Source organism: Halichoerus grypus, chromosome 4 (genome assembly GCF_964656455.1).
Source record: "Halichoerus grypus chromosome 4, mHalGry1.hap1.1, whole genome shotgun sequence".
Classification (NCBI taxonomy): Eukaryota; Metazoa; Chordata; class Mammalia; order Carnivora; family Phocidae; genus Halichoerus; species Halichoerus grypus.
Window position 1 is genome coordinate 72,010,925 of NC_135715.1, and position 72,089 is coordinate 72,083,013.

Genomic DNA, 72,089 nt, shown 5'->3' on the forward strand with positions numbered 1-72,089 from the left:
GAAAGAATCAAAGAAGAGCTACAACTCTAAAATAGCATCAATAAATCCAGTATTATTTTCATGAGTATCAACAGGCTATACTGAAACAAGGTTAAATATAAATATCTTACTCTGTACTTAATTTGAAGTGTTGCCACCGAAATCAATTACAGATGTTTATTCTGAAAGATGCTACTATGAAGGTTGCAAACTCAAATGCTGATAATGGTTATTCAAAATTAAATTTATGGAATACCCAGAAAATAGGCTGAATTTGAACCTGTAGATAGTTTTAAAATACTCATTACCAACAATTTTTTAAAGACGTAGAAGGCTATTGTCTTCTATAATTGGGAGTTTTAAAATCATCTCCCTTTAGTGCTTTCAATTGTCACATGGCCATAAACCAAAGACCCAAATAACTTCAAATGATTACAGATACTATTTAGGCAAAAACTCTCATGTGTCAGTACTTTTAATGTTGTGTACATCAAATTATAGTAAAAAGATGACTATAAACAACATGCAGCCCCTCTATTTTCAGGAACAGCACAACAGATTACAGTAAACCGAGTTTATATTCCACCATCAAGTGTGGTTCTCCCATTAGTTCACTTTGTGACGGGTCTGAAAACAAACAAAAACAAACATATTAAAGATTCTCAAAGAAAAGATAAATTCAATGATTCCACTTACATGAAAATATGTAACAGGCAAAACTGACAGAAAACAGACCAGTGGTTGCCTGGGACCAAAGGTGGGGGACTGACTGCAAAGGGATCTAGGAAACTTTCTAGGGTGATAAACATTTTATATCTTGACTGGGGGGACACTTACACAACAGTACACATTTGCTAACATTCACAGAACTGTACACTTAAAATGAGTACAATCTATTGTATGTCAACTATACCTCAATACAGTTGATTGTAAAAAAAAAAAAAGCCAACAACAACAGATTGAAAAAAGTTCTCCTTTTTCAAAACTTAAGTTTTCCAATGGCTTCCCAGATGACGCTAGGAAACAATCTCTAATTAAAAGATTGAGCAGTCCCTTAAACTAGTTTGCAAAAACATTTTATTTCTATTGTTTTGTGCTCTGTTATATACACATACACAAACATAAATCAGAATTTAGGACCAAGAAAATCTTTAAAATCTTCACTATCTTGTTTTTAGAGAGCAATCAGACAAGAGTCTTATTTTAACCCTATAGTACATATAAAAGAGCTTTTAAAATTAATGCTAACAGTAAGCTTCCAAAAAACAAAGCATTTTTCCATTTCTGTCTCCTATTAGGATAAAAACCCAATGAACTATAAAATCAGTTTGTAAAAAGAAATAATCATCCACATTAAAATAATGATTACAGGTCTGGATGTTTCCTCACTGATCTCCTAAGAGACTAGAGATTATTGTGTCACATCAGTTCAGCAATCTATATACTCTCCACACTCATCACACAACAAAGTAGCCTTAGCAACAATTGACACTGCTATACTTAATAATAGCAGAGTAACTGCTATGTATATAATAGGCATTCAAAATCTAAACTTATTAAAAAAAATGCCTCCACAAGAGTACAAAGGATAGCCAAAGATGTTTGCTTACAGCACTGTTTTGTGTTAAATGAAAAAAGAGGGGCGCCTGGGAGGCTCAGTCGGTTGAGCTTCCAACTCTTGATTTCAGCTCAGGTCATGATCTCAGGGTCATGAGATTGAGCCCAGTGTCGGTCTCCACATCAAGCATGGAGCCTGCTGAAGATTCTCTCTCATCCTCTCCCTCCCCCCACCCCACTCACACACACGCTCTCTCAAAAATTAAATTAAAATGTAAGAATTAAGTGAAAAAAGCATCCAGCAATAAACGCATTGATGTATCATACATACTGTAAGATACACAGTATGCCAGTTGTGTTAAAAAAGAAAAAAAACAACCACTAAGCAATGCCCAATATTTCTGACGATATATATTCATATGAAGACACAGAAAAAAGTCTGGAAGGAAATATACTAAATGAAAACAGCAAGTAACTGAAGAATAAGGGAGAGTAATGGGCTTGGGGATAATCATGGAGGACCCGAGTTTCAGCTGTAATGTTTTAAATTGTTAAACAAATAATACAACTTTCTTTTAAACTCTATTTTAAGCTTTGACTTTAATAAACTGCATGCTTATTAAATAAATCACGTACACCAGAAAACAACAGACCACATCAGCAAGGCAACGGCCTGTGGTTCCAGAGCCTTCTCTGCCGCTACCTTGCTGTGAGACTGAGAGGAAGGACTGAGCCTTACTTAAAGTCAGGGAACTGGAGTAAACAGAAGACCCCTTTCAGCATTAAAATTCTAGTTTAGACTTTACTATTGCCCTCCTCATAGTCCCTTCCTTTCCTTGTAAAATGTGCAGATTTTTCTTGGCCAAGTACTTCCCTGAAGAGCAAGCAAAACCCTATCACTTCCAACACTTAATTCAAAACCCTCCAGCCATATGGGCCTTCTTAACACACTCTTCTGTGTGTTGGGAGACAATTCTCCATGGGTCTCAAAATTCTCTAAGTCTTAGATACACTGCCTGCCTTTGTTTTAGACTCTTTCCAAAATTGTTTCTAAAGTAAATAGCCTAAGACAAAGATCATGACTCTTCTGGAGCCCAGAACAGAAAGGCTTATTTCCAGGGTGCCTGGGTGGCTCAGTCGGTAAGCATCTGTCTTCGGCTCAGGTCATGACCCCAGGGTCCTGGGATAGAGCCCCGCATAGGGCTCCCTGCTCAGGGGGAAGCCTGCTTCTCCCTCTCCCACTTCCCCTGCTTGTGTTCCTGTTCTCACTAACTCTCTATCAAATAAATAAATAATCTTTAAAAAATTAAAAAAAAAGAAAGGCTTATTGCTTATCATAAAAGATTCAGATGTCCTTATCTGGGGGTTCCTCTACCTGTAACAAAATACACCGTAAATGTGGCATCACCTGACCCTCTTCTTGCTACTCTGTGGGAGCTGGGGCTCAGGGAACCAAAAGGAAAGCTGACACTCCAGCTACTGCTATTGCTGAGTAATAAACTATCCTTTGACTTTAGGAGTCTTGTCTTCTGCCAGGATCTATGAAACCGTGGCAAGCTAACCTGTTAGCTTATAGATAAGAAAACATCTTAAAACCCTTCAGAGTTCTTCAGCTGTTCTCTCAGGTTACAGACCTTGAACATATTGCTTCTTCTGCCTAAAATATTCTTCCCTCTACTTTTTAATTAACTAATTCATACATCTTTTAGGAACCAAGTTATGTGTCATATTCCCAGAAGTGCCTGTCTCTCCCATCCAACAACAAACTATACCACTATCCCTTTTTATTCCTAGAATTTATCACAATTTGTAATTATATGTTTGCATTTATCTGTTTAATGTTTACTTCCCCAGGTAGAAAGCAGTTTGTTTTGTCACCATTGTATACTTAGAGCCTAGCCCAGTGCCTGACACATAATAAATATCTGACTGAGTAAATGCTTAACAAGCACCTCTCACTTTCTTTATACACAATTACAGAAGTTGATTTTTAAATGAATGTATTTTTATAACTAATTTCAAGATAAAAATATACAGACATGAACTATCACCTTGCTAATTTAAAATGAGGTATAAGTTCAATGTAAAAAGCTTAGGCATTGTAGATTTCCCTGCATTCAGAAAGTTCCCTCAGGAACGATTCTCAAAGGGGAGGCTCACTAGACTTCCGTTGTGTCCACAGCATTTCCTTACCGGACATCAGCAGCCAAGCAAAACTAACATAATTTAATCCTGTTGGGTTTTTCTGTTTCTCCTGAACTGCTGGGGCATAATGAGTAGATGCAATACTAAATAGAATTATATTTGCTTATCTTCCTCAGAACCAGAAAAACAGAGGATGCTGTTTGGATTGTTCTTACTTAAAAGTTATTTATCTTATATATAATAAAATTATCCAAGGAACTTTATTAAAAATGACAGATTCTTCTTTCCTATTCACCACATATAGAAGCACAAAAACTCTTTGGGGGTGGGAGATATTTTTTTAAAGAAAACGTTTCTTATTTTTCCTAGTCATTTTAAAAACTAGTCATAACCCACAAATATTTTGAATACTGAAACAAAAATCGTTTAAGCTACCCTTATAATACTATGTTAGACTCACACATCAGACTATAAGCGCAGGACATGAAATAAAGGACTATCATTAGTTGACTGCTAATGACTATAACCTCAGAACTCCATAAGTAACTTTCACCTTTAAAACCAGTTCAAGAGGGGCGCCTAGGTGGCTCAGTCGTTAAGCATCTGCCTTCGGCTCAGGTCATGATCCCAGGGTCCTGGGATCGAGCCCCACATCACGCTCCCTGCTCAGCGGGGAGCCTGCTCCTCCCTCTCCTACTCCCCCTGCTGTGTTCCTGCTCTCCCTATCTCTCTGTCAAATAAATAAATAAAATCTTAAAAAAAAAAAAAACAGCTAAAGAACAGTTATTATCATTAAATTTTGTCTTATTGCAATGAATAAACATAAGTGAATCAATCCAATGAGCTATAAGCTCCGTAAGGATGAGGATGCTATCGTTTTATTTGCTTCCGTTGCCTTGTACATTATTAGGGCTCCAAAAAAAGGTGCTAAATGACACTCACCATTAAGAATATCTTCAAATCCAATAGTCTCATCATTACCCCTCAAAATATCCAGTGAAAGGTTTGAGCTTGGAAGAAATGGAAGACGCTGTACCTTCAGGAAAAATATGAAAGGGCAAGATTAGAGAAAACCAAGGGGAGAAAGAAACAATACAAAATCTAATTTCATGCTCCTCATTCTTTACTTGTAAAATTCACAAAGCTATAAATAAAACACCAATATAACCAGTGGAAAAAAACACCAGTTCATATTTTAGACCCAAACCAAAATTTTTAAAATTCCTCAAAACTTTACTCAAAATATATAAAGACACTGAAAATTATAGTTTTAATTAACACTTAATAATCCCATCAGCTTTGCATATATTTTGGGGCTTTGTTTCTGTCCCAGGAAAACCACAGCATACATGTGATGAAATGCAAAAACCCAAGCACCTAACGTCATATCTACTTCCTAATAAAAGTGGGATGATCAAATTCCTGAAGAAATTCCAACTCAGTAAGAGCATTATTCTACTTAGTAAATTGAGATTACTTCACTTTGTATGTTGTTTTGTATTGCTCATTGTAAAACTAAGTTATGACCCTTTAAAACAGTACTAGTAACCAGAAAGGAAGACCAAAGTCACTTGTGGGGCCTTTAAAAAACACAATACTATTCTCAACTAGTGGTATCTACCTTTCTCAAGTATTAAATATATATACTGCAGACTGGTACGTAAGTATATAGTGGAGCAAGCATGGGTTGTGGAGTCAGAGACCTGGACTCAAACTCTTCTACTACTTACAATACTATGACTGTGTTTAAGTCACCTGATCTGTCTCACTGTCAGTTTCCTCATCTGTGAAACAGGATAATACCACCTTCCTCTCAAACATGCTGGATGATGTGGTGTAAAGTATGTAATATAGTATAGTCATTGGCATAGACTTGCTATTCAATAAACTTTTATATAGCCAAAACAAATTTTCAGTTTTCTGTGTTCTTTGTTAGTTGTCTAGCAATTATAATTGGAAACAATGCAGATTATTTTGGATATTGACAAAAGAATGCCAAGAGCAGTAATAGGTGGTCCATGACTATAGATACTAGTATTTTAAAATAACCCTTCTTTCTGCCATCTTTCCGTGCCACCATAATGGTGTGCATGAATGTCCTGGCAGATGCTCTCATGAGCATTAACACTGCTGAAAAGAGAGGCAAACGCCAGGTTCTTATTAGGCCGTGCTCCAAAGTCATTGTCCGGTTTCTGTGATGATGAAGCATGGTTACATTGGCAAATTTGAAATCACAGATGATCACTGAGCAGGGAAAATTGTTGTGAACCTCACGGGCAGGTTAAACAAGTGTGGAGTGATCAGCCCCAGATTTGATGTACAACTGAAAGATCTAGAAAAATGGCAGAATAACCTGCTCCCATCCCGCCAGTTTGGTTTCATTGTACTGACAACCTCAGCTGGCATCATGGACCATGAAGACGCAAGACGGAAACACACAGGAGGGAAAATCCTGGGATTCTTTTTCTAGGGATGTAATACATACGTGCAAATAAAATGCCTCAGTGGAAAAAATAAAATAAAATAAAAATAAATAAAATCATCCTAACTTTGAAATCTAAGGGTGCTGTTAAGATTATTTCCCCCAGGGAAGCCTGGGTGGCTCAGTTGGTTAAGCATCTGCATTCGGCTCAGGTCATGATCCCAGGGTCCTGGGATCGAGTCCCACATCAGGCTCCCTGCTCATCAGGGAGCCCGCTTCTCCCTCTGCCTACGGCTCCCCCTGCTTGTGCTTTCTCTCTCTCTCTCTCTCTGAAAAATAAATAAATAAAATCTTTAAAAAAAAAAAAAAGATTTCCCCCAAGAAAATATATCCAGATTTAAAATATTTTTAATTACTAATGGCCTATAGACTTTAAGATGAAAAAATTTCTTTAGATTGTCAAAATTAGAAAAAACACACACATATATATTTTAAATATTATATATAAAATAATAATTATATATTAAAATAATATATTTTATTTATATTTATAAATATATATATATATATATATTTTTTTTTTTTTTTTTTTTTTTTTTTCCTTTCTTTAAAAGGAAAGTAGGGAGGATAGAGGAAGAAACAAAAATGGAGCTTTTAAGTTAAACCAGACAGTAAGGGGCCCAGTAGGTACAGTTTGATCAGATATAGTCCTGAGAAAGTACCAAAAGCAAGGATGAGCAGGCAGTTGTTATACATCCCAACAAGCAAGAACTGTAATAGTACAGGGATAAGGGGAAAAAAGGGTAAGGCAGAATTCTGGGCAAGGATTTTTGAATTAAATGGGATTAAAATTTTAGGCCTGAAATATAAGCCATAGCTGGAATGTGAGCAGTAGGAAAATAAAAGGAAGCTAATGATTCTGTGCCAAGCTTGCGTTATTTCAATCCTCAGAATAACCCTAATAATCACACACTGTTGTTACGGTTAACTCCATTTCACATTAAAAACAAACAAATGACCTGAGGCTCGGAAAGGTCACTAATTTATTTAAGTTCTTAAGGCTAGTAGATGGTGGAGCCAAGATTCACATCCAGGTTATTCTGACTTAGAGCCACACACACTCTTTTAGAACTGGATTGTTAGAAAAAAGTTCTGAAATAGCTTCCACAATGACTTGGCCAATACAGTTGACGGTATTAATAGAATTTATTGAAAAAGACACAGTAGTAGGAAGAACATGTGCAAAAGCCAAAAGGTGAGAAAAAAACTTAGTCAGGACATGCAAGTAGTTTTAGGAGCTATGAAGTATGGTGGAGAACAAGGAGATGCCAATTCATGGACACAGCCACATTAAGGTGTTGAGTTTTAATTTGAGGGCAAAGTGAGGGGAATGACATGGTCAAATCTGTATTTTATAAAAATTACTGTGGCTACAGCATGTACAATGGATCAGAGGGCAGTAGGGGTGGGTGTCGCAGTGATCTGGATGAAGTACAGTAGATGATCAAAACCAATGGTGAGAAGATCTAATTGACTAGATGGTGGGAGGTATGGTTCGGGGGTAGGGATGTGGTGCAGGGTGAGATAACCAAAGCTCATGCTCCAATCTCTGCCTTAGGAAGCAACCTATTCATACATGACACAGAGTATGTGAGGAATGAGTTATTCTGTACTTATACATGTGAAATCTGAAGTGCCTGTGGACTTCCAATGGAGAAGTCTATAGGTTTACAGCTCATGAGAATTAAAACTTGGCAGTCATCAACATATAAATGATACCTGAAGTCATAGGAATAGATAGGAAATAACAGGACGAAAAGAGGACTGGAGATGGGAACTAACAAAATAGGTACTTCAAGGTACAGAAGAAAGCAAAAGGAATCTACGCAGAAACACCTGGGAGCAAGGTTTCAGAGACGAGGGGATATCAGGAAAGTGTGGTGTCCTAAAAGCCCAGGGAAGGAGTCACTGGTGTAACATACCACAGGGAGATCAAACAAAAGAGGGCATACGGATGTCCACATTGTTCAAGAGCAGTTTCACTGGTGTGATGGGACCCAGAAACAGTGGGTTGCACTCATAGTAGGTAAAGGAGCATATACAGCAAATGGAGGCAACTTTAAGACGCTCAACCTGCAAAAGCACACTCAGTGAGAGAGAAGGTGCTATAAAGAGACTAACAGACGTTTTGTTTTAAAAGACAAAAAAGGTTAGAATGTATGTAAACACTGCTGATGAGTCTGAGCAAGTAGAAAGAGGATGAAGATATCAGCTATAGAAAGGATCCATGAAAAGGGAATTCCCTGACATAGTGTGAGCATAGGTCAAGGACAGTTCCTACACACTTGGAAGGACATTTCTGAAGATCTTATTCCTAACCAACAGGTGCACTCAGCTATATACAAACTGCCTATATACAAACATACCACCACATGGATATTCCTAGAGGCATTTCAAATTCAACGTAACTCCCCAAAAAGAGAAAAAAATGAAAGTAGATGCAGGTAAGTTTTGGCACTGAGCTCATAATTTGAAGTTTTCCACTTAATGTCTTCTTTTTTCTCTATAAAGTAGAAATCGAGGTCATACCCTGAAAAGGGGCAAAACAGAATAGGCTATAGAGGAGAAGAGAAAGTAAGGGTTATAGGGCTAGTATTGGAAAAGAGTCCTTCCAATCCATAGCAACATACATGTGGAATGTATTATAACTGATATCCATAAACTCACCTGCTGCACTGCCTTGAACTCCATTTGTAATTTTAGTGGAGCAAACAGACCCTGGATGTTTCTTAGTGTGGAAAAATTCATTTTATCTTGGTTGAGCTGGAACTACAAAAGCAAACAATGTAATTTTAAATGTTACACTCAACATTGTTTTCAAAACAGCACGGTTACATATATAACACAACACTTAAAAGAATTTTAATATCCATAACTGAAATAAAAACAAAGTACTTTTATTAATTTCTTCGAATATATATGTCTATGTTTTATTCAGCATGCAGGTGTACTTCACCAACATAAAATTACCACCTAAAATTTGAATTTACAAAACTGATAAATTAAGGAATGTTTTTTACATTGCAAAAGCATATTTACAAAATATTTCAGTGCTTTTGATTAGAATTACCACAAAACTGATGAAACAAAGAAAAGGTATAAATAAAATGAGATCTAGAAACAGTCACATACAAGTGACAAAAATACTGAATTTCTAAGTATGCAAGTATATAATTCAAAAGATTTCACAAAAGAAATAGTCAAACCCATGATACCACCCTGTTAATTAAGCTACAAAGTTTACACTCCACTTTTTGGGGTAAGAGATTCCCGGATGGCAGGAGGACCCAAAACTCTAAAGTTTGTCCAGTTTGTATTGGGTGCTAATAGGCAATTTTTTTCTGGAATCACACTTTTACTAAACACTAATATTACTTCTAAAAAACTTTTACTGCCATTTAATGTACTTCAGGCAAAATGAATCAACTTGACCCATGAATTCTAATCATAGTTTCCCAAAATGTAATGGATACGATTTGCAGATAGACTGCTACAAAGGCCTGAATTAAGATTATTATAGTAAGATAAAGTGACATCTGTGATCATTTTTCATTACACTACATTCTCTTGATAAGAGTTTAGGTCATGGGGGGGATAATTTTGATCAAAAACCTATTGCAAAATTAGTAACCACTTTAGACATGACCTGGGGCCATATACATGAAGTCTGAGGTCAGATACCCAGCGATATGGTTTTTAATTACTTTAGCTTGAGTATAAAATTTTAACAGATGGTCCTTACAGAAAACATGCAATATTTTACTATGGGTATATAATCTGAAGTTCTCACTGAAAGTTTCCTTTAAGTATTGAGTTATTCTTATAAGTAAATACAGTTTTATGTAAAAAACTCAATTTTATAAACTTTGATGACTATACCCACCTTGTAATATGATGTCAAACTGCAATTATCAATCAACATGTACTTAATTATTAGCAACCACATGCAAAATTAGAATCAGGCTCTGTGGCAATATACCACAAAACTGTCTACCATGGAGAAGGTTATATAATCTAGTTGGGAAGACATTACATATAGATCAGGGCTTCTCAACCCTTGGCATTACTGACATCTTGGGCTCGTAATTATTTGTTGTGGTGGATGGGGACTATCCCATACGTTGTAGGATGTTTAGCAGCATCTCTGGCCCCATCCAATTGATGCCAGGACCAAAGACCCTTCTCTCCCAATACTACTTGTGACAATCAGACATTGCCAAATGTCCCCTGAAGAAGGTAAAATCATCCCTAGTTGAGAACCACTGGTATGAATAATGATGCTCATCTTCCATCACTAACACTACTACAGCTCCCAATCATGGAGAGCTACTATAAGCCAGCATATGCCAAGGCATGGGCTATTACTAACTCCATTTTACAGATGAGGAAACTAAAACTTAAACAGAGATTAAGGAACTTGCCCAAGTTCATATAGCTGCTAAGTATGGTGTCAAGAATCTAAACCTATATAGTTCAATTATGTAACCCACGCTAAAGGACTTACAATAGTTAATAAGTGCCACAGAATTTCGAGAGACTGCCATTAGCTGGTTAAGTGATTAAGGAGACCACACAGAAGCAGCTGATGTAAACTGAGTCTCAAATGATCTATGCAATTTTTTAAACTCTTCACCATTTGGGCCTGTCTCACTCAGATTTGTCCAAGTTTCTCTTAACATGTATTGCTCAGAACTAAATCAATATTTCAAATCTAATGGCCAGGCTAATACTTGGGAAAGTGAGACTGTAATCTCCCTTGATTTGAGACCCATCTTATTAACAACAACACTGCACCATCTTCCTGAAGTAGTGTTAAGATACCTTTCTTCTTGCTCTGAACGTGTATTTAGAAAGTCTTTTAAGTTGTCTTTAGAACATGTATACAGGCTATATACCCTCTTTGGGGGTGACCCTTCCCTATCTATTAACCTGGTTAATACTGGTCTAAAACCATTCTAACGTATGCTCCTCTACAAAGCCTCCCACTAGCCCTATGCACAGGTGGTTGCTCCATCTTGGTCCTCTATACCATTTTATGAAGCCCCTATCCACTGCCTGTCTTCCCATTAAATTTCCAGCCCCTCAAAGATGGGGATTATGTCACATTCATCTGTGTACCTACTGTGCCTAGCAAGAGGATATGTCCCTCAGTAACTTGGAGATGTAGGGCTTGAGAAAGAGGTCAAGGCTAGAGATGTGGACTTGGAGGTCAACAGCAAAAATGGCAGAGGAAAAATATAAAAGAAAACAGGGTCATCAAATAAGGAAATATTATGAGAGGAAAGGAAAGGGGGATTGGCCTTTAGAAATGTCCATAAAGGGGTGTCTGGCTGGCTCAGTCGGTAGAGCATACGACTCTTAATCTCAGGGTCGTGAGTTCAATCCCCATGTTGGGAGTGGAGCCTAGTTAAATTGGTCCATAAAAAAGGCAAAAGAACAACGTGTAGAAAAAGGCTTTAGTGAAGCAGTTTATTTATTTTTTTTTTTTTTTAAAGATTTTATTTATTTATTTGAGAGAGGATGAGAGGAGAGAGAGAGCACATGAGAGGGGGGAGGGTCAGAGGGAGAAGCAGACTCCCCGCTGAGCAGGGAGCCCGATGCAGGACTCGATCCCGGGACTCCAGGATCATGACCTGAGCCGAAGGCAGTCGCTTAACCAACTGAGCCACCCAGGCGCCCTAGTGAAGCAGTTTAATGATAATTCAAAAGTCTACTCTACAAGGATACTGAAAATAAGTCCTCATATTCTTCATGGTCAAATGCTCAACATTAAAATTGTCTTAATAAATGAAACCACATAAGTATTACTAAAAGTATTCTTCTACTAGAGGATAAAAATAAAAACATAGGTAATATACTTACATTTTTTTCTGATAATTCAAGAGGATGACTGGGCAAAAGTTCATTTTTCACACAAGGAAGGCTAAAGAAAAATATTTAAGAGAGAGATTATAAATCACTCAATACCTAAAGCTCAAAATTGTATCAATAGGTGTAACTACAACGGAACGGCACAAGTGAGGTTTTAGGACAATGACACTTCTGTAGCCTGATTGTGGCAGTGGTTGTAGAAACTGACGTATGTATTAAAATTCATATTACTATGAATTATAACATAATGAATTATATAACATTAAAAAAAGGTCAGATTTACTATATATGCTAACGGTTTTAAAATGTATCGATTATAGGGACACCTGGGTGGCTCAGCTGGTTAAGCATCTGCCTTTGGCTCAGGTCATGATCCCAGGGTCCTAAGATCGAGTCCTGCATCGGGCTCCTTGCTCAGCAAGGAGCCTGCTTCTCCCTCTGCCTGCCGTTCCCCCTGCTTGTGCGCTCTCTCTCTTACAAATAAATAAATAAAATCTTTTTTTAAAAAATGTACCGATTATAGATACTAGTGGTTAATTCACTAGTATGAATGAGCCCTTCAAAAAACAGTGTTAAATGAAGCTCTGTATCTAGAAGAAATTTAATAGAATATGTTTAAAACTACTATTATTTGGGGTGCCTGGGTGGCTCAGTCATTAAGTGTCTGCCTTCAGCTCAGGTCATGATCCCAGGGTCCTGGGATCGAGCCCCACATCGGGCTCCCTGCTCCATGGGAAGCCTGCTTCTCCCTCTCCCACTCCCCCTGCTTGTGTTCCCTCTCTCACTGTGTCTCTCTCTGTCAAATAAATAAAATCTTAAAAAAAAAAAATGAAACTACTATTATTTGATAACATGCTTCCTGTATTATATTAAAAATCTAGGGGCACCTGGATGGCTCAGTCAGTTGAGTGTCCAACTCTTGGTTTCAGCTCAGGTCATGATCTCAGGGTGCTGGGATTGAGCCCCACATCAGGCTCCACACTCAGTGAAGAGTCTATTTCAGGATTCGCTCTCTCCCTCTTCCTCTGTCCCTCCCCGCACTCGCATGCCCCACCCCCTCAAATAAATAAATAAATCTTAAAAAAAATCTACACCTCTTCTGTTTAGGTCTATACATATTCAATATTTAATGTATCTTTAATAAATACATGCTGAAAAATGTGTTTGACATTTATTGAATACCTACTATATAAGGTTATATATTGCTAGAACCAGACCACTGGTCTTTAACACTCTAGATATATTAAAGATGACTATCCTTATTGCCAAAATGGCATTTGAGAGCTGAAAGGAACCTGCAACAATCATTTATTGAATATTGTCTTTGTACAGAACATTATCTTAGAAGCAGAATTTGAAAATGGTTCTGTTCATGGCAATCTTATTAAAGTCTAACCAGGAAGAAAAAGGAGCATTTTATGTGGAAAAAAATAAATAAATAAGAAATCATCAGAACCTGGTTACTGACTAGTTTCATGAATTTGATTATACTATACCATAAATCTAATTATATCTCCAAATCCAAAGACTATAAACTGCACCTTTCACTAGAAAATGGAAAGACAATAATGAAGCATTATGTCTGTCCCCAGACATCAGTATTAGAATGACATTTTATTATAGTAAGACCAAACTACCTTAAAGTTACATATAAAATTCAAAAATTCAAAACAGATGTTTACAGGGGTAGGCACACTACCCTTATTTGATTAAGCAGAAAAGCAACCTACCAAAAAGTACCAGAAATTGAGACCTAAACATATAGAAACATGGAAGAAATCAAGGGAAGGGGTACAACTGTGTGCTGAAGCTAGAAAAATAAAGTAACAGCAGCTAACACTTACTGAGAGCTTATTAATGTCAGGTACTATTCTAAGTATTTTTCATGTATTAACTCATTTATTTCTCAAAGTAAGATTTATACTATTTACAGCCCTATTTCACAGATATAGAGATGAGACATAGAGCAATTAAGTTACCTTCCTGAAGTCATACATCTAGTGAAGAGCAGAGCCAGAATCAAAACCCAGGCAGCCTACTCCTGAGTAGGCTCTTAACTGCTGTGCTCTAGTGTCTCCCAGAGAATTATTCCAGTAGTTAATAAGATAAGGAGACAAATGGCTTTCCAAGTTAGCAGTATCAAAAAGAAGCATCCTACCAAATCATGCTACTGGGTAACAGCTCCTTGAAGGATGCCCTGTCCTGGGAACCCACTACTGTTAAGACACTTCTTCCATTATAGAAAACATCCACTCCCATCCTCCCCCAGTCTAAGGTATATTACTTGCTATGTCCCAAATTAAATATATATTTATGGTCTATCAAAATATTTAAAGAATACTGTGAAAAAATTCACAGAAACATCTTATTATAACAAAGTCAAAGTCACAATTCCCCCGTATACCCTTTTCGAAGAAGATCATGACTTTCAAAAGGTCCACTTGCTGAAAGTTCAGTAACTGGAATACTGTCCTTTAACTGAGATCCAAGTCCTCTGGCATTCTACAACACAAATAATAACACTATTAAATACAAAAATGTTTTAAAACTCACACTGAACATCTACATAAAAAACAGTTTAAGCACTAGACAAAAAAAAGTAAAGTCTCTGCCCTCAAAGAGCTCACAGTCTAGATGATGAGCCTTGGCATTATGGTAGAGTGATTATACATGGTACACTAAATAATATCAAATTTGGGCATAGGAAGGATTCCTGAGTTGATCTCTGAATATTGTCATATTGAAAGGCATTCCAGGAAAAAAGAACATGGGTAAAGAAGGTACAAAAGTATAAATGAACAAGCTATAAGTAGTTTGACCTGACCAGCTAACTACACATCTAGTGAGGCAAAAATAAAGCAAGGCTGGCAAAATGAAAAAAAACAAAAAGGCTTAAACATGCAAAGAAATTCAGGTTTTATTCTGAGATTGATAGAGAGCCTCTGAGGGTTATGGCATGATCAGATTTACTTTCATTGGAAAGATCCCTCGCTTAGGATGGAATGATTAGCACAGAATGAAAAAAGTTGAGGACAGAATCCTGGGGAATACTATTCCTTAATGAAGAACAAGGAAGTGGGATTAAGAACAAACAGAATAGCTAGAAGAATGTGGTCACAGAAGCTAAGGGAAATAAGAGACATTCAGAAAGTATTTGGTTTCTATAACAGGGTTCTCCCTATGAAAAATAAATCTAATCAGCACAGTATAAACAAAACCAAACAAAAACAAAGACTCACAGTATATCTGGTACTGGTGTATTATACCCTACACATCTATACCATAAAACATTTAATCATCAAATATTTATTAAACATCTACTATGTGGCAGGTACTCTGGTAGATGCTGAAGATACATGTCTACCTTCCAGGGTTTAGTCTAATGAAGATAAATTAAGCAAATAAAATGCAATAAACATTACAACAAGTAAAACACAAAAGCTGACTTTTAATCACTTGTTGCTCAAGTACAATATCACTGTCATTCTGCAGAAAAATGTAAAACAGCTACAGGTATTTTGGTATCCACCTTACGCTATTCTAGGAGAAACTATTCTGAGAAACCAGCATTTTAAATTGATTTCTTAATTTATCTGTGTATTTTATTTGGTCAGGTCCTTTATGCTGTTCAGAGTTTCTTCAATCCACCACTCTACTTCAGGATCTCACACCTGGATAGCTTTAACAGCACTTGACTGGGTCTTGCCGTCTCTAGACTTTTCCATTTTCCAATTCTGCATATCAAGGTTTTCCTAAAACATATAATTTCCCCCACCAAGCTGTTATAAAACCTTTCACTGATTCGCCAATGTCTTCTCTGAAAAATAAAGTCCAACTCAAGAACCTACAAAAGAGTTTCCCCTACACAGAAGTCAAGGTTGATCAGGAAAAGAATCTGGAATCTAGTGTGGACTGTCTCTAACCTACTATGTGACGATAATCAAAGCATACAATCTCTCTGCCCCCATTTACTCATCCTTCCAGGTGCCTGAACTCTTTCCAGATCTAGAATTATATGATTGTACATTTCCAAATGCATCTCCTGGTACTTTCCCACATAAACATTCTCCTCCTCCCGACTGCTTTATTATAAAGTAACAGAAGAAAAGTTTCTTCTATGCACAAAGAAAAGGAGAATTCGGATTTCTGGGTTTTACTGTTATGATTTCCCCCAATTTCCTTGGGTAAAATATCAGGATTGGTACCTAATGTTTCTATTAAAGCAGCAGAGGAAAATAAATCTATGAAAAGTTAAGTACCACTAGACCTCAAAGTGTTTATAAAACTTCTTCACAATAATCAACAATACTACCAACAGAAACTTTCTAGATTTAGATGGCCTAGTATCAGAGTCAGTGGCCATGGCCATTCAGAAGTCTTTCCCAAGCATCACAACTTTTAAGTTAAAAGGAGAGAAAGGGGGTGCACTAACAATCAGGGATTACAACTGTCTGATTTTCCCCCCTCCAACTTCTGGAATACTACAAGTTCCCCAAAATGTCTGTAAAGGTGAGAGATAAAAAGGAGACTTTATAGCTGGGTTTGTTAGCAAAGCAGTTCCGAGGTCAGGGGTGAGTGAGGAATTCGAGGGCTCTGGGCCCCCAAGGTTCGCCCCTCATGGGAAGGGAGTTGGCTGAGCCGCACCACACACCACGGAACAACGCTACACTTTCGGATTTGTCCTTGCCAGCTCGGCGCCAACTACGGAGAAGGGGCCGGGGCGTGCTGGGGGACTTGGGGTTGAGTGGGCGCAAATCGAGAGAAACAAGTGAAGGGAATAAAGCCGAAGCGCTGCTCGCGGGACGCGCGCTGGAGCCCATCCCGGACGACAGCCACGAAACCCCCAACCCCGTGACTCGACAGATCATGGCGCCCGAGGCCGGCCTCATCCTCCCGCCGCCGCCGCCACCCCGGGACGAGCTAGGGGGAGGCGGACAATTCCTGCCGGGCCAGGGTCCCGAGCCCGCCGGGAACTCGGGTCGCTCAGGGTCTCACTCACCATCTTCACTTGCTCTGTGAACTGCCTCTCAGCCCCGTTACCGTCAGCCGGCCCCGCCGCTCACTTCCGTTTCCGGGGTTGCCCCCCCACATCCGCCGGAAGTGCGTCCGTCCGGGCGAGGAAGGAAGGAGGGCGCGGGGCGCCGGGAGGGAGCCGCGCGGGGCCGGGGCTCCCACGCCTGAAGTCCCGAGGGACCCGGGGCCAAGGGCGCAGTAAGGGTGTGGGCTGCGGGGAGGGCGGGTTCGGGACGAGACGTGCCGGAGAGGAGGGAAGACGCGGACCTCCGCTTGATTAATAATAAACATCTACCGTTGGTACAGTATTTGAAGATGTGCAGTGTGCTTTGGTAGATGCATCCCCTTATTTAATACAAAAGCTCGTTGAAGTAGATACTACATTTTTCGTGAGGGTAAACTAAGCATAGGTGGGATGAATAATTTGCAGTCTTTCAGCTAGTAAGGCAAAAGTAGAACACGAGGCTTTGCCAGTTTATTTTTACAAATCATATGTCGAAGGCCTGCTATGTTCAGAATCCTGTGCCGAGGCTAAGAATACAGAAATGAATCAGGCTGATGCGGTTCCTGGGCTAGAGGAGCAGCGGAACCGTCGGGGGTGCGGGGAAGGGTGACATCGAATGAAGTACGGTTGATAATTACAGACATAGATTGGGCTTCTATTTTTAGCAACACAATTGTAAGTGCTTTACATGAGCTATCTCCGTTAATCCCTTCAATCATCTTATGTAGTAGGTACTACTGTTGTCTCAATTTTACGGTCAAGGAAAGCAAGACAAAAGTTAAATATGCCGAAGAACCCATAATCCATTGTCATAACAGTATACTGTGTTGTCTTCCAAATATAATGTGATAAAGTGGACTCATACTCTTGTCACCGTATAATGGAGGTAACTTAAGGAATCCTTGGGCTGATAGTGAAGGGATAGAATGAACTCGTTTGAGGTAGGAGAATATATGAAAGAACATTACTGGCATTTGCTTAGGTAAAAAAATGGGAAAGGAGGTCTGTGTGGCTGAAGTTCAGAAAGTACGGTAGAGAGTAGTGGGAGATGAGGCTGTAAGTAGATGGAGGCAAGTTTATTATGGAGGCCTCTGTGCCAATTAAGGATGAGGCTTTAACTTTAAACAGCCATTGAAGGATTTCTGAGGAGGGAGGCGATAAGGTCAGGCATGTTCTGTATATCTACAGCCATGGTCCTACAACCTTGAAGTTCCAGGATAGCCCAGATTTTGAATATTCTGCACTGCTGTCCTTATCTTCTGTCTCTCCATATCTACTTTGAGATTTGAGTTTGAATGTTTCATTTGCATCTTATTCCTTTCACTCAGTTCCACCTAAGGAGAAATTTTAAAACTGCAACTCTTAAAAAGAAATCATTTTAATGTTGTTGATTCCTCACAATTTAGTTATTAAGTTTTTGTTGAGCATATGATTCTGGAGCTAAAGAGAAGAAAAAGCCATTTCCCTATACTTGAGATGCTTTTATTTTCTTGGGGGAATAGACATGGTAAATAAATGTGGTAAATGCTTAATAGAGAAAGGAGTTGGATCAGGAAGTGGTTGGGAACGGGAAATAGGCTTTAGAGGAAGAGGAAATGTGGAAAGGCAGAGATTTGCAAAAAGGCATGTTGTAATACGAACAATGAGGATTTCCACGTGTTTGGAGTTCTGGAGGAGTAGATGGAACAAGATGAAATGAGATTGGAAGGATTGGTTGGGGGTAAAATAAAGGGCCTGTATGGTGTGCTGAGGCTTGGGGCTTCCCCCCCCCCTTTTTTCCTTTTTCTTTTTTTGGAGAAAATAGGCAATAATGGAGGTCTTTTCACAAACATTTGACGTTAAAAAAAATTATTCTGGTGGCAGCATGAAGAATATACTGGAATTGGGAGAAACTAGGAACCAAGATACCATTTAGAGTGTTGCAGTAGTCCACAGAAGAGATAAGGGTAGAAAGGTATCACAGCACATTGCAGAGACTTTGAGAAGCAGTGAAAAGTAGTGATGGACCTTAAGAAATACTAGAATTCATGAGGCAACCATTGGAAAGAGAGCCTGCTGTGGAGACAAAAAAGAGATGGTCAGAGAATCAGAAGGAAAATCAATCAAAGTGCTATCATAGAATCCAAAGGGGAAGAAAGTGTTGAGCGGTTGAAAAATAGTTCAAAAGAAAGGTTAGAAAGTAGTTTTAAGATAGCTTTTAAAAGACCATGAAGTCTCAAAAATAGATCTTTGGTGACTGATTGTGAAGGTAATTTCAGTAGAAGAGCAAGGAGAAAAATTGCCTTATTTTGAGCCATATACACACACCCATATTTATATCCTTCTAAAAAGGTTTGTTACAGCATTAACTAATACAAGTCAGTGTTGAGTGTGCTAAAGTAGTTTAAAGAATTAAGTTAGATTGGATATCAGAATGGTTTAATATGTTCGCTTAGGCTTTATGTAATATGGTTTGGAGGATAGACATCTGCTATATGTCGGGCCCTATTCTTAGTTCTTTTTGTTTCAGTTAATCTTCAATTACTCTGTGAGGTAGGTACTACTATTATCCACATTTTACATAAGAAACAGGCTCATGTGCGTTGTAGCACAAGTACTCTATTTTACTTTACTTTTTGTTGTCTTCCTTGACTTTACTCTTAAGCTTTTCTGGCAAAAATATTTGTTGAATGCATGTTGTTGAACATAGCAGAAGAAACCCATCTAGAATGCAGGCTGCTGTTGAAACATGGGTGAGAGCAGGTGCATGAAGATAGCCAGGCAACGGCTCGGGTTGGTGTAAAAGCATGCTGAGTTGAAAAATGCCTATGGATTGGTTGAGTCCTCATCCCTTCAAAAGTAAAGAAAGGATGGTGTAAAGCAAATGTATGCATTTCATTTTTTTTAAAGATTTTATTTATTTATTGAGAGAGAGAGCCTGAGCAGGGGGAAGAGGGAGAGGGAGAAGCAGACTCCCCACTGAGCAGGGAGCCCAATGTGGGGGCTTGATCCCAGGACCCTGGGATCATGACCTGAGCCAAGACAGAAGGCAGATGCTTAACTGATCCAGCCACCCAGGCGCCCCACAAATGCATGCATTTCAAAGAAAAGGTAGTTGGGTGACAAATGATCAAGCAGTAAAGTGGGGAGCAAGAAGTTGTGTTGACATTTTTCTTACTCTGTGAGTTAGGGAAAGTGGGAGAAGGAGTAGACATCACTGGACAGGCTTTTGAGGAAAGTGGCATCGTTTATGAGAAAGATACGTTTCAGTTAGGGCTAAGATGTGGGAAGAGAACTTGTGACAAATTTAAAAATACTGGGAAATTTAGTTGCAATAAACTAGGGAGGTCTAGTTGAATGTTCCAAGGGGCTTAGTAGCAGGCTTTGTGGAAGGAAGACCAGTGAGTAGCAGGCTCAGGGGCTGAGCATTTAATGGTACCAGAGGAGTACAGGGGGTAGAGAAGTCAAGGCTCTCTCCTTTATGCAGTTGATGTGACCGATACACTAGCATAACCTTTAGCACTTAGTTGTGTTGATCTATTTCCACATCTATCTATTTCTTCTCAACAAGCTTCTGCAGTCAGGGGCTATGCCTTACACATTACTGTATCTGTATCTGGCCCACAGAAAGCACCAGTAAATGTTTGTTGAATGAAAAGTGTGGGAAAGAACAGATGAATGGATAGTTGTGGCTAATAGACAACACTAGGCTAATATGGTTGGGAAATAGGTGGAGGTGGACATGGGTGATCCAAGAAAATTTATTTGAAGAAGTTTCCAGAAGCACTTTCCTGGGCCTGGTGCCCAACCTTAAAGCTCAGCACTATAAGCTAAGGCCCTAAATCCTTATCTGGTTCCAATTATCTCCTTTGCCTCAGCGCTAGACTCAACAAAAACTGGCACCTCACCAAAAAGTCTACAATTCTGACATCCACTCACTTTAAGAGCCACAGATGCGCGCGCACAACGTGCCCAGCCTTCCCCTCCCCTCCCAGCTACAAAGTCTGGCCAATCCTGCTTGGTCTTTTTTCCTCCCTGTCTCTGACAGTTCTTAGCCAGATGGATTCTTTTGAGCTCTGAAAACAGAATGGGGGGATTTGGAGAGGGTCTGGCGACAAGGGTTGGTGGCAATGGTTTTCCCTCAGAGTTTAGCATAGGAGAAGCATGAGAGCTCCATTTTTTTAGAAAGATGGGAGGGAGAAATAATTAGTGTAAAAACTCTGTAAATCATATTCTCTCTAAGGTACCTATTAACTGAAACATTGTATGGCTGTGTAAGTTTCAGATATTGTGTTCCCCTATGAGGTTGGGGAGGGAGTTTTTGTGAAGGGGTGGTACAAATCTCAACTAATAAGAAAGTTACTATGGCTCAGAGGACCTGAATAGAATCTATAAATTATAAATAGTACACCCAACTCTTCTTTAAATGATCTAAATTCTTGTAGGGTTGGGGAAGGTTCAACGTGCTTAATTTCAGATAAATGATATTTACACAACTCTCTTTGCAAGTCCCTTCATAAGTGTTAAGGGATGGAGAAATACTTTACACCCAGTTTATTTGACAGACCCTTTTCCTTAACCCTAAGAGATGAGTGTTTCATATTTCTTCTGAAATACTTGCTGACTATGATTTCAGATGGAGCTGCTTTTAAAAGAGTGTCCTCTGAATATGAAAAGCTGGGTATTGAAAATAAGTGCTAAAGTGGACTCTTGAATCCAGGTGTTTTATTTTACTATTTTACATCTGCATTGCATCAGACACAGCAGAGGTTAGCATTCCATGTTCCCTGCTTTTGTAGCCCTATTTCAGGTCTATGCTTTTGAAAAAGTGGTTTATACTTTCATCATAAAGAGTCTTTATTCATCTGTGGAGTTGTAGATTATTTGCAACAAAGTTTAAGTGCTAGCCCCGTTTCTATTACCCTTCATTTACCAGCCCACATGTAGAAGCACAGAGTCACGTTAATACTAGCTAAAGAAAAATTTAATTCAGAAGGCAGATCTGCCAAAAACGTATAGTTGCATATAGAACCAAATAAAATATGCATGTACACCTGATATTTTCGATTCAGATGCTGTTTTTGAATACTAGGGTCAATCTTCTCCTCCAGTGGCATGAATAATTGAGGGGAAGCTTTTATATTTTTGAAAATTCAAAATTTTGTTCCTTGAAGACAGTTAAAAACTGGAGGAGAGAAAATTTGCCTATGTTCAAAGCATACTAGGAGGTTACCTCAAAAGCAGTTTACACTAATCTTTTTCAGAATTTAGAATCTAAAAGCTGAGAAAGACAGCCTGAGTCATTCTGATTGTATGGTTAGTCTATTTGAGTTTTTTTGTTTTTCCTTATGGGAGCAATGCATGCTCATTGTAGAAAATTAGAAAACACCAAAGGGCAAAAAGAATGAAATCAGAGCAGAAAGAACCATTGGGAACAGATTGGCTCTCAGATATTCTTTTATATGACAGAATATATCTATTTCTTAAAAAAATAGATTGACTCTGTTTTCTAAGTGAGTTGGGAAGTTTTCGCTTGGCTTTTTTCATGACCATGTTTTTATTTAATAAAATATGTCATTCTGAAGCCTTAGAAAACATCCTTCCTTTACTTCTTCAAGAATGGTGAATTACACGTAGGCTATTTACTTGACATTTTTCATTCTGTCAGCATGGTAGGATGCCAAATGGCTGTTCTGAATAATTTTCAAAGGTATGTTTTTTTGATACTTTGCCAGGGAAATCATAACTCTTAAAGTGCTCCATAACCCTAACCATACAATTGGATTTATGGATAGATATTATGTTCCCTGTTTTGTTGTTTTCTCACTGTTTTAGTATCTGGGATTAATGCCAAAGGCTGTTCATCCTCACTCCATTTATTAAATTAGAGTGTACAACTAAGTTTGCACAATAGAGTATAGAAAAAAAAAGACCTGTTTGTTTATTGTTCTAGTTAGGTGTTTTTACATCAGCAAGAAAGAAAAGTATTATTTCTCAAATACCTCAGTGAAATTGCCTGACAAATAGGGTATCATGGTTAACAGAATAATTGCCTGATGCCTGGGTCATTAGGAAGAGCTCCCTGCCTTATTCCAAACCATCTTCCATAGTGCTGCCAAAGATGTTTTGTCCCCTAAAATTCAAATCTACTACTTAAAGCCCTTCAATAGCTCCTTGTTGCCCACCCTACAGGATTAATTCCAGACTCTTTAGAGTGTCAAACAGGACTTTTGTGATCTGACTGCCAACCTCATCTCATTCTTAAATCCTTTACTCTGGTCATATTAAATTACTTGGAATTCTTTGAAAATGTTGTGAATTTCATGCCCTGTACTTTTACTCCTATCTTCCCCTTTTTCCCAGAAGGCTCTATTGCAGTGTCTCAGGGCAAGCATCACTTCCTCTAATGAAGCCTTTCCTGGCTTGCTCTACGGTCCTGCTTTCCCCCTTCCAGGGAGACTGGATTTGTGCCCCATTGCGTATACATACAGAAATCGTATCACAGCGTCTGTAACACATAGTTGCCCTTCTTCTTTTCACATGTGCCTCTCCTTGTTAGACTGTAAACTCCATTCACCATCTTTGTTGGAGCTGATTGCATCCTTTTGTAGCTCTCATCTTTCATTAGGTACATTGTAATAGCCTTTCAGCTGGCCTGCCTGCCTCTCTCCTTGCTCACCTGTTCCCTAATCCATTCTCCACATCATCATCACGGTCAGTAGACTCAAGGAACAATGGCTGCATGTTTCAAAGCTCTGGTGGTCGAGACTGGGTGAAATTAGCCCCAGGGCACAGTTAGCGCCGAGTCTAATTTATTTCCTACAGTAAGTATTAAGACTGCCATGGCCCTAGCACCCTGCTGAGAAATTCCAGAATGTGGTAGGGGAGGAGTAAGGAGTTAAGTAGGAAAGTACCTGTGAGAAACTAGGTGAAGAATCATGCAAGTCACAGATCCAAAAAGATAATGAAGTCAAAAAAACATTGTCCAGGGGATGGAGGGATGGGTTAAATAGGTGATGGGGATTAAGGAGTGTACTTGTCATGATGAGCATAGGGTGATGTATAGAAGTGTTGAATTACTAGATTGTACACCTAAGATGAATATAACACTGTATGTTAACTAACTGGAATTAAAATTAAAAAACAAAACAAAACAACAAAAAACATTGTCCAGTGACCAAAAGTAGTTGCAAAATTCTTCGGAGCTGAGAGGGACCTACAGTGTGGAAGATACAAAGAGCAACAGAAGTCAAAGTCTTGTCAAAATACATTCCATGAGAACCTGAAATTACAAAATAGTGTAGTTTGTATGTGACTAATTGTAACATAAAATAATTTCTTCCTTTACCACTGTATTTATTAAAGGATTGTTCTGAGACATCCTTTTCTTAAATAGATGTAAAAAGTGATTAAGAATGTGTAAATGCACATTTCTGTCAACAATTTTTTTTTTTATCTGATGAGTGAGAAGTGATGGCTTATTGTTACTTCAGTGTGATTCTTCCTGATTACTGGTAAGATAAAGCAGTTTTTCATATTTGTTTATTGTTTAGATTTGCTTTCCTGGAAATGCCTATTCACACATCCTTTTCTCATTTTTCTATGGAGTTTTTCATCTTCCTGTAAATTTGTAGGTGCTCATATACTATAAATGTTAACCTTTGTCTTATGCATCACAAATATTTTTCATAATCTCTAATATTTTTCTTTTGGCATCTTCCAGCTATACTCTCTTTTTATTTATTCATTTATTTTTTTTAAAAGATTTTATTTATTTCACAGAGAGAGAGACTGCGAGAGAGGGAACCCAAGCAGGGGGAGAGGGAGAGGGAGAAGCAGGCTTCCCGCCGAGCAGGGAGCCTGATGCAGGGCTTGATCCCGGGACCGTGGGACCATGACCTGAGATGAAGGCACACGCTTAACGACTGTGCCACCCAGGCGCCCCTATACTCTTTTTTTAAAGATTTATTTATTTGAGAGAGAGCGTGCGCACAAGCACAAGTGAGAGGGGCCAAGAGAGGGGGAGAGAGAGAATCTCAAGCAGACTCTGCTGAGCTTAGATCCCAATGGGGGCTCAGTCTCACAACACTGAGATCAGGACCTGAGCCAAAACCAAGAGTCAGATGCTTAATGGACTACTCTACCCAGGCACCCCATACATTTTTAAATAAATGTCTCTTTCCCTTTATAACTTCCTGGCTAACTGTTTCAGTTGAAAATATTTCCCTAACCCCTAGTATATGAATTTATTCTCAAATTTTTTTCTAAAATACTATTTCTCATACTTTGTTTTTAGTTCATATGGAACTTACTTTTCAATATAGATTGAGAGGAGTCTAATTTTATTTTCCTCCAAAGGCATATTAAAATCCTATTTACACTAAGATACATTTTGAGACTCTCCACTCTAATGATCTAAATAGTTTTGCAAACAGCAAAACTAGCTAACGTTTATTGTGCCTGTATGTGCCAAATACTGTCCTAAGCACTTTACATATTTTAGCCCATTTAATCTTGGCAGCAACATTATAGGTCAATTCTAACAGTCCACATGAACTTTAAAATGCTTTTATCAAATTAAAAAGAAACCATTAGGATTATGATTGGGATTGCATAACATTTATACATTGATTTTGGGAAGAGTCACATGCTATATATCCTTCAGTAATATTTTATAATTTTCTTCATATGTCTTAAACCTGTCTTGTCAAATTTAGCCTTAAATATTCTGTACTTTTATCACTAGTACAAATGGAATATATGTCTTTCATTTTTATTTCTATCTGGCTATTCCTATCAGCATTCTTACTGGTGCCATAAAGATGGTGTGCATTTTAGTCGGGTTAGGGTAAATTATGCTGCAGTGCGAACCCAAAGGTCTCAGTGGTTTGTGTTGACAATCTGCTCATATTGCATGTCCATCACAAGCTGACAGCAGCTCAGCTTCACACCATCTTCACTGTGGGACCCAGGCTAACAGAGTAACTGCTAAGCACATTGCAGCTTTGTAGTAGAGGGAAGGAAATCAAGGTACAGCATCTTCTGGCTCTTAAAGCTTCTACAAAGAAGTGTCCCACATCCCCTACCCTCACATTTCATAAGCCAAAGCAAGACATATGTTCATATCTGATATTGAAATGTCAAGAGATCCATAATCATTTTACAGGAAAGGGCCCTTCAAGTCACAGTGCCAATGGGATTGAAATGATCTTCCAACAGGAAGGACAACAAGTATTTTGATCAGTAATACAAACTGTCACAGTGTTTTGTTTTTAAGATTGAGAAATCTTAGAAAATAATATGTGTGTGATAGACATCACTGTTCAACCATATCCATTTCCTCTCTACCTCTAAATGTGTAAGAAGATTATACTTTTAGGGCGCCTGGGTGGCTCAGTCGCTAAGCGTCTGCCTTTGGCTCAGGTCATGATCCCAGGGTCCTGGGATCTAGCCCCCCGCATCGGGGTCCCTGCTCCGCGGGAAGTCTGCTTCTCCCTCTCCCACTCCCCCTGCTTGTGTTCCCTCTCTCGCTGTCTCTCTAATAAATAAATAAAATCTTAAAAAAAAAAAAGATTATACTTTCTTACCTCTTAAAATTAGATATAGCTGTGTGACTAATCCTGGCCAATGAAAATGTGAGTGGAAGTGATATTTTTCACTTCTGCTTGGAAGCATTGAGGAGTTAGAGCATGATTCTTCATAATATCTTCCCTGTCTTGGTGATTATGGAGGTATGTGTTGATATGGAAGTGTCAAAAGACCAAAGTAGTTAGAATGCTGGGCCTTAATGGAGAAGATAGTTGCCCTGGATGCTATCCAGGTGAAGGGTCTTTGTGGTTTTAAATCACTGAGATTTAAGGGTTTTTTGGGGGGTGGTGGGGTTCTTCTTGGGTTTACTACAGCATAACCTAGCCTATCCTGACTAATACAGCATACATATTTTAAATATTTTAACAAACATATGTGTGTGTATTCATATATATATATTCATTTCATATTTCATATATATATATTCATTTATGCATATTGTTATATAGGACAAAGTCCTTTTCTTTAAGTATGGGTCCACTGATTTGGAGTACCATGATATCTTTCTTGCATAAACCACATTCATAATGCATCCTAAACAATTTGCAGTTTACATTTCTCTACCATGGGTCAAGAACTATACTTGCAGTAAAATGTAAATGTAGAATCTTACAACTTCCTCCTCCTGTTTTATAATTGTCACACCAAAACCAACAGCATTGTTTGTAACTTGCCTTTATTGAATCTTTCTAAACAATTTTCTAAAGAGAGAGAGTATAGGGTGGGGTAGGGGAGGGAGAGGGAGAGGGAAAGGAAGAGAGAGTCTTAAGCAGGACTCCGTGCTGAGCACAGAGCATGATGTGGGGCTTGATCTCACGACCCTGAGATCAGGACCTGAGCCGAAACCAAAGTTGGACGCTTAACTGACTGTGCCACCCAGGTGCCCCTTGAATCTTTCTAAAGCAGACAACTAACAGTTTTCATAAAAACAATTCATTCTTTTCACATTATTGTTTATTGGATTCAGTAATACTTATTTAAATTACTTAGTTTTAATAGCAGTACACCTGTCATAAAAAAAGTTTAGGAGAATGCACAACTGGATATTAGTAAGCATACAACTCAACTGGTGAAGTGGAATATATGGTTATCTCACAAGGTGAGGGCATTTAGCCTGCCATAGGTAATAGTTTGTAAGTTCTACAGATGAAATTGAGAACTTGTGTAAATCCCGCAGTTGTGTAGAAGTGAATTAAGAGAGCTTCTACCATATAGAGAACAATGTGCACACACACATCTCTATGTATGTTTATATATGTATATGTCTCTGTATTATATTTATCTTGTTTCCAGCTACATTACTCAATTATCTTGTTAATTCTAGTAGGCCCTTTTTGAAAGCATATCTTGGGGGTTATAAATAGGTAATCATGTTATCAACAAAAAGATAATTTAATTTCTTCTTTACCAAATTTATATTATTTCCTTTCCTTGCTACAACCTTCAAAATAATGTTGAATACATAATGGTGATAGTGGGTCTGCCTATCTTTTTCTTGATTCAGTAAATATTTATAATATTCGACATGAAGTTTCTTAAATATTTTTGTTAGATTTATTAATAGATACCTTATTTTGTGCTATTGTAACTGGTATCCTTTAAAATTAAAATTTTTAGCTGCTTTTTACTGGTATATAGAAATGCCATTAACTTTCATTTATTGATCCTAGATCCAGTAATCTTGATAAATTTTTTATTATAATTTGTGGTAGATTCTTTGAGTTTTACACAATTATTTAATTTGTAAATAATGACAAAATAGTCTCTTCCTCTCCAATTCTAATACTCCTTTGCTATTTTTCTTGATGCTCTGCAATGGCTAAAACTCCAGCATAAAGTAATTGGGAATTATAATAGTTTATTTCCTTGTCTTAGTCTTTATTTTTAAAGGAAATGCCTTAAACATTTTTACTGTCAAGTATTATATTCGCTGGAGATGTTTTTGCAGATACCCTTTATTAGGTAGGCTAAGGATGTTCTTTTCTATTCCTTTTTGGTTACAAGTTTTTTGCTTGTTTTTATTATAAATGGCTTGTGAAATTTTTTTGAATGTTTTTCTGCCTCTTTTGAAATGACCATATGATTTTTCTCTTTTAATCTGTTAATAGAGTAAATTGCGTTAATAAATCTCTAATGGTACAACAATTTTTTTTTTTTTAAGATTTTATTTATTTGAGAGAGAGAGACAGAGAGAGAGAGAGAGCATGAGTGGGGTAAAGGGCGGAGGGAGAAGCAGACTCCCCGCTGATCAGGGAGCCCAATGTGGGACTCCATCCCAGGACCCTGGGATCATGACATGAGCCGAAGTCAGATGCTTAACCGACCAAGCCACCCAGGCGTCCCTCTAATGGTACAACAATCTTCTACTCCTGGAGTAGACTCAATTGGTCATTATATTTGTATATATATCACTTGATACAGTTGCTTATATTTTGTTGAAGATTTTTGCATCCATAATGAAGAGTGAAGTTGGATTATAATTTTTTCTTGTCTGGTTTTGTGTATAAAGTTATACTGGCCTCATAAGTCAGTTAGGGGATGTTCATCCTTTTATACACCCTAAAGGAGTTTACAATTGGAATTATCTCTTTCTTGAATCTTGGTAAACTTGCTTATAAAACTTCCTGGACCTGGTGTTTTCTTTGTGGGAAAATTTTTATTAATGGCTATGGGTTGGGTGGTAATCAAATTATTTAGCAATCAATTTGAATGGTCACACTAATCAATCAGAACTGACCCTGGCCGTAAGCAAACAGAATAGTTTACAATTGCATACAAGCTAAATATCAGGCTTATTTACAATTTTAAATTTCTTAAGTCAGTTTTGTAAATTTGTATTTTCAGAAATTTGCCTATTTTACTTGTTTTTAAATTTATTTAAAAATTGCTTGTAATATTTTATCTTTGTAATTGCTGTTGTATTTATGATTTCCTTTTTCTTAAAATTGTATCTGTTCTCTTTCTTCATCAGTTTGCTAAGGGTTTGCCAGTTTTATTAATTTCTTTTCAATGAATCCACATTTTCATTGTTGGTCCTTTCTACTGAATGTTTTATTTCATTAATTTTTGCTCTTTTTATTATTTCCTTTATTCTATTCTATTTAGATTTTTTGTTCTTTTTATAATCTCAACTTTTTTTATTAATGTATTATAAGGCTATCACTTCCTCCATCTACCACTTTAGCTGTATCTCACAAGTTTCCTATAGAATTGTTATTGTTGGTTCTAATTTTTTATTTCCTATTGCTTTCTTTTTTGACCCATGAACAGTTTAGAATTATACATTTAAATTTCCAAGTTTTTTGGGTTATTTTTTGTTATTGCATTGTGGTCAGAGAATGTGTTCTATATGATAGTGATTTTTTGGCCTTTGTTGAGACTTACTTTCTAGGCTAGTACATTGTCAATTATAACTGTTCCTGGGAACAGAAAGTGTATTCTCCACTTATTGGGTACAGGCATCTATATATGTTTATTAGACCTGGTTTGTTTATTGTGATGGTCAAATCATCCCTATTATTACTGATATTTTTATCTTGTCAGTTTCTGGCAAAGATTCGTTCAAGTCTACCTCAATCAGAGTGTATTTGTCAATTTCTTTTTCTTGTTTTGTCATTTTTTGCTTGACATTTTTTGAAGCTATCTTATTAGAAGTATGTGAGTTTAGAAATGCTTACGTTTTGGGGCGCCTGGGTGGCTCAGTCGTTAAGCGTCTGCCTTCGGCTCAGGTCATGATCCCAGGGTCCTGGGATCGAGTCCCACATCGGGCTCCCTGTTCAGCGGGAAGCCTGCTTCTCCCTCTCCCACTCCCCCTGCTTGTGTTCCTGCTCTCGCTATCTCTCTCTCTATCAAATAAATAAATAAAAATCTAAAAAAAAAAAAGAAAGAAAGAAATGCTTACGTTTTTCTAATGAATTGGACCTTCCTTAGGTAATAAACCTCTATCTTTAGTAATGTTGTTTACTTTTACTTGTCACTCTTCTGTGAACTTGTTTTACACGTCTCATGTAAACAACATGTAGCAAAATTTTGCTTTCTATCTAATCTGATAAAAAGGTTGGCTCACTTACCCTTATTGTTATTTTAATTATTTGAATTTCATTTCTACCATTTTACTTTATGCATTCTATTATTCTGCCTTTTCTATATTCTTCTTTTATCTTCTTGACTTTTTGGGGGATTGTTTTATGTTGTTTTTTTTTTTCCTTAATCTATTTTCCTCTTTATTAGCTTGGAGCTTATACCTTTGTTTCTTAATATTTTACGAGGTGTTCTATAATTTTAACATACATATGTGTATGTGTAATTTAATAAAGTATGTAACTAATAAAGTGTGTAATTTAATAAGTTTTGAAGTTAGTGTTTTACCCTCCTGAACAAAGTACAGACCTCTGATGCCTTATTCCTGATTATCTCCTCCCAACTTACATGCCATTTTTACCAGCATTTTAGTTGTATATATATTTTTTAATCTTATAATTAAGACATTACTATTGTTGTTTACCACAGTGATTGGCTAGATTTACCCATGTGTTTATTATTTTCTTTGCTATCTGCTCTGGATCTAAGACCTACTTTCTGGGATGAGTTTTCTTCATCCTAGAATACATCCTGTAGAAATTTCTCTGGTGAGTGATAGTAAACTTTCATTTTGTGTTTGTTGGAAAATGTTTTTATTTTGCCCTCATAAAAGATAGTTTTGCTAGATATAGAAGTCTAGCCTGTCAATTATTTTCTCTCTGCATTTTGAAAATATTGTTCCACTGCCTTCTGGCATCCATTGTTGCTGTTGATAAGTATACCATAAGTCTGTTTTTCCCTTGTGGTTAATCTGTATTTTTCTCCCTGGCTGCTTTAAGATTTTCTTTTTGTCAGCATTTGACCACAGTGTGTCTTGGTATGAATGCCTTTTTATTTCTCCTGCCTTGAATTTTTGAGGCATGTGGTAACTTTTATGATAAAACAGGAGGGCCACTCTAAAATGGTCACATTTTACCCTTGCCTATCCTTACCCCCTTATAACACCACTTTCTTTGAATGCAATTGTAGGATCATGAGGTGATAAAAACAAGAATGGAGAAATGGAACCCATGTTCTTGATAACCTCACTGAACACAGATTGCCTACCTCTAGACTTCATGTTATAGGAGAAAAATAATTGCCTTTTTTGCTTAATGTCTACTCTTTAGTCAGATAGTCTGTGGCCCCAAAATAATCTTAAAACATAATACTTTATTTTTCCCTGTGAAATGCAAACAGAACATTGTAACAGAGTAAGTGCTCAATGTTTTTCAAATAACCACTGCTCATTTTGTATCATGTACCTGAAGAAATCTGTTTTATTTTTATGCATATGTATGCCTTAATTAATGACTAGTAAGAAAAGATTAATCACTTATTAAAGACAACTTGTAGGATTTTGCCTTCCATTGAAAATTTATTTGGAAATCTGTATATATTGAGATTACTTTTTAAACTTAGTGTTGTGACTCATGTTGTCATTTAAACAGAAATCTTAGGTCTTACAAGTAAAAGGAAGATCATTTTAAAGTTATTTCTGCTGTTGGCATTCCCATGTCATGCCATTAATTCTTAAGGAGATTTGTTTTAAGTGGGGAACACTGTGAAAATATATTTGTCTTGTTTGGACAAAAGTCATGCAAGTGCAGAAAAATAATTTTATTAGTTAAAAGAAATGAAGAGTCTGGTTTATGGATATGTATAAAAACTACTCTTTTGTTTGAATGCTCTTTTGTTTTAATGGTATAGCAACCATTAAAATTAAAAGATTGGAAATTCTGGGATTCCTGGGTGGCTCAGTCAGTTAAGCGTCTGCCTTCTCCTCAGGTCATGATCCCAGGGTCCTGGGATTGAGTCTTACATTGGCCTCCTTGCTCAGCAGGGAGCCTGCTTCTCCCTCTGCCTGATGCTGCCCTTGCTTTTGCACACTCTCCCTCTCTATCTAACAAATAAATAAATAAAATCTTAAAAAAAAAGATTGGATTCTGTTAAAAGCTCTAAGTGCTTGACTCCAAATGCTTTTTTGCATTTTGTCTTTATATATCTGCACATTATATTTCAAATAATCAGCACTTGATGTTTGAAAAATAACATCCCAACTAATCACTCCAAACAGAACTTAATAATTGAACATTTTAGAATCCCAAAATTCTTCTGTGTATATTAACTCATTGTTATTGGTGGCATTTATCCATACTTCCCATTCCTTTCCTAGTGAATAACTACTTCATTCATTCACCAAATATTTATTTATTAAACTGCCTACTATTAAAGTAACTAATGGCTTGTGGGGTCACAATGCCTGCCAGATATGATTCCTGTCCTCATGGAATTTCAGCCTTAGAGGGAAGCCCTATCAATCAAATAATCAAATAAAAAATTATGGCTTCAGCAAGTGCCACAAAAGAGAAATAAGTGGTCCTAATAAAGGACATTTGAACTAGTCAGCAAGGTCAGAAAAGGCTTCTTGAGTCTGAAGAGTAGAAGTTAAGTGAGTGAAGGAAGGAGAAAGTGAAAATAGACATAGGCAAGGTACAGTGAGAAGAGGTAGCCTGGTGTATATGAGCAAATAGGAGAAGGCCAGTGTGGCTAGAGCAGGAAATGAAGCTGTTACAGGTGGGTACAGGCAGGAAAATGCAGGGTCTTACACAGGGGGGCCACAATAGATGTGGAGTAATGAGGCTAAAACAAGGGATGAGAGTAGCTTGAAGATGGAGAGAAGATGGATTTGAGAGCTATTTAGAAGTCAATAATTACAAGTTTGGGTGATGGATCGGTTGTTGGAAATCGGCAGGTGTCAAGGATGACACAATTTTCCAGCTTGTGCAATTTAATGGATGTAGTAGCATTTACTCAGATATGGGCCATTGGAAGGGTACCAGGTTTGGGGGGAAAGTCATGAGTCCTGCCTTAGACATGTTGAGTTTGAGATATCCAGAAGGAAATCCCAAGTAGGCAACTAGATATACAGGCTTTTGGAGCCCAGAAGAGACATCTAAATGAGAGGGATAGATGCAGGTAAGTGGTAGTCTAAGCCTAGGGCACAAGGAAGATCCTTCAAAGAGATAACACTTTAAGACTAGGAGAAGAAACAGGAGCTAAAAGGGAGAGTACCTATCACCTGAGAGGACTTCTCAGAGTTCTCCACTGAAGAACTTCTAAAAGCAGAAGAAAGTGAATATGAATAAGAAGCAATCTGTGGTCAAGACCCAAAACTTGACTGCAGGCATGAAATTTGGGCACACTTTACATTTCAGGAGTACCTAATATATCCTTGTTTGGTTTCATATAACAACAGAAAACAAAACTTTCAGGTTTTACCCTCAAGTGAAATTGATAACTCTAGGAAGGTATTTCTCTTCTGGCTATGTACATCCTCTGATACAATCCTAAACTCTTCTGTCTGGGAGCATGGATGCCCCATTTCAAGAATCATGAAAGTACAATTCTTTTTTAGAAAGCCAGGAAATTGTAAACCCAGAGAGGATGGGAGACTGTCAAAGGTTATACATCAAATTAGTAGCAGAATGCTGACAGAGCCTGGCTCTCATGATTCCTAACCAGTGTTTAACCCATCAGGAAATATCAAATGTCAAACAAAAGTTAATAGTTATCAAACACCTACTAAGATCGAGGTAGTGTTCTTTCCACTACCCCATAAATCCATGTCAGACTTCTCTAGAGTTTTAGAACCCAGTAATGCCATCTAAGGCATGTGAAATACACAACTCTTGTGTCATTAGGTTTGATCTGTACTCAGAGACCAATCACTCATTCTTAGGAGACAAAACAGATGAAAATCAAGATGAATCGGAGGATCTGGCTTGAGGGGATTGCCCATGTAAGTGGGAAGGAGAAGGAGAGAGTGGGATAGAGAGAGAAAGACAGAGAGAGAGAAAATACAGAGTGGGAAGGAGATTAAAATAATCAGTCCCCATTACTCTTTTTCTTCTCTCTTCCAATCAGTTCCGATGTCTTTTGAAAGTAGGCATATCTTTCTAAGAAGGAGCAATCTGCAAGTGAGCTCGGAGGCAGACGTGACATTGGTTGACCTGTGGGAAGCTCTCATGTTCATCCAATGCTAACTGCATTCTGGGAATACCAGATGCAGTTCTCAAGGTGAGTTTGCTGAGACAGAATGTGATTGTGTCCTGCAGTGGGACGCATAGTGCAAGCATACCAGGGAAGCTCAGAACTCATATTTTAACCTCCTTCTTTCCCTAACACAAAGACATACTTTCACAGAAATTAAGGAGCTGGGCTCCTGCGGGGGTTTCTAAAACAAAAATATACTTGAGAAGTTTGTTTCCCTAGGTGAACACTGCTGGATTTCCCCCTCATTTGGAGTAGGAAATCCCACTTTAAGTTTCTGCATAAACAGAACTGTTCCAATGGCCAGGGCAGTCACTGCAGACTCAGTAGCGTTTCTATAACAGACAGATGGAGATCGAGAAACGTGCAGTCATGCTTGGGGTTTAAAAGCTGATTCTACAGTTGACCAGATTCCTGCAATCCCCATGACAGATGCACGAGTAAGAGGATTCCACTGGTCCATCTACCTCACGATCCTTGATTGATGTGGCCCAGCCTTCTTACGGGGTCAAAATGTCACACACATTTTTAAACAATTAAAGTCGTCATATCTTAAAATAGGAGAAACAGGAGCCTAGTTGAACATTCTGCCAGCAGCCATTTCTGTCATGAGGAAGATTGCAGCTTGACCTGCTGTTGAGGAGAATGGCTGCAGTGGGGTGTTTGGATTTCCTTCTCTTTCCACTATGTCCCTGATCATTAAAATGGGGGATCTCCACAGAGTTAAAGGTTATTTTACACAGGAAGCACATTCAGTATTAGTACAACAAATGTTTTCCTTTCTTCAGCTATGGAAGAGCTCTACTCACAGAGTCGTGATAAAGCAGAGCATCAGCCCTTTCCGCTCGGATATCAATAAGTCTTACACTTCAAAATTGCTGACCTAAAAAGGATACTTGAGAAGGAGCAGATCTTTTTTTTTCTTTTAAAGAAAGCAACACCAGAAGCAGTCCGATTTCCTTGTACACTTAGATGCATACAAAAAAGAAAAGTGAGTCACTCTGAGTTTCTAACTTTAGTTTATAGAAACAAAGCACTGAATCATGTAACTTGTCAAAGAGGACCTAGATATAGTTTTATCTAGATAACGCTCATATTAAAAGAATCTGAAAATCTATTTTTGTGGTAGAGTTATGGGATTGAAGCTACAACTGTCTACTCACTATCAATTTTGCAGATCAGGATGTTGCTATAAAGAACATTCCAATAGAGGTATTATGGGGCCATCTTATAGCAGAGCCTACGTTCATTCAGAATCAGCCATCCTCAGGTCTAACCTTCTTCACATCCAGAACTGAAAACAACTATGAAATTAACGTTGGGAAAAACATTGTAGACTCAGTCCTAATACTAATGTTGATCATGCTGTGGATGAAGTAAAGGGTTTTTAAAACTCACCTATTCAGTCCATTGAAAAGTAAATAAAAACATATATGAGGGGCGCCTGGGTGGCTTGGTCAGTTAAGCCTCTGACTTTGGCTCAGGTCATGATCTCAGGGTCCTGGGATGGAGCCTGGAGGTTGGGCTCTGGGCTCAGCAGGGAACCTGCTTCTCCCTCTTCCTCAGCCCCTCCCCCTGCTCGTGCTCTCTCTCTCTCTCTCTCAAATAAAGAAATAAATAAAATCTTTTTATTATTAATCTTTTATTTATTAAAAAAAATGTATGTAAAATATATCCAATAGGCATAATCCAAACTCAAGTCTTTCTGCAAACCAAAACAACTCTCTTAGACTCCTGAAATAACAGAATTAGCCTACTCAAAATAATTAGTCTTATTTCCCGAATCCTTCCATATAAAACTAGTCCCCTATCATGTCTTTGATACTTTTTTATTTTATTTTATTTATTTATTTGACAGAGGCATAGAGAGGGAACACAAGCAGGGGGAGTGGGAGAGGGAGAAGCAGGCTTCCTGCCAAGCAGGGAGCCTGATGTGGCACTCGATCCCAGGACCGTGGGACCATGACCTGAGCCAAAGGCAGACACTTAACAACTGAGCCACCCAGGCGCCCTCATGTCTTTGATACTTTTAAACTTACTTTTATTATCTCTAATACATATGAATACATACATACTTTTATTATCCCTAATACATATCTCTAATACATCTCTAATACATATGAAGCTCTTCTAATGTGTATATAATTATAAAATGTCAATCAACAATCACAAGCAATTATTAATAACAATATTGTGAAATAATCTGTAAAATAGTAATAGCAGTCGAGCTGCCTCTTTTCACCACTCTGCCCTACTGCCTCCCATTAAAGTAAACTAAGCAAAACAAAGTAAATTTGTTGATTCAATGCATTCCAAAGCCATGATTTAGGGAGTACCTGGTGTTTGGAATATTTGCATTACTGCACTCCCAACCATGAGAGGTTTTTTTGTTTGTTTGTTTTCTGTAAGATTTCCTGAAGTCATGGTATATCATTTATCACACACACTGCAATTAAATCCAGTCCCACATAGAGATTTAAAGAATGATTGGTTCAACAAAACCCTTTTCAGCATGACTTTTGTCATGTCTATATTTATCAGGGTCACTCTCCTTGCTTTGTGACCTTGCTCCTCACAGCACAAGCCTGTGGACTGCCTACAGATGAGCATTCTGCTAAGAACTTGCATATCATTCCATGAGACTATCACAGAAAGGAACCAAGTTTAAAAGAGAGGTAGTGTTAGACTTCCCTCAACTATTGCCGAACATGTATTAGGTTCTTTGTAACTGATTTAAGTTCTTGGACATATATCTGTACTTATCATAAGAAGAGTTGCCACTTAATGCCAGGTGCTTTGCTGAGCTTGTTTCGTTACCTGTGTTCAGTCCTCACAACAACCTTTGAAGTTAAATACTATTACTACTTGCCATTTTGCGAATGAGCAAATTTGGTCTCCATTGACTTGCCCAGATCTTGCCAAGTAAGTGACAGAATTGGTGTGTCAAATTCTAGAGCTCAAGCTCTTAACCATTTTACTATGCTAACTGCGTGGAAAATTTGGCAACACTTCCATAAAAACACAGAAATCACTATCTAGCCACAAGCAAAATAAATACTTGTTGAGAGCTTTCATAAAAATTACCAAACGTATTTTGAAGCTGTTTGCAGGCAACACATAAAAAATAAAGAAAAAGAACCATTGTTTCTCTTTGAACAGCATTTTTGTAGCACTTGGTAGGGCCCCTAAGATAGCTGCAGATGGCGGGAGGACCAGATATTACACTATCCAAAGGTGCTTTGGCTAATTACAGTGGTCCCATAAAGAAAGGGACCACCACTATTCAAACTCATGTCTTACAGACCACCACAAACTAAACTGAGAATATATTTCCATCTTGTCCTATTCTGAGACGTTAGCCCATAACTGACTTAAGTAATCACTGACTTAAAGAAACCCCAAATCTGTAGGTACTTAGAGAAAAAAGGCTCTCCTTCTTGAAAAGCCCAGATCTTCCCTTCTTTATCAAAGGTAGCACTGAAATCAGCTCAACGTGAAAAGTGGATGGAACTCAGAAGCTTTTACATACAATGAGACAGCAGCCCCTGCAATTCGTTCCCATTCCATGCTGCCCTGATTACTGACTTCCCATACACAAAATAAGGCAAGCCCAAGGTGTCTTCTCTCTCTCTCCCATAATTTTAAATATGATTGAAAGCATGCTCAAGAAAGCCATTTGCTTGATCCATGTGCTGTCTTCAATCAAATCTCAGCATTCCACTCTAAACACAAAGTATATAGTTTTTTGTGTCAATAAGTATTCAGCTCTGTGAATATGAGGGGTAGGAAGCCTTCGTCTTGGGGGGTGTGGGGAATCCAAGCTTCTCTTCACCTCCTTCCAGAGCCATCAGAATCCCTTAAAGTGAAAGTACTTGTTATTTGTCTTTAGCAAATAAAACAAACAACAACCCTTTGATTCTTAGGAAGCTCTTTCTTGTTAAGGTAACATTCTGTCTGACTTTTATGTTTCAGCATTCATTGTATATTTAATTATTTTAAAAAGTTTTGTTTTAAACCATTACACTTTTTCATAACATAAGATAAACATGGGCAGGCTTTGTTAAAGATTAAAAATAAATTTCACACAAAACTGCAAAATGTGACAAAGATAATACCACGTGGGGTCGGTATGTTCCAAAACACGATTCTCAGGGGGCCCCTCTAAACACACTGCTTCATTAGAATTCTTGTTCTGAAAAGTTTCAGGAAGCCCCTGACTCCAACCCACCCTTTCCTGAAACTGGTGAAAGTATTAAAAAAAAAAAAAATACCACTGAAGTGAAAAAAAAAAGAAAAAGGCAGAATTTCAACACATCAGGGAGGCTTTTTTTGTTTTGTTTTAAGGTTTTATTTATTTGAAAGAGAGAGAGTGTGTGAGAGAGAGAGCACAGGTGGGCGGGGGTTGGGGGGAGAGGTGAGGAGCAGAGGGAAAGGGAGAAGCAGGGTCCCCACTGAGCAGGGAGCCCTACCTTAGGAACATGACCTGAGCCAAAAGCAGACGTCTAACTGACTGAGTCACCCAGGCGCCCCAGGGAGGCATGTTTTGTCTCTTTTTAGACTGTTAACCATGTTCAAAAATGCATTGATACTAACTCTGTAATACCCTTCAAACAGAGAACACACTGGGATAACAATTACAAAAAGAAATATATTTATATCTCTTTTACTAGAAATATTATCAGATGACTGATATTAATTCAACTTGAGAATAATTAGTAGATTATATTACTACATGGAAAACATCATCTCTCTTCAATCTACTGGAGTTTGGTTGTAATCTTGTATAAATAAGTCTTCCCTTTTGGAAATATCAAAAGAGAGAGAAACAGGTTTCCCTCTGTGCCTTATTTTTCAGGCTTATTCCCCAGAATCTGTGAATTTTCTTTTCTTTTCTTTTCTTTTTTAAGATTTTATTTATTTATTTGTCAGAAAGAGAGAGAGAGCACAAGCAGGGGGAGCGGCAGGCAAAGGGAGAAGCAGGCTCCCCGCTGAGCAAGGAGCCTGATGTGGGTGGGACTCAATCTTAGGACCCTGGGATCATGACCCGAGCCAAAGGCCAACTCTTAACCAACTGAGCCACCCAGGCGTCCCAAGAATCTGTGATTTTTCACTTGCTCTTCCATTTTATCCTTTCTCTCTATTGCAATACATTTCCTCTTTCTGCTTAGGAGAGCCATCTCCCCTCTTGGATTTGGGACTGGGATGTCTGAAATACGAATGCAGTTCTTGGAGGGGCGCCTGGGTGGTTCAGTGGGTGGAGCGCCCGACACTTGATTTAGGCTCAGGTCATGATCTCAGGGTCGTGGGATCGAGCCCAGTGGGGAATAGGCTTGGGATTCTCTCCCTCCCTCTCCCTCTGCCCCTCCCCCTGCCCTCTCTCTCTCTCTCTCTCAAATAAATAAATCTTAAAAAACAAAACAAAAAAAACCCTAAATGCAGTTCTTGGAACAGACAGTAGGTGGAGTTGAAAAGCCATGTCTCTCAGCCAGCCTTCATTTCTGGAAGTCCCAAGACAAAAGTGTGAGAAGTCTGAGGTAATGGGATAGAGGATAAGAGCTGCCCAGGAGAGAGAGGGGGACAGACTGGAATCAGAACACATGGCTGTCTCCTCCCTTAGGTATCCATGTTTATGAATAGGACCCAGCTTCCTTACTTTCAAATAGAAAATGATTAGACCCCAATTTAGGAATTCTACCCCAGCTGAAGCAATTCAGTATTTTAGAGCCAACTGATGCTTTGCACAAGGATTTTACAAACTAATGCCAATGATATTACAACATCTAACATGCCAGTGTCATTTGCTAAAACTAAGCAAAGATGTACACATGTAAATGCAATAAAGTATAAAAAGTGGTTTTAAAAAAAAGTTTACAATTACAAGAGTCCTTTTATAGATTCTCTCCTAGCCTCGGGTTCCTGGAAGGAAATATTTTCCATAGGGAATAGTGAAATAGAAAGGTTTTCTAGGGTTTGCCTAAGAGAACAGTTAGAAAATGGACTGCCCAAAGATGTAAAAATGGAACTGTAACTATGGTACTTGGCTCAGAATGGAATGTGATAGGCCATCGGGAAGGAATGCTATTTGTGCTCCCTGGAATGAAGTGGGATTTATTAGTTATTCTTTCCCAGGACCAAAAAATTGACAATTGGTTGGCCTAAATGAAATTGTCACTCTTTGGACAGAGTTGTGGGAATTCAAAAAAAGACAGAAAGTTACAAGTTTAAGTACATTGTGGTTCTGGCATCAGGCCACTGCAGTCTGTGAAAAGTAGGACCAAAAGCAAATTAATTCAGGGTGAAACTTCATAAAAACTGGAATTATATAATCTTGGGATTGGAGATCACGTCTTCCGACCTCCCACCAAAAGCAAAACTCCTCAGAAGGACATCTCCGAAAGATGACCCTCCAGACATTTTCTGGAACACTTTGAGGAAAGAGCTCTAACAACTTTTCGGAATGCCCCATTCCATTCTTGAACCCCTGATTTCAGCATTTCTTAAACGATGGTGGGGAATCTGGAACACACAGACATATTCCTGCAGGTCTAAGAGTTGTATACAAGACCGATAAATTTTGTCTTTTCATTTGGACCATGAACTAGAAAGAACTAATACATAAGCATGTTATGGTGACCCTTTTTTTAAAATTAGACTTTTTGTTTTTTGAGCAGTTTCAGGTTTACAGAGAAAATGAGCGGAAAGTATACAGTTCCCATATACCCCTAAACACTGTACCTCTAATTTCCTTATTATTAATGACTTATATTAATGTGGTACTTTTGTTACAATTGATGAGCCAATATCGATAAATTCTTGCTACATTTTTAAAGTTTATTTATTTATTTATCTAAGTAATCTCTACACCCAATGTGGGGCTCGAACTCATGACCCCAAGATCAAGAGTCGTGTGCTCTACTGACTGAGCCAGCCAGGCACCGCTCTATATATTGCTATTAACTAAAGTTCATTCTTTACATTAAGGTTCACTCTTTGTGTTGTACATTCTATGCGCTTTGACAAATGTAGTGAAATCTTTTTATCTGAGGACCACCAGAATATATTTGTCAGTGCTTATTTTGTTTATGGGCTACGAGAATAGTTCTACTTTAATTGTTTGGGATGAATAAGAAAAGAACAGTATTGGATTCAACAGGCAACAAATGGTGTCAGTTTTAGTGAAAGAAAGTGCATCACAGCATGCCTCCTAAATGAAGGTTTCTCTGCGGTTCAGAAAAAGAAATATGTTAGGTTTGGGTTATCACAATTTATGTGGTGGTCTGCACCTGCCCAAGACAAAGCCATTGATACCATAGTCAGGTTCTGAATGGTGATTTTGTTTCAGCAAAACAAAATAATCTGTCACGTTGAAATATGGTTATTTAAATATTGTTGCCATCGCTTTGTTTACATTTAATTTATACATTTGTAGATGTAGTTTGTACCTTTAATTTGTAAATTTGTGTAACTGTAAGCATAAGGACTTTGTACCTAGCTGTATGCCTATAATTAAGAAACATCATAGAAAAAATGTTTGTAAACCTTGGGATTTGCAAGAGTATTTTTTCTCTATCAGAAGGTCTGTATATGACTCAGATTTAAGAAACTCCGTTCTAAGCATTAGTTTTTCCCTATATGGAGTGCAGAGCTTCCTCCTTGCGATCTGCACGCACTTATTCTAGTTCTGCCCCCTGGAACCTAATGCTTCCTCCACACAACAGCCCTCTAAGTATTTAAGTGGAACAGTTGCTTAGTTTGTAGCTTTCTCTTTTACAGTTTAAGGGGCTGCAACAGATTAATATAGATTGAATATATGTATCATTCCTGGAGGGCAAATTATAACCCTACTCCACCCCCTTCCACTGATTGTCACACACCAGGGTATTAGAGCTGAGGCTAAGATCTGCTTCTCTCATTTACCAGCTCTCTCAAAAGTGAGAACAAGCTCAGCCTGGCCTGATTTGTTCTTAGTGAGTTCATATCAACTCTTGGGGTGCCTCCTTTTCTGAATGTTCATGGTCACGTCCAACTGAAGTGTTATAGTTTCTGTAATACAGCCTTTACCCATTTGAAAACTGGGACAATGTTTTCCTATGACCAGTGCTTTGGAAACTCTCATTCTATATGATTTCCCAAAGAGAACTGGGAGTGGTTCTCCAGGCAAAACCTCGTGTTATTTTTTCCCAGTACTATAGTTCTAATTACCTGGAATGAAGGATGAGCAGAGCTCACTGGAGAGTACTGAATCACTGATAACCAAAAGCGTTAAGAAGTTACTGCCTGGAGTCTTTGAAGCTCTAGTTGAAGTTGCGATTTTGGGTTTGGGGTCAAGGTAAGCTGGACCTAAGGGCTCTGTGGAATTGGAAGAGGTGTTAGCTGGTTGCTAAAACAAAATAAGGACTCTATGAGGAGAATCCATTCTTCTTCTAGCATGAAAGATGGCAGTGTGTCTCTGACCAAAAAGAGAGTCAACAGAAAAACCAAAGAAAAAGTAGAAGTCAGTGACCTCAAGAATTGAGAGCAGGTTGGCATGAGGTGTGAGGAAAGTTTTCCTCAAATAGGAAGTTGAAGAATGAGCACATAGGAGAGCCTATCCTGAAGTACCATATATATGGATGCCCACAGAAGGTGTGTGTATGTATACGCACATGCATGTGTGTGTGACACAGAGCAGAACTGGAGGGGAGGCAATTTTGCAAGCAGTCTAACCTACACAGCTTGACCTTCAAAGACTAGGAGAAAGAGCATTCTCACCAGCTACCTTTCAGTAATGTGATTTTGACTAATGTTTGCATTTAATTATGGGACCTTTAAGAGGAAACTACAAATTTTGATCGTTCAAAGCCAGGAGGTAACTCCTGTTGGAATCAGTGGTGATGAGGAAGGCTGTAAAGGAGAGCCAAGGCCAACCCTTGCTGATTCAGGTGTACTGCTTTGATATACTCCTGGTTACATAAAGACAAGCCCGGGTATTCTGCATGTAACAAAGGAGCATAGATGGTGAAGACAGACAAGTCTGCATAAGGGTCCTTGCTCCATCATTTACTAGGTGTGACCTGAGCAAACTTACTTCTCTGCTGCACATTTTTGATCCTTGGTAAAATAGGGTGATAATAATATACTTAGCTCACAGGGTTGTGGAGAGAATGAAGTGAGTTAAGGTATACATGAAGTACTTAAAGAGTAGCCCATGGCAAGTGTCATAATGTGTAAGAATTATTATTTTACCTTGGCCTTCCCTATAAAGGAAGCTGGGAACATGGGTATGTAGCTAAGGAAAAAGGAATGACTGCAAGTGACTTAAAGTGATCATGACTGTCCCCTGGTGTTGTCACAGGAGTGCTTTCCCTGAGAACAGGCATTCCTCCCCTGGCAGCTACAGAAAATCTGAGCTGTGTCAGCAAGGACAAAGATGGAAGGTAGTAAGGCCGGTTGGAGAAGCTGCAGACTGTGTTTGCCACATACCTTGATGTACAAGTGAGGCGCAGAGAAGCATGAAGCCCCCCAGGGGGGCACAGCTCCTTGGAAGTTAACCGTGGCAAAATCCAGGGCTCTTGTTTCACTATTTCTTTTTGGTACGAAATTATTTGATAGCTACATGCTTCTGAACTATCATGGCCCTGGTACAAAGTTCTGATATACAAAAATGTATAGATCCTAGCACTTCTGAAGAACAAAGTACAGCTCTTCCATGAACGTGCACCAGTCACTTAAGTGTCACTTAAAATACGAGTGCATCCGATTTGGAGCACATCCTGCATAGGCTACTTGGTCATGATTTTCAGGGTGTCTTCGTCTGAGATGTTCTGCTTGGCTCGTTTGCCGAGAGATCTTCCAATATCTTTAAGAACATATGACACTTCCATTCCTGGGCATATACTCCCGCTTTTAGAGTTCAGACTGAAATGAGTTAGCTACTTGCTGCCAACCCACTCATTCCATTTTGAAGCAACGCACATATCCAATATTAGAGGGAGAGTTAAATGCTGATTCCATTATGAAATATGCGGAAACTCATCTCATCAATGTAAAGGCTGTGTAGCAACAAGAAGTGTTGGTGTTGTAATTCATGTTAAGGAAACAGAGCAGTATAGCAGACGCTCTGGGTCCGCCCCTGCCACTCAGGGCTCTCAGTCTTTCCAGCCAAGTTCCAGCTGCCAGATTGAGCATCTCTGAACCTGGTGGCTCTTTCTTGGCCACCCCCACCTGGGGACATACCCAGAGCTGAGGAATTGGCTCCCCTTCTCCCCCCTCCCCCCCCCAGCAGTCCTCAAACAATGACTGTGGGGAGTTGATGTATAAAGGGCCCAGCTCCATCACCCTAGAGTAGAATTATTCTGAGGTGTGTGTTTTGCATCATGTCCCCAAATTTTCTTGGGGAATACGCTTCTATCACTTCCCAAGTACACTTTTCATTGACTGCTTCCCCTCCCTATAGTACTTCCCCACTACCCAACCAGCATTGCCTGCATTTCCCACAGAAATTACTATTTCTCAGGGTCTGCTTCTGGGCAAATCCAAACCAAGACCTGCAGACTAGGGAAAGGAAGACTAGCTCTCTTTGCCACCATGGCTGATGTGTGGCAGGCCAGGAGGAAAAGGAAATAACCACAATGGCAAGCACTGAATGGGGATGGTGAGAGCACGTTAGAGTTTATCCCCTCTATCTTCTAAACTTTCGGTGAAGTTGTTATATGACTTTTAAATGTCTTTTTTGTTTTCTATTTTTAAACAGCAATGAAAACATCTGCATGCCCCAAATCCACATGCCCAGAAGGCTGGAAACAGATGTAAGCAATAGCTATGGAAGAAGTGGGCTGCCCCCAGAATAGTCTGCTGTAAGGAGAACAGGTGAGAACACAGGAGGCACTGAAGTTTGGGAGCAGGTCAAGAGTGGAAGGATATAACCTTGTAGAAACCAGACCTCAATCTGGTCCACATTTAACATCTACCTAAACTCAGAGTTTACAATGTTTAGCACTGAAGTACAGAAATGTCTCTTTTTTTCAAAGAATAAACTATAAATACAAACACATATTGCATTCATTCCTATTTTCTTTCTAAATTCTAAATAACTAAGCTTTTTTTTGGAAAATTCCTTCCTAGATAAGTGAAATCATTTCTGTTTTAAAATTGTGATCTACAGTTTATATGATCAGAGCTTCTTTTATTTTACTGAGCTATTTTCCATGTAAAATCTATTTTTAATCTGAACAGGTGAATTTAATTATCTTGCTTCTAGAAATATTATAACAGGCTGTAGAAACTAACATATTTCTTAATTTTTTTCATCGTTTTCTTCTTTAGAACACTCGATTTATTTTTTTAAAAGATTTTATTTATTTATTTGACAGAGAGAGAGAGCACAAGCAGGGAGAATGGCAGGCAGAGGCAGAGGGAGAAGCAGCCTCCCCGCAGAGCAGGGGAAGCCCGATGTATGACTCGATCCCAGGACCCCAGGATCATGACCCGAGCCAAAGGCAGTTGCTTTACCAACCGAGCCACCCAGGCGCCCAGAACACTTGATTTAAAAATACATACACACACACACATGCACACACAATTGATTCTATTGCAAAGGGAATTTAGGTCCCAAACCGAGAGCTAAGCAGATTACAGGTGCAAAGCCAAAGTATTTGGGTGTGTGGTCTATGAGAAAATATTGTACCCAACAGTATCACTTTGAAATGGAAAGGAGTGGATAGCTACCGCATCCAAGAGGGTGATTTTATTTGAATGGCTAATTAACCCAACTTACAAGTTTTTCTTCTCCTATAGACAAAGAGAGGGTGGGGTAACCTTCTACCAGTAAAATAAGGAAGGAAAATGTGCTCTTTACCTCCTATTATCTTTATCTCATGGGAAGACCGATAATGGCTGTGTAATGTAGTGCTGAAAGACCGCATGTTTTAGAGCTGGGGAGATCTAGGTTCAAATCCTGATTCAGCCACTCATTGGGAGACCTTGGGCAAGTTTCTTAACTTCTCAGTGCCTCAGTTTTTTTCCTCTTTAAAATCAGCATTACACCCAACAGTGACAGCCTTTCGTCAAAACAAAACCAGAAAGCAACTGCAATGCCCATCAATAGAAGAATGTGCGGGAAAAAGACACAGCAGAGAAAGCAAAGGAATGGCATCGCCTCATGAAAACATCAATGAATGTAAGGAATACGATGCTGAGTGAAGAAAAGTGTGCCACTCTTTTTATAAAGTCCAAAAATAATGAAAACTCAGCAGTAAAGTATGAGGCAAACAGTATAAAAAGAAATACAAAATTCTGGAGAGTGGTTATGTGTGGGAGAGCAAGAGAAGGGGATGGGAGGAGCACAGAGATGGACGTAAGTTATTAACGTTCTTGTTCTTGGGTTGGGCGGGAAGTTCATTGGCAAGTTCATTTTATTACTTAAAATGTAAGTAAAGGTTTTGAGAGAACACGGGAGTTCCTTGAGGGTATTATGCTAAACAAAATAAGCCAGACTGAGAAAGACAAATACCATCCAAGTTCAGTCATAAGCGGAATCTAAAAAAAAACAAAAACAAAAAAACACACAAAACAAATGAATAAACAAACAAAAAGCAGAATCAGATCCCCAATACAGAGAACAAACTGATGGTTGCCAGAGGGGAAAAGGATGGAGGGATGGGCAAAATGGGCAAAGGGGAGCAGGAGGTATAGCCTTCCAGTTATGGAATGAATAAGTCACAAGAACGAAATGCACAGCATAGGAAATAGAGTCAATGGTATTGTAATAATGTTGTGTGGTGAAGGATGGGAGCTCCACTTGCAGTGAACAGAACATAATGTATAAACTTGTTAAATCACTATGTTGTACACCTGAAACTGATATAATGTTGTGTGTCAACTTTATTCCAGAAATATATGAATAAATGAATAAAAGAGATGAATGAAAAAGGGCCATGCCTGGAACAATGACAGTGCGTTCTGAATTTAAGATTACGATTAACACAATGTTGTGGGAGTGCATCTGAAATTGAAAAAAAAAACAAAATAGACAAAATCGTACCTAAATCATAGAGTTGTTACAAGAAGTAAATGAGAAAATGCATGTCAAATGCTTAATGGATTGCCCAGAAACTAGTCCATCTTTAATAGATGATATCTCAAGCAAAACCATATCTTTTGCAAAACCATAGTTTTTAGACTCTTTCAGGCTTTAGAAATGTCTCATATATTTAGCATATATCAATTTCAAACCAATGAGATTAATTATAAAACTGTGTTGTCAGCTCAGTTCTGCATGATTATCACAGAAGAATAGAACAGATAGATCCTTGCATTCAGCCATCCCTCTTCCAGGGCCTACAATGTGCTAGGTATTGTTTTGGGTCCTGAAGATGGTGGTGAGTATAGAAGATCTAGTGCTCACCATTGTGAGTGCACAGGGTGGTGAAGGAGAAAACAAATAATCACGTGGCTCTCAAGGTGATCAGGGCTAGGAAGGAGAGGTGCACAGGGGGAGATGTGAGCTTGCACTGCTGATCCTCAGAGAAGCAGCATGGCATAGGGTATGGAGCACAGACTGGAACCAACCGCCAAGGGGCTATGGTCCCAGCTCCAGCTCCCTGGGTGAGTGACCGGCCTCAGGGTTGTTATGAGGGGCAAACAAGTTAGCCTGAGTCGAGCATTTAGAAGATTGCCTGGCACGTAGTAAGTATTGTGTTGGTATTAAAAATAAAACAAAGCAGGGCGCCTGGGTGGCTCAGTCGGTTAAGTGTCTGCCTTGGGCTCAGGTCATGATCCACAATAGGCTCCCTGCTTGGCCAGGAACCTACTTCTCCCTCTCCCTCTACCCCTCCCCCCCGCCCCCCCCCCCCGCTTGTGCTCTCTCGCTCACACTTCTCTCAAATAAATAAATAAAATCTTTAAAACAAATAAAAATAAATAAATAAAACAAAGCAAGTGTATATCCTTAAGATTTCAGCTCCCCACTTACATGTTTATTTTTTTTTTATTTTTTATTTTTTTTTAAGATTTTTTATTTATTTATTTGAGAGAGAGAGAATGAGAGAGAGCAAGCACATGAGAGGGGGGAGGGGCAGAGGGAGAAGCAGACTCCCCGCCGAACAGGGAGCCCGATGCGGGACTCGATCCAGGGACTCCAGGATCATGACCTGAGCCAAAGGCAGTCGCTTAACCAACTGAGCCACCCAGGCGCCCTCCCACTTACATGTTTATACAACACATGCAAAGGCCTCTCATCTGTAAAAAGGGGTTGTCTTATCCATTCGGGCTGCTACAGCAAATTGCCACAGGCTGGGTGGTTTATAAGCAGCAGAAACTTATTTCTCACAGTTCTTGAGGTTAGGAAGTCCAAGATCAAGGCACCAACAGAGTCAGGGTCTGGTGAGAGCCTGTTTCCTGGTTCATAGACAGCACCTTCTAGTTTTCTGGTTCATAGAACAGCACCTGGTTCATAGACAGCATGAGGGAAGTGGGGAAGGAGCTCTCTGGGGTCTCTTTTATCAGGGCAATAATCCCATTTATGGGGGCTCTATCCTAACAGTGGAATCACCTTTCAAAGGCCCCACCTCCTCATACCATCATCTTGGGGATTAGGTTGCAATATACGCATTTGGGACAGACACAAGCATTCAGTCTGTAGCAGTGGTCCATCATACCTCCCTCACATGGTATTTAGAAACATTGAATTAGATAGTGTGTGTGAAGGGCTAAGCACAGCCGCGACATTCACAAGGTCATTACATTACTATTACCTTTGACTCTTGCACAAAAAAAATGTTGGAGAATGATTAGCTATTCTTTAACGTGCAATGCAAGGATATGGTGACGGGTCCGCTCATCTGCTGCAATGTCACATCATCTGGGGGGGTTGTAAGCAGAAAGGACAGCAAACTTCCCTCTTGGCTCTTTTGTCCTCAGCCTCATGCGTGAGTCTGAGCGCGGACCCCTTCTGTGCTTCCAGGGCCTGACAGCTCAGGATTCATTTTTGACTGTTTATTGTGGATGGATATAAGCGTAGGCTTATGATCATCCCACAGCCAAAGGCCCCAAGGGTCTCCCTCACTTTCCTTCATTTCTCCCCACCCCCACCATCCCCCTAAAAGGTCAGCAAGAAACAAGTTGACTGGGTAAATGAGGTTCACAAACTTGAAAACTCGCCTTATCATGTAAGAACAATTACACTCTGGATAGAAATGTCAGATGTGATTAACATAATAAGCCTTGACTTATTCCATCCAATGAAATTGATAGTGACATTTGCCTGTAAATCACAGAGACACTTTTCATTCAGTAAGTGCTTCTTAAAACATCATCGTGCTTATCTAGACGCTATATAAAGATGTATTTGCTTTCACTTACTTGGAATAAGTGTACTCATAATAAGCTTATGAGATTACTCATAATAAGCTTTTAAATACATTTCTCTGCTTCTGTGCTACACATGGGGGAAATGAAGCATTAGCACAGGGAAGATGAATTCTTAATCATCAGAGAATGATGATCCGTGACTCCTTAATTCAACACTAACATATCTATTCTTGGCTTGGAAGCTGAGAGGGAGTTGGGCCAGGTCTGTACTCTCACATAAGTTAAGAACAAGTTGGGTTTGAATCTTCTCTGTAACTATGAAAAAGTGTTAGATAATTGTGACAGTGGGCATACATTTTTGGAAAGCACCCTCCCTATAAAAGGTAAAGCAAATTCTGTTGAGCGAGGAATGATGGGAGTTTAACACCCTAGCTGCAGAGATGCCCAGCAAGGGACCCGCTACTCCGAGCCTCTCAGGATGATGGCTCCACGTACCTCACCTCTGACCCCAAGTCACCCAGGCCCAGGGCCTGGGCAGGACAGGAAGCTGCCTTAGCCTTCCCACTCCTCAAACCCCCTCTGCACTACCTTGATTCTGATCTAAAAAAAAAGGAAAAGAAAAAATCAGAATCTTTTTACTCTCCAAATTCCACATTCCTGATACATACACGGGCAATATGATACTTGGGATTACTGAGTCCTTTCATTTAAATCTCTACTGTCCCGTTAAGCGTGATTTGTCTTCTTTTCTCCCCTCACCATGGCATCTCCCGCATTCAGGGACAAACAGAGCTGAGCAGGCAGGCAGGGAGGTGAGACGGGCTGGCCCCAGAGGCAGGAGCATGGGCACATCCCTGCTCCTCCTTGGGTCCTGGGTTCTTGTCACGAAAGTGATAGGCTCCACCTAGGTCACCTCCAAAGCCCCTACCAACCCCAGAGGACCTAATTCACGAGTCATACGTTCCTGTGGCTGTTTGCTGGGTGCACAATGTGTATAGAGGAGAGGGATTCCACAGACTTTGTAATGAAGGCAGCTCCGCTCATCAGCCCCATTTCCTCAGGGTGGTGGAAGCGTGGATCTGGCCAATTTGAGTAACTCAGTCACTTCCAGTTTAAACTCTGTTGCCTTGGGCTAACCCCTCAGTCTGTTCAGAATCCTCTCTTTTGTCTTTTCATTTCCTCCTCTCGGGATAGGCTCTGGATTAGGAAGTCTTATTTAACATTTTGTCATGTCTGTGATGGGGTAGGGGACAAGAGCAAGTTCTGTCTGTTCTGAGATTGTCTTTGGCTTCCAGTGAGCCGGGACTGGCCTCTTGGGTCCAGAGTGTGGCCCTCGGTCCCTGCTGGTGGTGAGGGGTCCCCTGATTGTGATGTCCTGCCCGTGGCATCCTCCTTCCTTTGGCCCTTCTTTGTAACCCCGGCTGAGGGGCAGATGGTGCTGGGGGCCTGTAAAATGCTCCCCTGGCATCATGCGGAAGTGGGGGGCTCTGACAGGGTGCCCAGGGACCTTGTGCAGGTTGCTCTTGGTTTCAGAGTCCACTGTGAGCCAACATCCCTACCTTATCAGGGATCTCTCTCAGGGCTTGTTTTGCTAAAAAATGCTGCCCCTTTCCCGGGAGCCCATCCACGTCTGGACCCAAGCCCCATTTCCTCCAGTTCTCCATCACTGACCCCATTAAACTCATCTTGGCTGGAAAAACAGCTCTTGTGTTATCTTGACTCCCCTCTCCCCTGATGCTTATGGTATAAGTTATTTATGATATGTTATTTATGGTATAATATACGCTGTGAGAGTGAGGGAGCCACTTGGGCATATGACGAGCAGGCCTGGCTAATCCTCAAAGGAACCTAGGTGAAAAGATATATATCCATATATCATTTTAGATAGATATAAATCCCCATATTGTTTTTAAAATATGTATAAAGGAACATTAATTATATTGAAATCTGAGAAAGGTCAGAAATGACAAATGACAGGACGGGGTGGAATTCATCTGAACTGCAAAGGGCAATCCAAAGAGAGGGAGGGAGAAGAGAGGGGGGTTCCCTTCAGCAATAGAAGAGAAAGGAGCCCCAGGTCTGGAGGGGGTTCAGGTGAACGCCCACAGGTTGGAGGTGAATTGTGAAGTGCACAGATTGGGGTGGAGATGGGGCAGGAAATATTCTTGATCCGCACAGAGCTGACAAGGAGAGCCTAGGTGAAGATGGAGGAGGTGGGCAGGCAGTGGGGGAAAGGTTTGAGCAGGACGGTGTGGAGTCTGATTTGAGGAGATGCTGGAGAGGGGGCCAGTGCAGTAGGTCAACCTGTGGGAGGAATGGCTGTAAGTCATTCAAGACCGCTGGCGTGGGGGAGGGGTGAGGAGCGAAGGGGTAGCTGGAGGAGGGTGGGACCGGGCTGGGAGTGGCTACGAAGCGCCATGTTGCAGCCGTAGAGCCAGCACGGCCCGGGTCAAGGGATTCGGACGGGACCGTGGAGAAGGGAAAGATTCGAGGGGCTGGGAGGGGGGCTGCTGCCGCCCTTGGCAGCTGCAGGTGAGGGCTGAGACTGGAGAGGAGGCCACGATGACTGAGGTGTCGGACTTGCAGGAGCAACAGGACCCTGGCACAGCCCATAGGACGAGGTTGGGCAACAGGGAAGGCGGGGTGAGGAAGGGTGGGGAGTTTGAGGTCTCAGGGCTGTTTACATTCAGCTGGAGACGTCCCGGAGCCCTGGGTACGTGACTTGGGGAAGAGGAAAGGCCAGGGTATGTGCTGGGGTAGGAGGGTGGTGGGAGGCAGTACCGGGTGGTGCCAGGTGAGCAGAGGAGTGGGGAGCTGGGCTCTCGCCGGGGAGAAAGACGGGGACTCCAGTGTGTACGTCAGCCAAGGGCCCTGTCAGCCCTCTGTCCCTCCATCTCTGAGCTTGGAAGGCTAAGAACAGAGCCAGGACACCACTATCTCATTTCACTTTCATTTCACGTATAAGGAGAAGTTTGCGATTCTCTTTAACTTATGATGCTGACAAGGCAACATGGTTACTCACAAGAAAAGAGCATGGGACTTGCGTCCTCCCAAGACTTGGATTAAAATCCTAGATCTGAAAGCCAATGTAGTATACACATATAATGGAATATTATTGAGCCTTAAAAAAGAAAGGAATTCTGACATGTGGTACAGCTTGGAAGAACCTTGGGGACATCGTGCTCTGTGAAATAAGCCAGTCACAAGAAGATAAATGCCATCCATATGATTCCACTTACATGACGTACCTAGAGTAGTCAACTCATAGAAACAGAAAGTTGAATGGTGGTTGCCAGGGGCTGGAGGGAGGCTGGATGGGAAGTTCTCATTCAGTGGGTATAGAGTTACAGTTTTGCAAGATGAAAAACTTCCTAGAGATCTGTTGCATAATGTGCTACGTATAGTTTGAGTAGAGTTAACACTACTGTATTACAGCCTTAAAAATGGTTAAGGTGGGAAATTTTATATGCTTTTTACCACGACCACCATCAAAAAAAAAAAAAAAAAATCCTGTAGGATGGGCATAGAATATGCACCTCATAGAGATATTCTAAGGATTAAATGAAAGGAAGTATATGAAGCTCCTAACATACCACTAGCCCAGAAGAGGTAGTCACATTTTAATTAAATGAAATACACTAAATTTAGTTCCTTATTATTAATACCTGAATGGTTTTCTTTTTTTTTTTAAGATTTTATTCATTTATTTGACAGAGAGAGAGAGAGAGAGAGAGCGCACAAGCTCTCTGGGGGAATGGCAGGCAGAGGGAGAGGAAGAAGCAGGCTCCCCACTAAGCAGGGAGCCCGGTTCAAGGCTCAATCCCAGGACCCTGGGACCATGACCTGGGCCAAAGGCAGACGCTTAACCAACTGAGCCACCCAGGCGCCCCATGAATGGTTTTCTTTTAAGGATCTAGACCTATTTCAGCCTTTAGCAGCCTATCACAGTGCAGCCCACACAATACTGAGGATGAAACAGTTAATAGTAACACCCCTGAGCTGCTAGACCCAAAAGATTTGTAATGGAATTAAACAAGAAGATCTCAGCATCTCTGTTTTTGATCAGAGGAAGGTCCCAAATGAAGATGTCACTATTACCACCAAAAGAAACTGAATATAATCATTTCTGACCACACGAAAGGGCAGAATTCAAATGCAACTGGCCAGAACACTGGGTTTGCAGACTTGCAGGGCCTCGAAAATATAGAGAAGCCCTTTGCAAAGCAGAAGTGATGAGCAACAGGCATTCAGGTGAGCCTATGGGAGAGAACAAACCTCCTTAGGAATCTTATTACTACATATTTAGGGCATAACGTGAAATTTGAACAAGTTCCACTGTAGAGACATAGACTTTACTGGAGGTCTATGACAAGATCAACATGGAATATTCTTAGGAGAATCACCAGAACTTGGAAATCCAAGACCTAGAGGAATTCAAACCAGACTGGAACATTCTCTTAGCCATCCCTGGCTAAGATTTTTTCTTACTCCTCAGAAGGATTTGGAAGTTGATGCCAAAGTGCGTTTCTCTATCACCTACAGCTCGCTGCATGAGATTATAAGTTAACCAGAAGTAACTGGATTGGCCTTATTTCATAGCATGGGTTCAAGCTCTCTTGATACTTCCTTTTGTCATCTTCGTGAAGTCCTGGGTCACAGACAGCCACCAGCTATTATTATAGCAAGATACCTGCACAGGGTGGACGCCTTCTGACTCTTGCAGTTAAAATCCCCGTGCCCGGAGTTTCCAGGTAAGCAGCAACCCTCATACAATGTTGTCTGGGTGTGCAGCCTGTAACAATAGTGTGCCACACCCAGACAGACAATATGCCAAAATATTAAAATATCCTACTCAGGCACTAGGTCACGTAGAACACGCATGGCCCGGGACAGGCCAGTCCCTCTTAAGATGTCAGGGCTCTTGAGAGGGTCAGTCAGACTAGATGTGATACTTTCTTATTGCTCTCGCCTTTCTTAGGTTGTTTTTTGAAGGCATTCTGTGGTCTGTCCCACCTTGAATGATAACATGGTGGAGGGGATGGGGCAAGGGGCTTTGATATCAAGCGGAATGAGTTGAAATCTCATCTCCATTCCTTTAGTGGCCGTGTGAGCTGAGCGTGTTACTTCACCTTTCTGAGCCTCAGGATTCCTGTCCGTAGAGGAGAACCCTAGAAGCCCTTCAAGTTCATGGAAAGAAGAGAGACGGTGCAGCCGAAGGGTCTGGTACACTGCCTGAGCCACGGGAGCTGCTCCCCAAGTGTCACTTATTGCTCCAACCCCTCCCTGTGTCACCTTCTCATTTCCCCTGATTCCGAGTCTTGCTTCATTCTTTCTAAATCCAAGAACCTGCTCTTAGGCCTTGACCTCTTTCTTTGATGAGTACTTGCGTTCATGGGCACTCCCGTCCGCACACACACTCACAGACTCTGATAAACAACCTCCTCTGTTGATGCGAATTTCACCTTCCCAGCTTCACACACACTCCCCGTCATCCATTATTTTTCTCTCTTTGGCCCCTTCATGTCAGCTGTCCCCAATGCCTTGAGTGTATGTGACTGGATAGCTAACACTTCAGCGTTTTCCCATCTTGCTCCTGTTGGGACACAGATCTTTTCCTTTATGCTTCCTACCATTGATGGATCTGGGCTACACGGAAGGGTCATTTGTCCTCTGTGTGTGTTAGAGGGAAAGCACGTGTATTTTCCCAAACGCGTCTGTTTTTCCCTCTTAAATGCCAGAACCACTTTTTAATCTAGACCCCTGCGTGCCATTTGTCGTCAGTGACCCAGCAGGACGGTTCAGTGCTACGTGCTCTGGTGGGCCCCTCCTTCCACCTCCATATCCTGCTCCGGAACTTTCTCCTCGTACGCACTGTTCATTAACTCAGACTGAAGCCCCGTCTCCACAGCTACGTGTTCCAATGAAAGGGCAATGGAGACACGGAGGATCCCCCTGCTTCCTGCGGAGAGAAGGTCAGTCTCTCCTTCCCCTTGACTTTCAGTCCACTTCCTTCGGGAAGTCAGGCCGACCATTACATGTTGGGCTTCTAATTTGAGAAGCCAAAGGATTTTAAAAGTCTTCCGAAGCAGGTACTCTTTCTTTGGTCCTGCCCGTATAATTATGTCTGGCTTCTGTAGGTCCTGTTAATTTAAAAGTGTCTGTTGGGGGGCGCCTGGGTGGCTCAGATGGTTGAGCATCTGCCTTTGGCTCAGGTCAGGATCTCAGGGTCCTGGGATCGAGCCCCATGTCGGGCTCCCAGCTCAGCGGGGAGTCTGCTTCTCCCTCTCCCTCTGCCTCTCCCCCTGCTTGTGCTCTCTGTCTCTGTCTCTGTATCTCTCTCAAATGAATAAATTTTTAAAAATCTGAAAAAAAAGGTGTCTGTGTTCCAGAAACCAATATTGCACTGTATGTTAAATACCTAACATTTTAAATAGATAGATGATAGATGATAGATAGATGATAGATAGATAGATAGATAGATAGATAGATGATAGATATATGATAGATGATAGATAGATAGATGATAGATAGATAGATAGATAGATAGATAGATAGATAGATAGATGATAGATGATAGATAGATAGATGATAGATAGACAGATAGATACAGGTGTCTGTGTGGTTTGCAGCGTGTCTCCTCATCAGTTCTACCCAGGATAAAGCAGTCTGCAGAGCTTTTTTGCTCACTCTCTCTCTCTCTCATACTAAACGCAAAAACATGTTTCTGACCGAGGCCCGCCCTGACATTTAGAGACCGCAAGATGGGCTATTGGTCCCCTGCAGTGAGCCCTGGTAGAACCAGGGGGCTGGATGAGGAGGGTTTAGAAAGGAGATTTGATAAAACCTGGGGCTTGGCCCCCCGTGGCTGTTGAGCCCGTCGAGGCAAACCGCTGTTAGGATGTGCAGGATGGCGGCTTGTTTATCTTTAGCTGCTCCACAGACCTCTCTGGACACATATGGTTGCTGTTTTTGTTTGACTAATTTTGATTTTTTTTTTTTAATGCCCTCATGCTTAAAAGAAGAAACAAATCTTTAAAATGACCTCATGTTTGTCCAATGTTACTTCATGGGAAATCACCAACCTCCAGGGAGCACGGAGTCAAAGCCGGCCTGGCACTGAGGGAAGGGGGTTTGGAATTCGGGACCTCTGGAGCTGTGTTGAACAGACGCTAAAGTATTGTGTGATTTGGGACCTTGTTCCCCATCCACAAGAACGAGAGTTACCATGAGTTGGCTGCCAGGTTTAAATAAGGAAGAAATTTCACAATATTTGTGTAAAGAGTATAAAGAATGATCGAGGTAATGATTATTACAATGATTATAGAATAATATAATATAGGTACAGTATACATGATATTCTTTTTGTGAGAATCCTCAACCCCCTCCCCCGACCCCCGAGTTAGGTACTATTATTATTCCCACTTGACAGAGGAGGGGACAGATGTTTAGGGAGGACAAGTCAGAGGGAGATGGGAACGCCGCCCCCTCCGTCAGGCTCTAGAGGTTTTGCCCTTAGCACCCACACTACTGTGATGGTTACCTCAGCATTGGCCTTTGTAAATTATCAATTACAAATATAATTCATGTTCATTGTGAAAAAGTCCAAACAACAGAAACACCGAAAGTAGTTAAAGCAGAAAGTGATAGGACTGCCTCCCCAGAAGGGGTTTAGCGGTTTGAGGGACATCCACTCAGGCCTCTTCCCAGAATGCACGCTGAGGGCTGTGTGTTTGTTTTAACAGAAGTTACATCACACTCCGTGCATTGTTCTGTGTGACATTACATCTTTATTTGCGAATGGAAGTAATGTGGGTTAATAGATCGGTACAGGGCATCAGAGTGGTGCTTAAGCCCCCAGTCCCTACTATTACTGTCTGTGTGTTTTGAGGCAAATTACATAACTTCTTTGAGTCTCACCTTTCAAATGGGTGTCATGCTACTTCTCTTTCAGAGCTCTTATGAAGATTAGAGGTGATATACGTAAAATGCCAGGCATATGCTCAATAGTGGGGATTGTTATTATTTCTAATAAACTATTTAAATTCTAGAATATTTTTCATTCTTGAACTGCAAACATACTATATTTTTCTCTAGATTCGAACAAGATGGGTTATAATTTATACAGTCTTCGATGCTTTATTTTGATAAATTCTCAATGGGATTTATTCCTGCTTTCTTTTATATATATATATATATTTTCTTTTATTTAAATTCAATCAGCCAACATACAGTACATCATTAGTTTTTGGTGTAGTGTGTTCCTGTTTTCTTTTTTCAAATCAGATTTTTTACCGTTTGATGCACATTGGAATTACTTGGGAAGCTTGTAAAAACCCCAAAGCAGGCCCACATCACAGTCTCTAGTTAGGAACTAAGCTCCAGTTTTCTTCAAAAGATCAGTAGGTGATCCCAGTATTCGGGCAAGGCAGAGAATCATCGCTTCATATGATGCTCTGTGTGTTCTCAAGAAATGAGCATATAGGCAAGAATGGAATCGAATTTCATTTGCTCAGTGTATTTGTATTAATGGAAGCGCTTACTACCTTTCCCCTTTTAATGTTATTAATGTATTGAATATTATTAATTACCTAATATTCAATATTTAAATACACATGTGGACTGAATGCCAGAAAGAGACAATGAGATCCAATAACATATTGTAAATTGTAAAGTGTGTATATTTTTATTATAAAGCACATTAAAGAGTATTTCGAAAAATAGGAAAAAAAAAGAAAGAAAACAATTCACTAATAGTCTCACCACCTTCCCATCTATCAGTTTCTGCTGGTATACTAGCATTAGTATATTTATTCTTTCTATCAGTAGGCTTTAAAATACATAACTATCCTATCACTGTTCTAACTCTGAACGCCTTGTCATTAGCAAACAATTAGAGTGAACAACTGCATCGTCGGGCCAGTAGCTTCGGGCTGAGAGCTGGGCAGCAGGTAGAGCCCCACCAGTTGGGCTGAGCACAGCTCCCCACTAACGTTGCTCACAGTGGCCAGTCTACATTCATTCAAACCCTTTTGGTGACTTTGATTCATTTTCTCTTTCAAGGTGGAATCGCTCAATGAGAATGTCAGGGTGACACCAGGGATGGGCTGGAAGCACGCGGGAAGGATAGACGACCATCTCCACATGTAACTAAAGCTGGATTCTAGTACTTAGTTCTCTATAGAGAAGCCTCACTTATTAAGAGGCTGTTCATGAAACCTCTGGAAGGATGGACAGGCCACAGGCAACAGTGGCTACCTGCAGAGGGGAAATGTGTGGCTGGGAAGGAGAATTTGCCATACGCTCTTTCATATCGTATTCATATATTCCTTCTCCAAAAAGGTAAATAGAGTTTTAAACCATCTGTTCTTCTATTCTTCAGTGCTGATCAGTACTTTCTATTGTCCCTTCTCTGGGACAGGTGCTATGTTTTCCCATTTGCTTTATTCATACATTTACCTTGTAATAAAAATTGTGCAAATAAACAGACAGTTCTTGACCTCTGGAAGCTTACTGATAAGCCCACCCACAGGTATTCAGAGGAACTCAAGGACAAACAGCAGACAATTCGCTCGATGTCAGTCACAAGGCAGGTGTATTTGAGGGAACAGGTCGTGGGAGGAACATACTTGGACAGGGTGGAGTGAAAGGGAAAGAACCTTTCTTACAGAAGAGATTCCAGGGAAGGAAGGAAAATTTCAGAGGTTGTTTCAGTGGCAGAAGAGACGTTTGTGCAGTGTGGGGGAGGAAGCACATTCCAGACACAGGTGCAGCCTGAGAGGTAACCTAACCAGAGCAATAGCACAACTCATGAGGGGGCCCATTTATCTTGGGGTCCCATGACTGACAACTTCTTCATTGTAAAGTGACCTGTCGGAATTTTAGGGTGAGCTTAGAACAGTGTCAGAGATGGTAGGCCCTCAATAGGTGGATGTTAGCTGACTGTATTTATCTAACCCCAGGAGAGGGGAGCCCCCTCATTTTGGAGGGCTCTCTCCTCTGCATTGCACAGTCTGTGAAGATAGCACATTTATACCTACTGCCCTAAGTGAACTGAAGGCAAAGGAACAGAGAGGTGACATTGAAAAGTAGGCTGGGACAGTTTAGGCAGCCCAGAGCTGCCCAGCGAAAGGCCTGGACACAGAAGGAGAGGCTCTTGGCACCTCTTGGAAGGAGAATGGTCAGTGATTAGATGGAAGGCAGGAGAAGTTTTAGAATAAAATGGATGTCCCCCAGATAACATACCAATGATGATTCTCTGGTCAGGTCCTCACCAAAGCATTTCTAGGTAATTGTCATTAGCACTGGGAACGAAGATGAGAGAGGCACAACCCTGACCATTTTCATGACCCCCTTGACCACCCTTCACTACACACCCTGTCATCTTTGATTAAGTGTACCTTTCACTGGATTCATATCCTTTTGCTGCAGGTAGGTGCCCTCAGTCTTCAGATTTTATTACAACTTGCAGTGATTTTATCTCTTTGTCTGTTTTCTTTTACCCCCTGAGCAATGAGCTCTATGTGGGTAGGAAGTAGGTCATATGTCCAGGTTAATCACCCCTGTGACCGCACAGTGACTGGCACATAGTAGGCATTTAATGAATATTTGATAAATTAAAAGAACAAATGAATATTAAAGAAGAAATGAACAAATAGAATTTACTAGCTTAGTCTAACACAAGATTAAACTACTAATCATTCTCCTGTTTTTTCCATTACATTACATTCTAGCTTAGACCCATGGCTTCTATGCTAATCCCAGCACTTCGGGTCACTCCTTGATTGTTTTTTATCTGCTTCAGCTGCCAGGAGAGACTGATATGGCAGGTAAAAGTCCAGAACTAGAAAGTTTACTCCTTCAGCCCTGGATGATCTGGTCCCTCCAGCTTCACTTCTCACCCCTTTGTGACATGTTCCAACTGACCTGAAGACCTTTCAGACTCTTGAGTGCACTATGTTCACTCTCTTTTGCCTCCTGGTGTTTGCACATCTGTTTCATCTGTCTTCCTTCCTGCCCCTGCCTTTGACACCCACATCTGAGTTTAGCACCCTTTACCGGGGATCCTATCCTGTATATCTCTGATTTCATGCTTAGCTCATTAACCTGGAATTGCATTTTTAAGTAGTTGTGTTCATTTACTTATTCATCAATCAATATTTATTGTGCATCCATGATATCTCAGGCACTATTTTAGGTACCAGGGACCTGGTAGTGAACAAAATAGGCAAAATCCCTGTCTTAAAATTACATTTTAGTGGAAAGAGATGAGCAATTAACAAGTGGAGACACAGCTATATAATAGGTCACATGTTAAGTCCTATAAAGAAAAATGAAGCAGGGAAGACAGAGGGAAATAGGGGTGGGAAGGTTATTTTAGATGAAGCGATCCAGAAGGGCATCCTGATAAGGCAACATTTTATCATCAGCTCAAAGGAATCAGGGGAATAAGCCATGAAGATGTCTGGGGACACATATTCCAGAAACAGTGCAAAGGCGCTGAGCCAAGAATGTACTTGACATATTCAGGACATTGAAGAAGCAGGAGGTGATGTGGCTAGAGCAGAGTGACCATGTCAGCCTTTAATCCAAGCTATAAGCTCCATCCGGTGAGAGATCACATCTACCTGGCTCAGTGCGGTATTCCGCAATATCTAGCATGGAAGCTGGCACATGCTGTCAAGGTACTGCATGAACTCACTTCTTGGGACAGCTTCCCCATCTGATGGCTTCACCATCTGATGGCTTCACCCATCAGGTCCTGAATGGGATAGACAGAGAGGAGGATATTGAGCTTGGACAAGGGCAGGTCTGGGTAATGGAGGAACTAGATAAATAAAACAAGAACAGGAAAGGGTTGAGGGATTGAGAACCAACCTGAGGGTTCTGCTTGGTGCTCCAGGGATCAAAGCTGACCATGGGACAGTGCTTTAGAAATGGCCTCTCATACCATGTGACATCATTAAAGCTGCACTCTTTAAGTCACTAGTAACGTCGTGTCGGATCAATCCAGTATCCTCTCCTTACTACATATTTGATACTGCACTGAATGTTTTCCCTGGATTAGCTTAGCATGACTGTTATGGAGATTATTTGAGATGATGTCTCCATTTTACAGATGAACACACTGACACTTGGAGGGTCAAGTAACCTGCCCATGATCCCACAAGCAGTGAACTCAAGTGATAGGATTCCAAAGGCTTCACTCTTAACCCCTGTACCATAAATACCTCCTTCCTCCTCCTGCCCCATCATGGTGAGATGATCTTATTATTGTGGTAGAGACTTGCAGCCAAATGAAGGGACAGAAACTAAACCTCAGATCTGAGTTACACTTGACCCCAAATCAGTGTATTTTCAAATCAAATGACAGCAGTTGCCCCATGGTTTTGTTTTGTTTGTTTTCTGGGTTGGGGTCGAGCCTATAGAGATGAGTGCAAGAACCAACTACAGTTAGAGAGAAGACTTTGACAAGGAATCTGTGTCCCATGAGGCTTCAAACTGACTGAGGACAGTACACCTCACTAAGAGGCAACCTGGTGGTAAAAGGAAGTTTTCCTAACAAGGGAATGTCTGGAGCTTTTCATGAAAAATGGCAGGCAAGTTCTGGAAAAACCCTGTCATGCTCTATCTCTCCAAGACACAGATGAGATGTGTGATGCTCCCACTGGGACAAGAACTGACAGGAATTCTGGTGCTAGGGAAGACAGCAGCACCCACCATAGGGATCAAGATGTGCCTCCAAAAACAACAGCTAATGATTCATTCGCTTATAATGGAAAGGACACAATGGAGATGTTTTGGCTGTTGATGCTGAGCCTCACTATACAGGTCCCACAATGTGAATTAGGAAGGAAATGGTTGAGTGGAAGTTCATTAGATTTCTCTAAGTAACCTCTAACACTACTACAACCCAATTCAAAGAGACTATGGAATTCAGGATGACTAACTCAAGCCCCGCTAAGAATGGCGAGTTCCCCAAGAAGACCTTTAAAGGAGCGGTGTGGACTTTCCCATCTCTATCTGCTTCCCTCTTGAGATTCTCTAAAGAAGAAATCAAAGAGACTAAAGCCAGGAAGTGGCTTTTATCCTGTGATCTCACTACATCCCACTTGGTGCTGCAGTGCCCAAAGGGGGGCCTCTTCCTTGAAGTGATAAGAAGAGCTGCTTGCTTGAAGATATCAGTGGTCATTGGAGCCTATGGCAGTCTTGTTAACAGGACAAGGGGCCTAGGTCATAATCTCTAGGAATCTCCTGTGGCTAAAACTGTGAAGAGTTGACATGTGGGCAAAACAATGGGTGAGTCTATCCCCCAGATTGGAGGAAAATGAGCAGACGCACGAAAGATGCTTAGGCCAGACCCTTACAGCATCACAAAAGAATTCAGAACACCAGATCAAATGTCCTTCCTGCCCTTTAACTTTCTGGGTTTTCTGTGAGAACATTGATGTCTTTATCAAGAAAGAGGGATGCATGAGCACCAATTCCTCAGAAAAGAGAGAGCCCGTTAAAACCCATCAGGATCAAGACAGAACACACCAGAACAAGCTATCATGGGGAAAACAACAACATCTGCCTCTATCTGGTCTAAAGGCCGGGCGGTTAGTGCAGCGCGTGGCCCTGTAATTTGGAGGCGACTGCCAGGAATCCAGTCACTGGTCTCCATGAACCACAGCATGAATTCTGTGTATTTCAGAACACAATGTTGGTTTTTATAATTGTAAATATGTTAAGTTAGAAATTGAGAGACAGTTGTTAATGTCAGGAAGCCAGATCTTGTTTCCAAACACAACACAATGTTTTTTCTTTGTTTTTTGTGGGTTTTTTTGTGAATGTGGTTCCATTCTCCTTCGGCAGCAGAGAGAGCATCTGGCAGAGGGTTAGGAAACCTAGGGCTGGCTGTGGTTTTGCCACTAACTAGGTGACCGCTGGCATTTCAAATAATTCAGGATGTTAGAGCCTACAGGGTGCAGTTCCTTGGTCTAACCACAATAAGAGAGAGAAAGATGAACAGTCCAAGGCATCAGTCCTGCAGGAACTTGCATCTGCGTTGAGGAGATAAAAAAACCCGAGAGCAGAAGGGAGGGCATCATGGGTGCTACATAAAAGTACAAAGTACAAAGGAAGAGATCAATTTCAACTGGGCAAGATATTAAATAAGCATATGGGGGGGCATTCTAGGTAAAGGAAAGAGCATAAGAAAAACCCCACGATGAGATACCACTTCACACCCATTATGATGGCTACTATCAAAAAAAACTCCAGAAAATACCAAGAGTTGGTGAGGATGTGGAAAATTGGAGCCCTCGTGCACTCTTGCTAGAAATGGATAATGGTGCTGCTGCTTTGGAAAACCATCTGGCAGTTCCTTAAAAAAATGAAACAGAATTACCATGTGATCCAGCAATTCCACTTCTGGGTATATACCTGAAAGCATTGAAAACAGCAACTTGAACAGACAGTTGTACATTCTCGTTCATAGCAGCATTATTCACAATAGTCAAAAGGTGGAAGCAACCCAAGCATCCACTGATGGATGAATGGATAAGCAAAATGCAGTCTATGCATACAATGACATTTTATTTTGCCTAAAAAAGGAAGGAAATCCTGACCCATGCTTACAACATGGATAAATCTTGAGGACATTATGCTAAGTGAAATTAGCCAATCACAAAAAGATAAATTCTGTGTGATTCAAATTAGATACATAGAGTAGTCATCAGATTCACAGATACAGGAAGTAGAATGGTGGTTGCCAGGGGCTAGAGGTCAGGGATAGGGGGTTATTGTTCAGTGGGGACAGTTCCAATTTTACAAGATGAAAGAGTTCTGTGGATGGATGATGGTTATGGTTGCACAACAGTGTGAATGTACTTGATGCCACTGAGCTGCACACTTAAAAATGGTTATAAGGTGGTAAGATTTTTTTAAATTTTTTCTTTAGAGAGAGAGAGAGAGAGAGGAGGGACAGAGAGAGAATCTTAAGCAGGCTCCATGCTCAGCATGGAGCCCGATGTAGAGCTCAACACGGGGCTCATCCCACGACCCTGAGATCATGACCTGAGCTGAAATCAAGAGTCAGACACTTAACCGACTAAGCCACCCAGGCACCCCAAGGTGGTAAGTTTTATGTTATGTGTATTTTATCACAAAAAAGCTCCCCCACAAAAAAAAAAAAAACAAACAAACAGGCAGAGTAGATTTAAAAGAAATAAAGAGTCTGTGAGCAAAGGGCTTAAAAGATGTATCAGCAGATAAAGGCAGATCAGGTCTTGAGTCAGGTCAGGCCAAATCTTGTGCTACATGTCATATGAAATAAGAAGGGAGAGGACAGGAAAGTAGGTGATCGATGGGTAGAAATAAACTTTGTCTTGAAAATGGCATGGTGAACGTCATGGTCATGTTGGGTATCAATAAGTTTTATGCTCTTTTGCTGTAAATACGGTATTTGGAACTACTGCAGCTTCATTCTTGCTATTGAACCTGAAGAGAGGCAGATAGGTTCTTATCCCACATTAGCGAAGTCCCATAGAGCCGCACAACATTCCTTACTCCTCCCTCAGACAAGCACCTTTATATCTGTATCAGGTGAGTATCTCAGGAGGCAGGTCTAAATCAGGATAATTGGAGGGCGGCTGAATAAAACAGCCCTTTACGAGGATGTGGGTGGGGAATCTCAAAAAATAGAGCAGAATCTGTAGGGAATGGGGACTGTTACCATCCCTAGACCTGTCGGGTGAGAGGAGGAAGCACTTACTGGCTCAATAAGGAATGAGTCCTGGGGATCAGAGGCTCTCCTGAGAGTTACAGTGACCTTTGATGCGGGGGTGCAGCCTGTCCTAGACAATCCCACAGGGAGGTGACCTGGGGTGGGGGGAATGCCCTCACTCCCTCCTTCTTCTTTCTGGGATCTCCTGCCAGGATTCTCCCCTGACCAAGGCCCAGCTGGAAGCCAGGGGTTTAAGGAACCAGTCCGATGTGATCCAGTGTCTCCTTGAATGAACATCAGCCTCCCCTGGAAGCCTTAGTCAAACACAGTACACTGGAGCCCCGCCTCGAAGTTTCTGATTCAGTAGGTCTAAGGCAGGGGCAGAGAACTTGCATGTTTAACAAGTTCCCAGGTGATGCTGATGTTGCTGGTCTGGGGACTACATCTTGAAATGCAACTCATATTTGGTCAGCCTCTCACAACAAACAGGAAGACAGATGGAGAGGAGATCTGGAAAGGCAAACAGCCTGTTTACTTTAATTAAAGGTGATGCTGGACTGATTAATGTCACAACCTTTGCCAGGCCTCAGTTTCTTACCTAAGAAATGAGAGAGATCTGCGAGGGCCCTTCTAGCTCATTCTGTGATCCCATGGACCCTGGGGTGCAGAATCTAAGGCCATATCTCTGAATGACCACAAAGGTGACACTTCTTACAGGTAAGGCAATTGTTACTGCTATCGACTATCTGGGGTTGGACAGTAGTTTATGGAATTGTGCACGGGGTTATGTAAGTCAATTCGTATCTACGTTTTCTGATTATTTTTCCTATTGGGTGTAGAGCTATTTGGGAAAGGATATAAACAGTTGACTTTTCCATCTTATTTCTCTACGGATGAAAGGAGGCGTTCACTGCATCAGATAAGCTATGTTCCAAAATGGGGTGGGGGGGCTTTAATTTGTGTAAAATCAGTCATCAAGGAGATACCACAGGAGAATGTATCTAATTAACAAAAGCCTGGTTGGTTTACACGAGCTATGCCTATAGAATCATTATTCGGCGTAACTTAAGAAATACTTTTCACTTTTCAAGAGCTCATTTGTTAAAATCAAAAGAAATCGGTTGTCCTCCTGGCCATCGGTGGCTGTGCACATCTGTGAGTGTGTGCTTAGGTGCGGAATGTTTATGCTTCCCTTGCTGCATGTTTGTTTTTGTGTGCCGTGTATTTACAGCGACGCACATGATGCAGAGGCATAGCTGAAAGCCTTTGGAAAATTCCCATCTGTTCCTTGGTTCCCCTTTTGTCTTTGTTCAATTTTGTAAAAAAAAAAAAAAATTTCTTAAATTTTTATGCAATGTCTGGTTAAAAATAGACTCCCTCGTGGCAGTCATCAGAGGCAACTTCCAGGAATCTTAAAACATCTTTTGCATAATCCTTCTGCTTTCTCTTCAGGGTATTTCTGACCCAGAAATTGAAGCTGCTTGTAAATTACTGATTCATGTATTCATTCATTCAACTGTGACTACGAAGGCAATTCATGGCTGAAGGACACGTTAGTTAAGTCAGGGGGAAGTGACAGTTCAGTTGGGAATTTGTGTCCCAATTCTGAGAGATGGAAGAGTTTCAGCTTTCTTTAGGCTAGATGTTCATGAGAAGCTTTCAGAGGCCTGGGCCTATGGAATAGTCGGGGCTCTACGGACCTGTTTCTTCATTGGACAAGTTTTATTGAGTATCTATGGCACCTGAGAACTGGTGCTGGTGTCCTATATGGGCTCCTGGTGTCCTGGGCACGGACACGTGCGGGAGGAGCCATAATAAGGTGATGAATTCTTCCAACACATTTCTAAGGTCCCTGAAGACAGAGACTGAGTTGGGCATTTCATGACTGTAGCTCTAGTAGCCTAGAACATACTGGGTGCTCAGTACATACTTGACGACGGCGTGGAAGCACAGAGGAGGAGCTGATGGGTCCTGCAGGGGGTGGAGGAGGGGCCAGGAGGACTCCCAGCTCACTAGGGGAAGAGGGAAGAAGAGCACCCTTACCCCTGCCTTCCTAGGAGGCCCTGGGCAGCCCACACTCTTATCTTTAAGGTTCTATTTGTTTTGACGAATAAATAAAAGAGACCAACAAAACAAGCCTGGATTCTGTTCTAAACATATTACCTCAAGCTGTCAGCCTGAAAATGTCTATAGCATTTTCCATGTAAATTCCATTCTGATGGGCTTCACTGGTCTCTAGGGTGGCAGTGGTTGACTCAAACCAAATTTCTTCCGACTTCGAAATTCACTCATTGTGAACAGAAGAGACCTGAGCATTACACCTGCTGCTGTCCCTACTTGCCTTCTTCTCGTTCCCTTGTTATTTCTGGGAGCATGGGCAGGATATTAGGTGGGGGTGTCGGTGAATATGGTCAAAGCTGGACATTTTATTTAAATAGGAAGAAAAAGAAAACTCCCAATTGATTGACACTTTTCCAGGAACTGTCTGATTCTGGGTTAAAGAGGCAGGGCATCCTGTTTAGTTAACAGTGGGGGCAGGTGGGGATAGGAGTGGTGAGAGGGGAAACTGTCCACCTGACTTTCTCTTCCTCTGACCAGCCACAGACTGAGACACATGAAGGGACCAGTGGCTGCTGGAGCCAACTGGACAAGTTCTTGAGAGCCAGTTGCTAAATTTTCGGAAATTTTGCCAAGTTGACGTCCATTATTAAAATTAATTATACAAGCTTACAATTTGATAAACTATTTGTTTATAGAAGGTATTAAATGATATAAACTCGTAACTCCCTAATTATTTTACTACATCTTGCTATTTCTTATGCTTTTAAGGTTATTTACATCTATTGTATTGGAATGCTGGAAATAATATATGATGGTATATTACCATCTTTCTCTTCTCCTTTCTATATTAGCTTAAAATTGCCCACGGTGGGAGTGTTTACACCAGGGAAATTGGCAGCGCTAGAAATTTTTTCCCACCAGAGAGTCAGTTATTAAACATTTACTAGCGTACCACCATAAGGGACCTTCTGAAATCTCTTAGGAATAGACTTGCTTAAGTTTCCATAGGCCTTGGGGTGCTATGTGCAGCCCAACTTAGTGATCTCTCAGGATAAGACCGAGATCCTGAGCAATGTTTGCTAGACCATAATATTGGGTCTATTCCTAGCAGCCTGGTTGTTCTGTACTGGGGCAAAACATCATTCTGTAGTTGGAAGTATATAATTATATGATAGAATATAATTCAAATACCACTTAAGTATGCAGTTCAATGATTTTTAGTATATTCACAGAGTTGTACAACTAGCACAATCAATTTTAGAAGATATATCACTCCCAAAGAGACCCTGTGCCCATTAGAAGTCAGTCCTTACTTCCCCTAGTCTTCTCTTTCCCCTCCAAGCCCTAGGCACCCACCAATTTCCTTTCTGTCTCTATAGATTTGTTTACCTGGACATTTCATATAAATGGCACCGTACACTAGGTGGCCTTTTTTTGACTGGCTTTGTCCACATAGCATAATGTTTTCAAGGTTTATCCATGCTGTGCCATATATCAGTCCTTCATTCCTGAGTAATACCCCATTGTGTGGATATACTACATAAATATATCCTTCCATCAATAGTTGGATATTTGGATTGTTTTCACTTTCTGGTTACTATGAATAAGGCTGCTATGGTCATTCATGTACAAGATCTTCTGTGGATGTACGCTTTCAATTCTCTCTCTCTTTTTAAGATGTATTTATTTGAGAGAGAGAGTGCAAGCAGGGGAAGGAGCTGCTGAGCATGGAGCCCGACATAGGGCTCGATCCCAGGACCCCAAGATCATGACCCTGAGATCATGACCTGATCCAAAACCGAGAGTCGGCCACTTAACGGACTGAGCCACCCAGGTGCCCATTATATGTTTTCAATTCTCTTGGGTATACACATACTGAGAAGTAGAATTTCTGAGTCACATGGAGACTCTATGTTTAACCATTTGAGGGACTGCTAAACTGTTTTCCAAAGTGGCTGCACCAGTTTACATTGACACCAGCCTTGGAAGAGGTTCTAACTCTCCATATCCTTGCTAACACACTATTATCTGTCTTTTTTTTTTAAGATTTTATTTATTTATTTGAGAGAGAAAGAGCACAAGCAGGGGGGTGGAGGGACAGAGGGAGAGGAGAAGCAGGCTTCCCGCTGAGCAGAGAGCCTGACTTGGGGCTCAATCCCAGGACCCCGGGATCATGACCTGAGCCAAAGGCAGATGCTTAACTGAGCCACCTAGGTACCCATACCTGTTTTATTTTAGTCATCCTAGTGGATGTGAAATGGTATCTCACTGTGTTTTTGATTTGCATTTCCCTATGACTAATGATTTTGAACATTTTTTTCATTGCTTATTGGCCATTTATGTATATCTTCTTTAGAGAAGTTTCTGTTCAGGAGTCTTTAAAAAAATGAAGGGAATTTAAGTCTCTCCTAAACCATCTGCTGTCCAAGTTAACTAGTACCCAGTCCCTTTGGCTTTTCCTCATGAGGGCTTCAACCCAGCCCCCTTTGGAATGGCTCCAAGTTCCTGCACCTCACTCTAATTGAGCCAATACCCATGGAAACATCTTTGTGCATTTCTGAAAGACTCACTTTTGCTGCCAACTTTGCAGAAGCTTCACCGAAGGATCCCACCTGCCTCTCATTATAGGTCAGTGATTTAGTCCTTCCCTACCGATTCTGAATAATGTTGGCTGTAGTTGGGTATCTCCTCTCCTCTATAGTGAGATCCTCTCTGTCTGACCTTTGAACTCTCTCTCAGGCCACACCCTGTACCTGAAACACCCCTTCATGGCTAGCTCAAAACCCCTCTTCTTCTGATATTCAAATAATCCTAAAATCAGACTTTTCTCACCAAACCTTTCCCAATAAGCTGGACCAAGATGGTGACTTCTTACCCTTTTCCACCCCCCACCAAAACCCATCTTGCCTGAACTTGCCATCCACACAACCACACCAAAAACCCTTGCACCATTCCTATGTTCATTTCATTTCACTAACACATTTGTTATTTGTCTGGGGCTGGTTTGCCCGGTCATAGCTGTTAGTTTGAATCAGTGAGTTCTACCTTACATTGTGAACTTCTAGAAGAAAGGGGCTTTTCATTCTTGGTTACAGCTACTAATAAGAATGTTCTGCTTTCTGGGTGCTTGGGTGGCTCAGACGGTTGAGCATCCCACTCTTGATTTCGGCTCAGATTATGATCTCAGGATCGTGAGATCAAGCCCCACATCGGGCTTTGTGCTTAGCTGGGAGTCTGTTTGAGATTCTCTCTCCTTCTGCCCCTCCCCCTGCTTGTGCTCTCTAAATAACATAAAATAAAATAAAATATTCTGTTTTCAGACCAGAGAGATTTGATTCAGGTTCTTGCCTGTAGTCCCTCGAGACCGCAGAACTGAAGTGATACTGTTCGCTCCCATAGCACACATGTTAACTAGAGGAAGGGAATGCAAAGCTGAGTGAGACCAACATTCATTAAGACCCTTTTTCATGTGCCCTGCCCTGTGTTTCCTGCTTTAAACATAGCACCTTAGGGATTCTCACCTGAACCCAGTGAGGAAAGTATCATTGTTGTCACTTTCTAGATAAAGTTCAGAGGTTCAATAGTGCGCCTGAAATCAAACCATAAGTTCCAGAACCAATATGCAAATCATGTCTGTGCAAATTTCTCTGTTCCTGTGGCCTCCTTAAGTATATATGGCAAGTAGTACTATTCACCATACTTGTTTAGAAGACAGAGCCTCAGAGCTTTCTCAGTGCATACATTGATCACAAGGGAGGGAGGATGGCAGTGAAAATCCATCTATTCTACACAATTTATCCAATATATGTATTGTACTGATGATGGGTGAGTAGTTTCATTTAGGTACGAGAAAGACAGAAAATACAATGAAGTATGTATAGACATTCCATTTTTCCCCCCTTGTGATTGTTCTAAGTAGAATTTTCATAGAGAAAAGCCATATGGATCATAAGAATAAGTTTGTGACCCAATTCTTGCCTGCATGACGGTAAGAATGGATTGCTCTGGGGATGGATAAGAGGCTACTATGTATGGACTAAAAATCCATTAAAGGGTCCCTTTCTCTACACATTTCTGGGCTTGTAAAATTTTTTGCAGTCTGTAGCAGTGGATCCAGGTAGTGTCCAGGAGAGTGGAAAGGGTCTTAGGGAAGATTCCACTAAGGCGAAGTGAAAGGCTTTTTTGCCCCCCAACTACGAGCAACTGATTATGAGAACACCATCAGGGCATGCAGGTGGAGTGTAGCTTATTCCAGATGAGGCTATGTCTATCATCTGTCTCGTCTTTTCCTCCTAGGCCTATTT

The 72,089-nt window shown here is 40.4% G+C and overlaps 1 protein-coding gene, 2 long non-coding RNA genes and 1 pseudogene across 3 annotated transcripts; 3 read left to right on the top strand and 1 right to left on the bottom strand.

Annotated features, from left to right (window-relative positions):
* Window positions 1–436: 436 nt before the first annotated feature.
* On the bottom strand, window positions 437–17,156 carry POMP (proteasome maturation protein). The gene is made up of 6 exons (XM_036077057.2): window positions 17,034–17,156; window positions 14,439–14,536; window positions 12,026–12,086; window positions 8,831–8,932; window positions 4,624–4,717; window positions 437–606 (listed from the first exon to the last, which is right to left on the bottom strand). Exons 1-6 carry the CDS (start codon window positions 17,034–17,036, stop codon window positions 539–541), a joined length of 426 nt encoding a protein of 141 aa, XP_035932950.1. The 5' UTR covers window positions 17,037–17,156; the 3' UTR covers window positions 437–538.
* Window positions 5,752–6,185, top strand: LOC118526077 (small ribosomal subunit protein uS8 pseudogene; annotated as a pseudogene).
* Window positions 17,157–34,627: 17,471 nt separating the features above from the next.
* Window positions 34,628–47,630, top strand: LOC118526078 (uncharacterized). Its single transcript, XR_013446736.1, has 3 exons — window positions 34,628–34,757; window positions 45,463–45,578; window positions 46,747–47,630. It is a non-coding gene; the product is annotated as an uncharacterized LOC118526078 (long non-coding RNA).
* An 8,256-nt stretch (window positions 47,631–55,886) lies between these two features.
* On the top strand, window positions 55,887–67,668 carry LOC118526075 (uncharacterized). The gene is made up of 3 exons (XR_004912455.2): window positions 55,887–55,990; window positions 66,308–66,441; window positions 67,177–67,668. It is a non-coding gene; the product is annotated as an uncharacterized LOC118526075 (long non-coding RNA).
* Window positions 67,669–72,089: the final 4,421 nt, after the last annotated feature.

Coding starts and splice junctions, on each gene's coding strand:
- POMP (XM_036077057.2), bottom strand. Junction 12,087..14,438: donor CATGATCTTCTTCGAAAAGG/GTATACGGGGGA, acceptor ATTTTTCTTTAG/CCTTCCTTGTGTGAAAAATG. Junction 607..4,623: donor ATTTGAAGATATTCTTAATG/GTGAGTGTCATT, acceptor GTTTGTTTTCAG/ACCCGTCACAAAGTGAACTA.